Source organism: Henckelia pumila, chromosome 3 (assembly GCF_033568475.1).
Source record: "Henckelia pumila isolate YLH828 chromosome 3, ASM3356847v2, whole genome shotgun sequence".
NCBI lineage: Eukaryota > Viridiplantae > Streptophyta > Magnoliopsida > Lamiales > Gesneriaceae > Henckelia > Henckelia pumila.
In genome coordinates this window covers 181,152,435-181,224,523 of record NC_133122.1, presented here as the reverse complement: position 1 = coordinate 181,224,523, position 72,089 = coordinate 181,152,435, and the positions used below count along the sequence as shown (strand labels likewise).

The following is a 72,089-nucleotide window of genomic DNA, read 5'->3' as shown; positions in this document are numbered from 1 at the left end:
CCACGGTAACTGAAGTTGATCGTTGTAGTAATGGCAGATAAGTATGGTAGCTAAAATGTTCACCAAAAGAATGCATATGAACCACCATTCAGGAACTTGCTTGTATTTTTGCATTAGTTTTGTGTGTACATCCATCTTCTTCTCCTCAAACGCTGACTTGCTGAGCAGCCATAGATCTCTAAGTTTCATAAAGCAGCAGTTTCAGAGCACAGAAATACACTGTACAAGCATAATAATACAGGCTGCATTTTGCTGTACCATCCAAAGTAGTAACACATTAAAGAAGTAGCAAGAGTTGTATAGGGAGATACTTGGCAAGAAGAGAGAATTTCTGGGGTTGGAGTGTTTTGGGTTCTCATCACTTGAAATGGGATGGATATAATGAGGCCCAATTTAGTTGATTATTTGGGAAAAAGAATTGTGGTTTTAATTAGCAAGGAAGATTGAGGATGATAAACCTTTATTTGGACAAAAGGCGATCAAGTTGCATGATTTCGGTAGAGGATCAAATGGTTATGCTTTATCAAATACTACAACAGGTGATAACATTTTAACTCAAATAGTTTAAAATATTTGATACCAAAAATGTCATGATTTCATTCTAGTGTAATATAGGCTGCCACATATGGTATCAGGAGCAATTATTGCTACTCGATGTCATGTTATCCAGGATAATTCAAAGATTGTAAATAAGATCTAGGTGGCTAAATTATAAAAGGAAAGAAGTTTAATATGTTCAATAAGCTCATAAGTTTTTGAAACAGCAAGTTTCTAACTTAAGAGGAAAGTTTGTACCCTTTCTTTATAAATGCAGTTTAATCATGGAACAGTGTGAATTAGTAATACTGCAAAACTTGTGCATAAGCCGTTGTCTCAGCATACCTGCCATGAAAGAGGAGGACATGAACAATGGTGGCAGTGAGACATGCAAAACTAAAAGCATATGTCATAGCAAAGAATGTGCTAAGATAGAGATGCCCTTCACGCTCATATGCCTGCAAGTCAATGTGGAAGTTCGAATCTATAATGGCCGAGATGTTATATTTTTGCCCAGTTGACGTAAAAAGATCATCCGAGAATATGGCAAACGTCTTTGCTTTGTAGACATCGAGCCAGTACATAATCGGCGTGACTACATACATGCAAAGAAAATATCCAACAGCAATGTTAGCAGTAGCAAACCACGGGCTAGCAAGTGGGCTGCCGAGGTATGAGGATATGCTGGACCAATCGAGTCCAATAGCACCGATTCCTAGACCATGTAGTCCGGAACCCAGCTGCTGGACTAGGACAGAAGAAGAAAATATCCAGCAAAGCCAGGAAACTGAGGTTAGTTTTGGGAAAAGGTATCCCGGGAAGACATAGTAAGCAAAGCTGCAGATAAATGCGGTAAGGAAGAATTGGTTTCGCGTCAATCCACCCTTAGCTCTCTCTTCTTTCTCGTGAAGTGCCCTGCCATTGGAATCTGGAACGATTACAAACCACCTCAATTATCTGATATTGTTGAATACAAAAATATATTAATGTAGTTTTTACACTGTTTAATTGATTATAAAATGAAGGTAAGAACTATAGATTAAACAAAAAGTAGGATGCATTAGGTTTAAGAAAGAATCTTTTCATCCTCATTAGTCCTTGCACATAATCCACATTCTGTAGCTCCAACTACCTACCATATATGATGATGTAGAAAAAGTGAAAGAGGGGTATCTCACGCAACCACAAAATACACAAAATGTGAATCACATTAAATAAAAATTCAAAAAAAAATATAACTTGAAGAGTTTTCATAATTTATGATCATCATACAGAAAGTTGCATTAGAGTTGTATGACATGTCAAAATCACAGGGAATTTGAGCTGACAGGAGTAATTGACATGGAGTAAAGTGGTGCGACCTGAAGAGAGAAACCTGAACAAGATTTTGTGGCCACCACATTGCAGCGGGCTCGACCAAGAACCTTCGGAAAAGCCCGGCCCATCCAAAACCCAGAATCTGTGTGGTCAAAACCACCCCCAGAGACACCCAAAACGTCATCCTCTGCCTGTAAAAGATCTTCACCGCGCTCACGATGTGAATAGAGTAAGGATTGGAAGCCCCAGAATTCGCAAAGATGGTGATCAGAACGTGCTCCTTCACGTTGAAAGGGCCTGGGTTCAAGCTGAATTCCCACTTTCGGTCCTTGAAGAAAACCCGCCGGGTGAGCACCGCCGCCATCAGGTGCCCGAGCGGCACAACCGCGATCTGGGCGGAGATAGCGGTGATCGACAGCGGCTCGCGTCGGTACCAGAAGAACTGATTGAGGAAGGAGAGCAACACGCAGGCTAGCGAACCCAGTACCCAGAAACGGAAGGTGACAACGGGCAGCGCTGGGTCGTCGGTCAACGGGACGGTCAGCGCCACCTGCTCCACAGACGAGTTCTCCTCTTCCGAGGAGGATGCATCGGCCGAATGCCGCTCGATTTGGATCTTCTGGACTGCACATTTTCACTCAAATCAGTTCTTCGATACTTCGTTGACATGATGAGCATAATCTAAGCAAAAAACAAAACAGCTGGGATTCTGACTTACTAAGTGGGGCGGAGATTTCTTCTTCTTCCTCATCAGCTCCGATCATTTCTGCGGATGGAGCGAATCAGACGACCGCAAGGCGAGCAGCACGGAGAAGATGATAAATTATGGGAATCCGCCATTTTTTGTGGGATCCACGTGATTTTCGGTCATCGGTGACGTAAGCACATTCGGAATCTGTTGATTTGTTTGCTCTATTTTGAAACCGACTTCTAAAAATACAGGTATCTTTCTAAAATTACAGTTGTTACTTTTACAAGTTACATCACTGTAACTTGAATAAAGCATGTACCCGGACGGGTATAAGGGCAGGGGGAAGATACCGTGGCAATTTTACTCGCGTTGCATCATACTCATAGCTCTTGATTGGAACGAGTCTCCCATGATTGTACCCGATCAACACTAGTAAAAAGATTAGTCTATAACTTAAAAATTAAAAATAAAATATTAGCTTAGACTGCACTTGAAGTTATTGTGACGAACTGATGATGAATAGAGATAATCTGACAATTAGATTTCAAGAATGAAACAATATTTTAAATTTGAGATTTGTTATAAATCATAAAAGAATATCTTTAATATATATATAATCATCTATAATAATAATATATTTATAACACTCCCCCTTAGATGATTATTTGCACAAGCAATCAATTTTTAAAAATCTCCATTTGGCAAGATGTATGTCTGGGAACTTCATCGAGACTCAAGTGTTGCCTCGTTAAAACCTTGACGGTAAAACCCCGTGGGAAAAATCTGAACAAAGAAAAAAGAGTACAACAACATATATTTTCTTCGGATATCTTCCCGACGATGGATGCGCTTCATTAAAACCTTATCAGAAAAAACCCAGTGGGACAAAATCCTAATGAAGTAAAAAGAGTACGACATCTCTTTATACTTGTTAATTGTCTCATTAAAAACCTTGTTATGAAAAACCACGTGGAAAAAATCATAGACAATGGAAAAAGAACTTTAATTGCTCCCCCTCTTGCAAACATTACTTGAAATTATTAACTTTGAATATTTCAATCTTATGCATTGATTTGCCAAAAATTGATTCAGATGCTGATTTTGCCATATATATGGTACTTCAAGACCAAATATATTTTCTTCTTCTTCTTCAAGTTGGAAAAAACAATATTTTGAGCATCGAATCCTTCGATGATGTTTCTATATGTATCACCATCAAATCAGTGCATCCACGATAAGTGCAAATATTTTCTCATAATCCGCTTGAAATACTTTGAGAAACTTTGCTAATATTTGCTCATATTGCCACATATAATTGTTATTGAAAGTTCAACAAGTTGTAGTTCAAAATAATCATCATTTTGTGTAATAGCAAAATACACGAATGATTATATCATTTCAATCCCAAATAATTTGTGAAATCTCATATTTTGATATACTTGTTAATCAGACAGCTTTCATAGTTGTCTTTCCTTGAACAAAATACTATAAATAAGATATTATAATAAAAGAATTGAAATTGAAAAATCGAACGTACCTTTTCAAATACATATATGCATCAAGTAGATTTTTTACCTTCAACAGTAACATTCGATCTATCACGAATATCATTTCACATTAAATTTGTATTCTTTTTCAAATTCTTGTACGCACCAAGTAGATCTTTTACCTTCAATAACTGAAAGAGTGGGTGCCCAGTGAGCCAACTTATGGCTAAGGGCTTTGATGACTCTTTGTATAAACAATCTTTTGTTTAATATAATTTACACTTTTATAAAGACAATGACTTTATCTTTCTTCATATTGTTATATTGTGATATACTATTGTTTTTTTTATAAAGACCTTGAATATACTATAGTGTATGTAAGATGTGGTAGTACATGGGGATGGCTATCATGAAACACATCTTATAGTCACTGTATATTCTAAACAGTTCCTAGTCGATTGAGCCGTCCGTTAATCAGGATAAAGATCGCTCGAGATTGAGACTAGCATTTGCGATGCCGAGTACCACGTTTCATTGGTATGGAACATAGAGATGTTCAAAGCATGCAAATGGATATTCATACGATGAATGATCGAACTACCCTATCCGGACTTTCCAAGTGGTTATCACTTATCGAGTGGATAAAGTTCGCGGTTTTGGTTGTACACCATTAGTCCTTACTACTTGAAACATCATTGAGACTCTATATGCTAGTACTGTGCTTTGACTCGTTTACCGACTCTATTGGGGTCATCAGGTGTCGGGATTGGGTATAGTTACGACACATATATGAGTCGATGATTTGTTGTCAAGGATTCACCACATACTTGCGAGTGTGGATATTCTATGCAATCTGAGGAGATATTAGTGTGACGAATCTCTGGCCAGAGTACATGATGTGTTTTAAGAAATGGTTTCTTAGTAGCACATGCGATGTCACTATTTGATCTTCAAGATGCATTGCATAGTTATCGAATCTCGAACGACTCTCGATTTACCAATAGTTGTTGATTCGATCGGGATATATGGATGAAGGGACCGTACTGTACGCTAACCAAAATCTATTGGTTCTTGCAGGCACTATCAGTGATACCTAGGGAATCATGGGGCGATGTTGCTAGGCGCTCTTACCATGATTCGATGGGCAAGTCGGAAATTGTTGTTCCGAGTCACAAGGAGTTGTGAGCCCACGGCTAGCTGTATCCCTGAACCATTGAGGGTCACACAGAGTAATGGATTTTTAATCCCCGTTGAGATAGTTAAATTTAAAGAGTTAAATTTAATGAACAAAGAAGTTGGACTTCTTATTTAAGAGTAGAGGAGTAAGATTTCCTAAAATGACATAGGGATGGGCATTTTTGGAAATCACTGAATTCGGATTCAGAAAAATTTATCTTGACTTTAAAGATGCAGAAATGGTTTCTGTGCACATTGGTGAAATTGGTTTATCAATCTGAGTCACGATGAATTTTATATTAATTTCTGAACATGCGGGCTTTGCTTGTCAGGCTTGAACTTATGACTAATGGGCCCTAAGCTGTTAGCAGCCCACATTATAAATAAGTTATTGCAGTACAGAAATTAGATAACAGAGGTCACAAAATATTTTCGAAAACCCTAGCTGCGTTTTCTCTAAAGTGGCCGCCCCCTCCCTCTCTCTGTCGGGAAAATCCAGCCTGTGAATTTTGAATTGCAGTCTGGTTTAACGGATCAAATTCGTTAATTCTCTTCGTAGAAACTTCTGATAGATTTTCTAGTGCAATCTATCAGAGGGATTAAATCTCTGTTCGTGGACCTGATTGAAGAACAGTTCGTCCATCAGTTCCAGGGATATACAACAAGAGCAGAGTAATCTGTTGGTGTCCATAATCTCGATTCGAGATTGGAAGTAAAAATTTATAATTGTTATTTAATTTTTACACACACAATTTAATCGTAAAGTTTTGATACCCATTATGGAATCGTTCCATATAAAATTTTTAAATTTCCGCTGCACCGGATATCAATTCTGATTGATCTGATCGCCGTTCTCCAACAATAACGACATTCAATCTATCACGAATGTCCTTTTACATTAAATTCATGTTCCTACATGTAAGATAATAACATGTGATAAAAATAATCTATCATTTATTTAAAAAATGATAGATTAATCAAACGATTGAAAAAATTCAAAATTTATATCCACAATCAAAATTGATGAATTTAAAATCCATAATCAAATTTTATTAAATAAATTAAAGATTTAACAACCCAATATATCCTTAAAATATAAAAATTCTCAAATCAGAAAATTTATCACCAAATTGCATAATCAATATCTCATGCAATATATTGACTAATAGAATAGATTCACAAAATTTGTATTTCTTATGTTATATCATCAAAATAATTTATGTGAATCAAAACACAACACATGCTAGAGTTTTCCACAATTTAGTTTAAACAAATACAAAATTAATTTACCAAAAATAAATTAGTTCAATAAATAAATAAAATGACTTGAAGTTAGTCATAAATCAACCCATTGACATCATCATGCATAGGCTACCATCAACCCATCATCGTCATTTCCCAATATAGATGATGGTCCAAAACATTGGGTTTAACATTTATTTTTGTTTTTCGATTGATAGTGTTGCGATCTTACTACCGCACATTCATAATTGTCAATCAATAGCCTATGCAGTTCATCATTGAACATCAAGTCGCTATTCATAAAAATAATGACAAATAATATATCATGCTTCTTCTAGAGCATTAAGAACAAATATATAATTTGAATCGATATCAACTCAATATCTTTTGATATATATCTCACATATATTTTTAATAATATTTTCTTATAGATATTGAAAATTTTAGATCATATATCGATATTCTTTGAGAAATTGTACTAAATTTCTCAATTAATAAGATCTCAACAACCAAAAGGGCATTACATTATATTCTTCGAGAATATTTCCAAATTTTGGATTTTATATTAATATTCTTCAAGAATATTATCAAATATTGTATCTTTTTATCAATATTTCAATATTGATATATTATGACATGAGAACAATTTCTTCAATGATATTTATAGATATTTGATAACATATCAGATATCAATCATGATTTCTTCACTTTCTCAATATACGAATCATATATCTCATCTTTATCATGAATCTATTCAGATTCTTAATATATTATATTATAACTAGGAATCTGTTTAGATTCTCAATATATTTGATCTTATGTCAGATCTTAATCTTGAATATCTCAATATTCAATATATTATATCATGAATTCATGAATATCTTTCCAAATATCAAAATTGTAATCATGAATCTCTCAAAATTCTCAATATATTATATCACGATCATGAATTTCTTCAAATTCTCAATATAAAATCATGTTGTAGTACTTTATAGCCATCAACATATTCATGATATTTCATGGGCACCAATATATCAATTGTTTTCATTGTGCTACTTCTAAAGCACCAATGAATATCTCTTTGTGCTACTTTTAGAGCACCGTTGAATATCTCTCATAAATTTGAGTATTGACAACGCGTTGTCCTATTCCAATAGCATCAATAAAACGAGAATTATTTTCATTCTTAGTTGGTTATAATATCGTGCTGATAACGTGTTATAAATCATAAAAAAATAAGAGAGATGAATAGAGAGAATTCATATTAGTCAATACTCAGATGCAATTTTCATTGAACTCAATCACCCCTATTTATATGAAAAAATTACAAGATACAAATCTTCACAAATATTATCTTGACATATTTATCTTGATCACATATCTTTAATATATATATAATCATCTATAATAATAATATATTTATAACAAGATTTAATTATGAAAAAAATCTCCTCCCATTACTCAAAAAAATAAGTTATCATAACCCTTAATTAGAGTAGACTTCACATGAATTCAAGTGATGCCAGTGTCAAAACTCAATCCAACCGGATACGAGTAGATCAGAAAAATATCAGGTTATGGTTGGGAGTTTTTGGGTTCGGGTTGACCCGAAAGCTAACCCGAAAAAATTAATCGGGTTTGGATTCGGTTCGGGTCAACCGATGACCCGAAACTTATTATTATTATTATTATTTTATATTAAATTAAGAAAGATTTGCGATATTTTCATACGTTGTTTGTTTGAAAAAAATTTATTGTATATTGATATAATAGATTTTCATCATTTAATGTTTATTTTGTGCAATTTTTATTTTTTAAAAATAATTTTTTATTTTTTTTAATAGGAATACTTTAAATTTTCTACAACTAGACTTTCAAATTTAAATTATATATAAGCTTTGATTTTGTTATTATGTGATTAAATTAAATATTACTATTATTATTGTGTGTTTTGAATTTTTATTTAATTATTTTGTTAAAAAATAAAAAAAATCGGGTGGATCGGGTTCGGGTTTGGTTTAACCATTTCGGATTGGTTCGAGTTCGGGTTCGGGTTAAGAAATTTTTAAAAATTATTTTCGTCAACCCGACTTCAACCCATCCGACTAACCCAAAAAATTGACACATCTAGATGCCCACACGATCCAAGGCTATAACTTATAAGTGGAGTTTGGCCGTTTGGGTAAGGGGATGATACGGTTTTATATGTCCAAAATTTTCTTAGAAATCAAGATTTACGGCAACAAGAACTAATTAGTAATTACTATCCATTTTGCTCCATTTATTTGAGAATTTTCTCTTTCTTTAGTGTCATTGTGTAAATAAAAAAAAGGGCCACATTAGTATACAATAAAGTCCATATTGTAATTGTCAAGATTGTTATATAATGAAATGATAATTATAACATTACTAGGGATGGGGTAGCAATTAGCAATTAAATAGGGCCAATATTGACAAATAAAAGAAAATACATATACATATACATATACATATACAGATACAGATACAGATACACCTTGAGTTTACATTATTTTTTTTAAATTATCCCGACATCAAAGTTCCTGATGATGTGGCTTTTGAACAGCAAATCCATTCTCAATCCAAGCCGTGTATCCCCCACCCATATTATGCACATGCTTGAACTCCTGAAAAATAATAGCCGATTATGTGACTCACATTTAATATATACATCAAATTTTATATAACTATTTACACTACAAAGTTATTTTATGTTTAATTTATATTTTTTATAGCTCATATTACATATTTATATCAATTAATACATCGTTTTATGTTACATACCAGACAATAGTACTTGAGATGATATGATAGGGTAGGGAGAAATAAGTAAAGAGAATTGAAAAATCAACTCACGGCATGAAGCAGTTCAATTGCTGCATTTTTAGACCTGACGCCACTTTTGCAACCCTGATAATACAATACCCATAATAAAAATAATAATACATGATCCAGATGAACGACCAGATTCGTATATTTTTATGTAATAAAATAATAATAATGTACACTTTTGAAATTTTATAATAAAGTTTTAGAATTTTGATACTATAATTAATGAGTAAATTTTTAAATATATATATATATATAGTAATTCTAAAATTTCCGATGATAATTTATTTTGAGAAGAGAAAAAATACCTCCCCTCCCAAAATTTAGCTCCACACTTACCACGATAATTTGATCTTCTTTGTCATAAGAGGACCAAACTTGTTCTATAAATTTGGAATTCTTCACCCAACCTGCATCATCATTAATAAATGAGACAAAAAAAATTTTCCTTTTGAAAAACAGTTAAATATGAAGTAAGGATAATGATAAATGTATTTGCATTTATCGTATCATAATATTTGATAAATTAAATTTTTGTATTGAATTTTGTATGATATATAAAATTATTATGCAAGTTTCGTTATTCCTGTAGCATTACTTCTAAAATAATATATACCATTCACAGTATTATGCATGTATGGAATATTCAAGGCATTCTTCACATGACCGTTCCTGAATTCTTCTTCCGTCCTAAAAATGATTTCCAAATATAACATGATAATACATGAAATTTAAACGTTTTTGAATATAAGAAAAAAGAAATGGTTGTGTGATTTTTACCTAACATCAAGAAAGTGGTGGCCCGAGACAAGAAAATTTCGAGCGACATGAACATCAACCGTTACAATCTCTAATTCTGAACTGCAATAATGAAGCAAGAGGAGAAGAAATCCGTAGATTGAAAATACCCTAAATCTGCCCATAAAAATTTTCGATTAAATGAGTTTAGTTTTGGTGAAATTTAAAGTAAACATATCATATATATAACAAGATTCTTGAATTGAATCAATTGGCTGTTTGATTGATTCGCGGCTGAGAAAACCAGCAGCCAAAAAATCTTGTGGGTGTGTGAGACTGTGAGTGCCACTTTTTAGCTAGACTAGATATATAAATAAATAATTTAAATAAAGTTTGATAATAAATTTTATACTTTAGCCCCTATAATAAAAAAGGTACAACCGTACAAGTTGTAATTGTGGCTACACAAAATTGGATATATATCCTTCCTCAGAAAAAAAAAAATTGAATGTATATTCACTCACACATATATGGTTTTTTATTAATAAACTTAATTGAGAAAGTTTCACATATTTTTAATTGAGATAAAAAAATCCAGTTGTAATTGTGGCTACCCAAAATTGGATATATATCCTTCCTCAGAAAAAAAAAAATTGAATATATATTCACTCACACATATATGGTTTTTTATTAATAAACTTAATTGAGAAAGTTTCACATATTTTTAATTGAGATAAAAAAATTCTAAAATTTAATTAAATTATTTCGTGTTGATCGTGGGTGCATAATTGATCGTGGGTGCATATAAAATGAAAAACAAAACCAACCACATGATTTTCACCTACCATTTTGATAAAACCATTTCTTCTTTAATTGTGGTGCTTATTGTTGCCTCTATCAACCGCTCTAAATTTTATCGGCTACAGATTTATGTTCAATTGCACTTGCAAGTTACATATAACTTCTCAGTCCATCTTCTTCTTACTGTAATTTAGATGGGTTTAGAACAATGAAAAACTATTGTTTATAGTGATTGTTTTTAAATTGATCGATTTAGAAATAAATATAGAAGAAAATATTGGATCAAAGAGACAATGAAGATTGAAGATCAAGCAGCAAGTTGTTAAATGCCCTATACAACCAACGACACTCGACTCGACGCCTCATATACGAAAGCTCGGTATAAAATTTTATGCTCTTCCTCTTCTCTATCGGCTTATACATATTTTAAATAAATAAATTTTTCTCACTTTCATTTCCACCAAAGTATTGGAGATTGAAATAATGTAAGTAGCAATTAAGTGATAACTGACGACTCATAAGAAAAATTGGGTATAAATTTTGATAATCTTCCTCTTCTCTATCAGCATACAGATGTTTTCATAAATCCGGATGATTTGATTTCTTGGCAGAAGCATGTGTGTTAAGAAGAAAAAGAAACATTTTTATGTGTATTGCAACGAGACATAAATTAATAATGAGCCCACGTTTTAATTTTAATAATAATAAAATTCTTTAAAAAATTTAGTAACTTTATTATTAAAGCTTTTTTTATATACGCAAATTGAAAATTTATGTGATGCACGGAGAGATAATTAGACAAATTTACCTTCAAATAATTTCAAATTACTTTCTATGATGCAATACTTTGTATGATTTATAAAATTATGTTTTTATGTGAAATGTAGAGAGAGTGAAATTTTACCTTTTTTGTTAATATATATAATGTGTAATTTGTTTGTGTAATTTTTAGGGAAATAATGATTGTAGTGTATTCAAATGTACGTAGATATGACATGCAACTATGTTTAAATCGAATTATATTCTCAATTTTTTTCTTTATTTATTCAAACTCTTCTTGGCTTAAAGCATGTATGAGAATTAATAACTTTCTTTAGTTTTAGGCTATTATTGTAGATTGTTCTTAAGAAGCGAATGATTTTGTGGGTTGCTCACAATTTTGTTGCCGAGGTTAATTGATACTCTTTTGATTGTGACATTTAGGACAGTGATCTTTTGGTCCTTTTTTTTATTTGACGAGTTGGTTTTGTATTTATATATGTTTTTGTTTTTATAGATTGAATTTGTTTGTCAAACATTTTTCATTGGCTTAATTTTTATAATAAGTCCAATATTTATGTATTTTTTATTTTCAATTTGAACTTTATTGTATTTTAAATTGAAATCTGGAATGATGAGTATATTAATATATCATGTTAGTTCGAAATATTTGTAGTTTAAATTGAAATTTGTAATGATTACACAAAGTTGAAGCTAACTTATAAATAAAAGTTTTATTCGTATGTTTTTTTAGAATTTCTAGATACTATAAATATTATTTAGTTTAAAATAAAATTGTTATTACTTTTAGTTTCACCATGATTTAACGTCATCTATAAATTTTAATACTTTTTGTGTGCTTCTCTTTTGTAGTATTTTCGTTTCAAGTTTTTGGCTAAGACTGATGACTACCTGATTTAATATTTTCTTCTTATTGGTAGCATAGTTTATGTTCTCAAAGTTTCTTTTTGAATTAGTGAGAATTACTTTTCACGAACCTTTTCTCTTGCAAATTTAATATTGGTGCATGAGTATGTTAATGTTTTCATCTATTATTTTACTAGAAATTATAATATCATAGCATTGAATTTATGTAGCAACAACGATTCCGTTTCTATAAGGACTATAGCTAGGTTCACACAACAAAAATCCATCCATGTGATCGTGAAATAAGTTTAAGCTTATGATGTGTATATAAGTGTTTTAAGTATTTTAGGTATCTTATTTTGCAGCATTAAATTTATTTTTGGAACATTATATGAAAGACGTATTCAATTACACACACGTTTATCACATTTTTCTTTACACACGCAACGCGTGTGCCAATATTGCTAGTATTTATTAAAAAATACTTATTTTAATAAATAAAATACTAACAATAATAATTACTAAATTAAGATTGATATTTATATTAGTTTTAATATAAAGATAATTTTAGAATGATTAATAGACTATTAATAGTTATAATTTTTTTATTGTTCTTAAATAATAATTATAATAAATATTTTTTTAATCTAGAATAAATATTTTGAGTAGCTACTATTTTGAATTTTAGTGAAAAATGACTTGATAATTAAAAATAATTCTATTTCATTCATGTTTTATTTTTCCGGCATCAATTGTTTTAATGAAATAAACTTATCGTTTCATTCTTGTTTTTATTCCATTCCATTCTAACTCTATTCTATTCAAGCATAAACTTAAGTGTTGAATTTTATCAATACATTTTAGTCCACACAAAATAGTATACCTCATATGTATTCATAAATATCCACCTTTAAATCTTTCTTAAATAATTTTCTATATAGGTATGATTTAATTTATAGTGTTGCTGCTTGGCTCACCCTTATTTGTAAAGGTCCAATTCCAACTAATTATACGTAATACTTTTTTATCCTTGTCTATACTCTATAGCCAAGTCGATTATCGGTCCTTTTTCTATTCTAGGGGCACCCAGTTCAGTCATTCTCTCGAAAACTAGATTATTTTGTTTCAAATTTTAGAAACACAAAAAATTTATTTAGTTATATTTTTATTAAAAACCCCAATTTGTTCCTATTTATCTCTAATTTAATGACTATTTTTTTTTTCAAAAATAATAATAACAGGCCTTTTGGGCTTACGGGGTAGCCCGAATTTCTGGGTCCACGCCAAATTTTGGGTCATAGCCTAACATTTGGCCCACTTTGACCCCAATCACAGATACCCCAACTCCGACGAGAAAAAAGAAACCCAAACTCTTTCGTGGAAACGAAGCTAGATATCAAGGGACGAAAAACCCCTCTTTCCATTTCTTCGATCAATCCGATACCAATTCGTGACAACCATGGTGCTCGAGGTCTGTTCCGAGCTTTTCATACTTGTTTTTTCCCCCTTCCTTAGGATTAGGGTTTCATTGTATTTCCATTTGTTTGCTTTACCGTTTTTTCCTTTCAAAAATAGGCGACAATGATCTGCATTGACAATTCTGAGTGGATGCGCAACGGTGATTACTCTCCCAATCGATTTCAAGCTCAAGCCGATGCCGTTAATCTAATTTGTGGAGCTAAGACTCAAGTATTTTATTAATTTTTTTTTCACTGATTTGTGTTTAAAATTAAATATCTACCCCCTTTTATTTTCTCGTGACCAGGGATCCTATTTTCTTGTGCCCCAACTTCTTTTTAATTTTAGGCGCTATTGATTAGGTAATTTTGTTGCGTTTTATTAAGTGGTTTAATTGTATTGTAGTCCAATCCGGAGAACACGGTCGGAATATTAACGATGGCAGGAAAAGGTGTTCGAGTATTGGTCACTCCAACTAGTGATCTGGGAAAAATCTTGGCTTGCATGCACGGTCAGCTTGCATTTTTGTATTTACTGTTTTAAATATCTTATTGTATATTTCTATTTTAGTTTTTTTTAATAATTTGTTTTGCATTCCATGGCTAGTGGTGTGGATTATTATAAGCCGAGTGTTCTAGAGTTGCCCCAAAATTTTAGTTTATTTATTCTGCATTCCATGACTAATGGTTGGATTATTAGAAGCTGAGAGTTCTAGAGTTGCCCCAAAAAGGAAATAGATTTGGTCACCTAGGTTCTATAGATGTGAAAATGAGTAGAGGACTAGAGGTTATGGCCAATAGATTAGCATAGTAGTGGTATAGTTGGATTCTCAAGGCTTAGTTATGTTCTATCTTTTTTGTGATTGCCATTTTCCACATTATTGGGATTGGATGGACATCGTTCTTTGTTGTTTTAGGCTTAGACATCGGTGGCGAGATGAACTTGACCGCTGGGATCCAGGTGGCGCAGTTGGCTCTCAAGCATCGACAAAACAAGAAGCAACAACAAAGGATAATTGTGTTTGCGGGAAGGTATAACTCACCACTACGTGAATTCGAAGTCCTCCTTTCGTCTTCCTCCTTCCTCTCCCCGGTCCCCCTTTTCCCCTTTTGTTTCATTTCAACTTTTTCATGTTGTTAATTCCTGTGTTTTTAGTCCTGTTAAATATGACAAGAAGGTGCTAGAGTTGATTGGAAGAAAATTGAAAAAGAACAGTGTATCTCTTGATATTATAAATTTTGGTGAAGAAGATGGCGAAAAGGCTGAGAAGCTTGAGGCATTACTTTCAGCAGTTAATAATAATGATAGCAGTCATATTGTTCATGTCCCTCCCGGTCCAAGTGCTCTTTCTGATGTGCTGATCAGGTGATTTGAGATGCTATCTCTGTCAATTCAAATTTAATGTGCTTTCTCATTTTTGACATTATTTCTGCTATTCAGTACCCCTATCTTCACCGGTGATGGAGAAGGGGGCAGCGGTTTTGCGGCTGCAGCAGCTGCCGCTGCCGCTGGTGGAGTATCTGGGTTTGACTTCGGTGTGGATCCAAACCTGGATCCGGAACTTGCTCTCGCTCTTCGAGTTTCAATGGAAGAAGAGAGGGCAAGGCAAGAAGCTGCTGCGAAGAAGGCTGCTGAAGAAGCTGCAAAACAGGATGTAGGAGAACAGCAGTCCAATTCACAAGATGTAACCATGACTGAAAATGTAAATGAGGGAACCACCGTGCCTGAAAACAAGACACGTGATCTAATGGTTGGAATCTCTGCACTTTCTCTAGTATAAAAATGAATAAATTTATGAAATGTAACTATATTAAGCTCTATTCTTCAAATGTTTCTTATCTGGTCTGGTATGTGTGAATTGTGATCATGGTGACTATGTGCGTGCTTCTTGAAGTGTTAATGTTTAGACTTGTCTGAAATAAACCTTAAATTAGTCTGCCTTTTTAAAAATAATAAAGAATTTAGCAAATGGGATCATAGGTAAAAGAATTCTCTTTATGTACTTGTTGTTAGGGGGTTGATAGTGTTGCTACGGTTTGTGGAACAAACATCAGAAAAGATTTTTTTTTTCGTTTTTAAGAAATTGCCCACAGTCTCATTTTGTGAATTACAGCCATCTTGAGCGCAAACTTCATTTTACAATGTTCATTTTTATTCCCTTTTTTCACTAAAACTGTTTGGATGTTTGAGCTGCTGAACAATGAACTTTTCAATATTGGTTTACTTATGTGTGAGTGATACGAGCAATTGACTGGGTGTACTCGTGATTGTGATTTATTTGCAGGATGATGATAACGCACTGTTACAGCAAGCCCTGGAAATGTCCATGGATGATTCTACCTCTGTTGCTGTTGTTCGTGATACCGACATGTCAGATGCGTCTGCTGATGATCATGATCTGCAACTTGGTGAGAACTTGTGTTGTTTTGGTGATTTCCCTATTTGATTTGATTAGCTTGCTGACAGTTTGCCTCGGTATTCTTTTTATGTTTGCACCCTTTTTTGTATTTTCTTTCTTCTGCTTTTCTAGGACTTGTGAGTTGTGCCACATCTTCTTAGTTTAAACCTTAGAACCGTTGCCTTTTTGCTGAAGTCTGTTAACCTGTCGAGGGACAGTGTGACTAGAGGTTTTACTTATGTTTATATATCATTACAAAAGAGAGAGAGAAGAGATGATGGTCTGAAGTATGCTTAGCTCATGTTGTGTGCTTGTGATATTTCTGGTCCCAGGTGGAATGACATTGCATTGAGGGATTCGTAGTTCAGGCTCAGCTTGATTGAGTATTTTTGAGAGAGGGTTTTAGAAGGGGCTTTGTATAATTTGGAGTGAAGTAATATTCAGTTCTTCATTGGTATATCATATATACTTTTATCCTTCGTTGGCTACTTCCATTCTCATATAACTATCTGAAATTAGTTACTTTTCTGTGAAAATTATGGTGTTCAAAATCTAATGTTTAGAGTAATAGATGCCAATTGTGTTTTAAGTTGCATCAAGGTTTATGTTATTTCAATAATTTTTACTTGGAGAAAGAAATTTTGGTTGAATGTTCCTTGCTTTCCTTTTGAGTTTTGATTAAAAAACTGAAAAAACTTTTGAATCATGGTTCGAGACCCTCTGAGTTTTGAGTAAAAAACTAAAAACTTTCAATATGGGATCATTGCTATTTAATTTTCCTAGTGACTATTTTACCTTGGCAGCTGTCAATTTTTGTTATGGCCCCACGCTATGGATCTCTCCAGGGGCTGTCTATTGTGAATTTGTGGCTCGTTAGAGAGAACCTATCGATCTCTTGGTTTTTAAGGCTCGATGGGAGAGAACTTTAAATCTCTTAACATGAGTTTGTGAATAATTTTACCGATAATTTTATTCATGTAAATTTTACCCAATAAATAATAGAGCTTACAAGATTAAATTAGAAATCAAATCCCTGAGAATCCTATAGATTTGGATGATTCCAAATCCTTTTATTCAAATGAAAAGAGAGCTTATAATCCTAAATTAAAGAAAACCATCCTAAAATAAACAAAACCAAATCATTAAATAAATAATATAGTGATCCCTAATTAATATTTTATTTGAATTATTCATGTGCTGCCTATAACCTATTCTCATGGCTCATGACATTACTCCCTCCTTGGAGATCATGGTTGTCCTTGAGAGAAGGTACTGCTCCCTCAAGTTCCAGTATCTTTGAAGGCTTCACTTGGTTCTCTTCAAGCTGTTGGAATATTTCAAGGATTAAGCATAGATGGTGTTGGTTATTAAATTCCTTCAGCCATAAGTCGGGCCGATTTTTTCCCAATTGGGGAACCATGGTTCACCATCACCCTCAAGATGGACAAAGGCAAACATGTCCTTGTCTTTCTCCGATGTGTGTTGGTGTTGAAAAAACTTCACATCGATTAAGCCATCCCAATGGAGCTGATTGTCTATTGTACTGGGAAAAATCTAGCAATTTGCTGCTATCTTTGCCCTGATCTTGTACCTTCGATTGTAAGGTTGACAAACATTTGAGTATCTCCTCCAGCTTATCTATAAGAGCTTGCTGCTGTTTCTCAGCAGCTGTCTCATAAACTTGAAACCTTTTTACAAAGGCTTCAAATTTGTGTCGAAAAACGTTGATACCCCATGTCGACTAGTTCTGGTAGCAATTTGTTATGGTCCCACATTATGGGTCTGGCCAGGAGTGTTCTATAGTGAATTTGAGGGTCGTTAGAGAAAACTTCTCGATCTCTTGGATTTAAGGTTCGTTGGGGGAGGACCTTAGATCTCTTACACAAGTTTGTGAATAATTTTTCTGATAATTTTATTCGTATAAATTCTACCCTATAAATAATAGAGCTTACAAGGTTAAATCAGAAATGAAATCCCTGAGAATCCTATAGATTTGGATGATTCCAAATCTTTTTATTCAAATGAAAAGATAGCTTAGAATCCTAAATTAGATTTAAACAGTCCTAAAATAAACAAAACCAAATCCTAAAACAAAAATCCTAAAACAAAAACAAATCATTAAATAAATGAAAATAGTGAGGGAAAATAGTTTTTTTGGTCCATTAAGTTTTGTCCATTTTTTGGTTTTGGTCAATTAACTTTTCAAAGTTTTGTTTTGATACACTAACTTTTAGTTTTCGGCTATCTTGGTCCAAATGTTGACGTGTCACTGGAAAATGATGACGTGACATCCGAAAATGATGACATGACACCATAAAATGCTGATATGTCAAGCTATCACGCTAGCAATTAGACCAAAATAACAGAAAATTAAAAGTTAATGTACCAAAACCAAACTTTGAAAAGTTAATTGACCAAAACCAAATAATGGATGAGTTAATGAACCAACAAAATCATTTTCCCTAATGATGATCCCTAATTTAATTAATGTTTTGTTTGAATTATTCATGTGCTGTCAATAAGTTCATATTCTCATGACAATTTTCTTTATGATTCTGCGGTTTGGTTTTTGCCTTTATAGAGAACAATCCCAAATATCATGGAATTATCCTCAGACGTGTCTTCGAAGAGAATTGGAGATATGAAGCTACAAAAGTAAAATCAAACACTCAAAGAACATGGAATTCAATTTTGAATTAACCTCTTTCCAATTTTGTTTCTGTTTTATATATTTATTTCATGTAAACAACCTCCACTCGAAGAGTTTCTTTTTTTTTTTTTTGTTTCTTTGAGGATTTTGCCCCTTCTATTTCAAATTTTCAGTGGAGGTTTGTTGGCTATTTTGATTCTATTGTTTGATTTGATGCTTATAGAAATGTTGCATCTGATGTATTAAGCATTTTTCTTGGTGATCATCATTGTTCTGCTGTATCTCTGTGCTAAATTATCTGCTTCTCTGTGCCCAGTGTTTATTAATTCCTTTTGTCATTATAATGGGTCTTATTTGAAGTTTTATGGCCCTGGCTATATAATATATTTTTATATATTTTCCTTGTCGTTCTTGTAGCCCTCCAGTTGTCTGTGCAAGACAGCACAGCTGATCAAACAAACCAAACAGATGTGAATAAGCTGCTTGGAGATCAATCCTTCATGTCCTCCATTCTTGCCTCTGTGAGTCTATTATGCCAGAAATACAGTTCTAGTCTGCAGATTTAATGAACTCTTAATCAAGTAAATGAGATGAACTAGAAGTGAACCACGACTCATTGTTTGTTTCCCATCATTCTTGCTTGAGCAGCTTCCGGGAGTTGATCCAAATGATCCCCATGTCAAAGATTTGCTTGCTTCCATGCAGAGTCAATCTGAAGTGAGTTTGATTATTGATATTGGCAAAAGCTAACGAAGTTTAGATTAAAATTTATATAGTAGTTTTGTCATCAACTTAAAAGTCTCTTGGTATTGGTTGCTGCAACCATGTATGTATTTGTGACCTACTTCAACAATTACAGCGGATGGATGATGAGGTGTTCAAAAAAAAAAAGGGTTAATAGCAATAATTTCCGATTAAATCCCAGTCTAATTTGTTGGATGTCTAGCCTGCAAGAATTATATTTTACTTTTTAGTTCTAACTTATCATGGTCCTGTTCGGTACCATTTTATTAGTCTTGTATGGTAACATCTCTATCCTTGGAAAAGTTTCGATATTTTTCTGTTCGGTTTCTCATATGCAATCCTTTGTAGCATTTGGGATTTTATTAGAACATATATAGTTGAAGGATGCTAAGACTGATTTTCTTTGCTTAGCTTTGATCATTATAAATATAATTGACCATGGTGTTCTCTAACTTATTTATATACGAGACATAATGGTATACATGTTAAAAAATCATGCCATGAATACGAGTTTTGAACAAAAAAGTAATTAAGTCCAGTACGAGTGCTTTTTAATTATTATTACTTTTCTAATGCACTTCTTTGCGTCCCTCCATGTTTTATTAATAAAATCTTGGTCCTGCAGAGCAAGGATGAAGACAAGGAACCAAAAGAAGACGAGAAGAAGTGAAATTCCCACACCTGATATCCACCATTATCTGGTATAGTTCCAAGCATCTCTGGTTGGCCTTTTATAATCGATTTGTACCGACACGAGCTTTTGTGATTGGTAGAGGAGAAACTCTTGACAATCTTTAGATGTTCTATATGTTCCCTATCCTTTCACAATCATTTGATGTCTTTTATCATCCTGTAATGTGTGGTCGGATTAATCTATTAAACAGATGGACTTTTCTTCTCTGCTTAATCAATCTTTGCCGAAGGAGAATGTGATGATAAATTCAGTAATACTGGTTTCGCATGAACTAATCAATCTGGATGCTGAATCATGTCTTTTGGTTATTTTCTTGATTTCAATGGCTAAGCCTATCAGGTTCGTTGTAGGGATATGACAATGTAGGGGGTTACGGAGTAACTTGTAACCATACCTAAAACTTACTAACTTGAACACGGCATACAACTAGGTTTTTTGATTGATGGGATGCCTTGTTATTCTAAAAATAAAAAATTCTCTCTCAATTATTCCTTAGAACCTATAATGGGGTTAAAAATAATTTACGCAAATTTTAACAAAACACATGTTTTAATTTTTTTCACTTGTATATTACTAAAAACGTTTTTAAAGTACTTAGTCTAATGTAAGTTATATTTTAATAAATTTATATGACTAGCCCTATGGAAGTTCTACGAATTATTTAACAGCGGAGAATTGTTGCTTTTAATAGATGAAATTGTATTATATACTTATATTGGATGCTTTTATTCAATGTATCTTGTAATTGTACAAAAAAATGAACTCACTATCATTCAAGGTAGTGGGTTCATGGTTCAAGAAATGAACATGGTTCATACACATTGGAAGTTGGGGTTTTTTTTTATAAAAAAATAATATATATATATATATATATATAAAATATACCAACTTTTAAAACCTTTCAAAAATATGACAATCCGGGGCAATTCAGCAGTCTGCCACATGCAGAATCCGGCACTCTTAGTCCCGGATTCAAATGTCCTTTCTTTCTTTCTTTTTTTTTTTTTTGCTATTTTTTTTATTTTCATTAATAGTGTAGTTTTTTTATTTGATATGCTAAATGGATTTTCAACCACATCAAAAAAGGAAAGAAATTGGTGTTTTGATTGAGTTATTTAGTTAATTCATAAATATATGAACTTTTAATTAATTAGAGAGTATCATAATAACAAATTAATATTTTGTGTATTTAATACAAATAATATTTAAAGAAGAAAATATGGTCAGAAATATTTGATTAACAGATCAAATATTTTGAAGATTTTTTTATTAAATAATTACCATGAAATGAAAGCTATATCATTTAATTAATTTCTCGTATTTTTCATAAATTAATTAATTGAATAAATTTCTAAAATACTTAGAGTTAGTTTTATTTATTACACTATTAATAAAAATATTAGTAGTGTATTATTATTGCTAATATGAGTAAAAACAATTACACTTAGTTAGTGATATTATTATTATGCTTTTATTTCATATTTTTTTATTAAAAATATTAAAATTTATAAATTTAATTTTTCATAAAACATAGTATTTAGTTTAATTTACAAATATTTTCCAAAAAATAGAGAAATACGACGCAAAAATAAATGAAATGTAAATTACAATTTTTTTAAAAATTTAATATAAATAACATTATTTTATATATACAAAAGTAAAATTGTACTTAAAAAATATTAAATGATATCTTCTTATTCTTCTAAAAAAAAAAGAAAAATTAAATGCATTATTATCAATAAATAAACAATTGATATAATAAGATTGTTGACAACAACCTCCTCCCCCAACTCAAAAAAAAAAAAGATCATTTGAATTATTTAGATTATAAATAAACAAAATTAATTACAAATCATGAGATTGAAAGAAAAAAAAAACCATAAATTTTAAAAAATTTCTTAAATACTAAATATTTTATTTGAATATTAAATTAATATTATTTATTTTTTATCTCAAAATTTAATATGATATATGATTATTAATTTAAAAAATTCAAAAAAGATGTAAAAATTTTAAATGATGACTTTCAATTAATTATTTTAATAGAAAAATCTTTAAAATATTTTATTTTTTAATTAAATATTTTTGAAAATATTTTTTCCTTAATATTATTTGTATTAAATACAAAAAATATTAATTTTTTTTTATTACGATACCTTTTAATTAAATGTATCTGTCAACTTATTTTTATTTTATTTTACAAAAAATATGATAATAATAATAATAATATGAAATTATTATTATTATTATTCCATATTATTATTATTGTTGTTGTTGTTGTTGTTGTTATTATTATTATGATAATACGAAAAATTCTTTAATTTTTGCACGCTGTGTTTTTTTTTATGTATTTCAATTTTTTTTAAAAAAGATTTAAGTATTGGTTAATTTAATATTCGAAACAATGAAAATGAGATGATAAATCATCAGTATCTTTCCAGCATGCTTTGATTTGTATGAAGAAGAATAGAGCAACAATTAATATGAAAATAGAAAATAAAAATAAAACAATAAATTAGATAATTGAATCAATAAAAACATCAATTTGTTTCCCTTTTTTATATTGCGGAAAAGTCATTCAACATCTCTTAAAAAAAGACATTTCAAACACACAATAAAAAAAAAAGAATATGGGACTTTCTGTCCTGGATTCAGTACGTAGGTGCTCCGCCAACTTTTAAAACTTGGTATGTTTTTATAATTCTTTTTTATTTTTATATTAATATTAATTTTAAAAAAAACCCATGGAGTTGCTGTCGTGTGTGGCCTGCGGCCACCCCATGATTTATATATATACTAGCAAACGAGGCACACGTGATGCGTGTGCAATGTTTTTTCAAAAATAATAAGTATATCATGTGTAATAACAAGTGTTGTTATGAAACATAATGGTTGATAACATAAAATTGTCCTGAGAAACTGTCCGAACCATTTAGAGCAGCGACCCGTACTGACGCATACGCGTCGCGTGTGTAAAGTGCATTTTTTTTAAAAAAATTATTATTGTTTTTGAAAATAGAACTTATATATACATGCTTCAGTTTCATATATAACTCCACCACAATGTGTATTAACACAACAATCTGATTATTTTTAGGTTTTCTTTTAGGAAGCAACAAATTCATGAATAAAAATGCTCTCAATGGAAAACCAAACAAAATGAAGTCAGTAGTATCCGTCATAGCAAACAACATATTGCTAAATAACGTGTCTAAAAATCACATCAAAATTTTTTTGCTAAAGCAATCGTTGTTTCATGCAAGATATACAATACAACAATGAAGACTAATTCTTCTCCTCGTGCACTTTCTCAGCAGTTCCTACCGACTAGCAATGATTTGCAGCTGTAAATCTCCTTGAAATTTGACTTCTTAGCCGAATTGAAAATTGATTCATACACCGCCTTGGTTGCATTATATTATCGATTGTTATGGCTTCTCCTCGTTCGCATTGCTTACCTTGTTCGTTTTCTTGCCATTATCTTTTTTTTTTTTTTTTTTTTTGCTTTCTCCTCCTTCATCTTCTCCCACAAAGATCCAACCACATCTTCACTCCCATTGATGACTTTTTTTATCATTCTCTGTAAATTATTTGAACACCTTGAAAATTGCAACATACTTAATAATAATGATGTTAATATGCTACATCGCACATCATGAACCAAGATTCACTTTTGAACCAATATAATTTTAATTTTATGAAAGTGGTAGTTAGTGCAAAATATATGAATACAAAAAACTACAACTCACTAAAAAATGATTATACTATGCAATACATATAATCCTCAATTTTATGTCCTTCAATTACAACTTTTACCAATCTCCCAAATTGTAAGCTTCAAATTTTCCTCGTACAGTCCAATTGCAACTTGTTTGACCTTAATTGTGATATGAATCTTATGTATGAAAGGCAACACGATTACAACAAATCACACCTCAATTCGATAACAAAAGAATTCAAGGATTTGTGTTCCGACTTTGAAACAAGTAACAGATTTGGATCTCCACCTCTAGTTGAAACCCGTAACTAGCAACAGAGAATCACAATAGAAAACAATCAATAATCCAATTAGACCTTCAAAGGAACCTGTCTTTGACAACCCAATTGAAAATCGACTGACAAAAACTTTGATAAGTTTGATTTTGGGTAAAGCAAAAGCTTTGATAAAATTCTAGAGAAAATTTTGTATTGAATAATCAATATTCTGAAAATCTTAATTGTTATTAAAAATAATGAATGTTGTAGTATTTATATTACAACCCAAAATATTGAAAGATAACGCAAAATAAATCAAAAAGATATCAAAGATATCTACTAAAGTTTCCTAGTAGGAATAAAAAACTTAAAAATAGAATATAATATCAAAATAAGCATAATATCTCGCACACACACAAACACATTCGGTGTGTGTAAAATATGTCGGGGCGGGCGCGCTGAGAGTTCGCAAAACTTCGTCAATTTGATATCCGGACGCGTGGGCGCGCCGTTGGTTCGCTAATCAAAGGCGCGGGCGCGCCGCAGCTTCGAGGTTGGTCTTCAATTTCTTCACTTTCTTGACCTCCTTTGACCTCAATAAGATTAGAACATCCTCCAAACTGAATATCAAGAAATCCAACGCCCTCGTATGACTTCAACATCAAGGATTGAAGTGCTTCCTTGAACTTCTGAGCTCGGCCTCTCGTAACTGCTCCTCTTGGAATTTCCAACGAATCCTTAGCCACTCGATCAATACGCGAACCATCCATGATCGCATCATCCTCTCCTTCTTGAAAAGGATTTGTTCTCAAGTCTTGATCATCACCTACATCAAAAGGAGATAAATCAGAAACATTAAAAGTAGCACTGACATTATACTCACCTGACAAATCTAATTTGTAGGCGTTGTCGTTGATGCGCTCCAACACTTGAAACGGTCCATCACCTCTAGGTAAAAGCTTTGAGCGCCGTTTTTCAGGAAACCGCTCTTTCCTCAAATGCAACCACACCCAATCACCCGCTTCAAACACAACTCCCTTCTTTCCCTTATTTGCTTGCTTTGTATATTGCAAATTTTTTTTCTCAATGTTCACCTTCACCATTTCATGCAAATTTCTCACAAATTCCGCCTTTTTCTTACCATCCATGTTAACCCTTTCACTCATAGGCAAAGACATTAAATCCAATTGGGTTAAAGGATTAAAACCATACACAATTTCAAATGGTGAAAAATTTGTAGTAGAATGCACACTACGATTATATGCAAACTCAACAAATAGCAAACATTCTTCCCAACTTTTCAAATTCTTCTTAATGATAGTACGCAACAAAGTTCCTAATGTCCTATTGACAACCTCAGTTTGACCATCCGTTTGAGGATGACATGTAATCGAAAACAGTAATTTAGTACCAAGTTTGCACCACAATGTTTTCCAAAAGTAGCTCAAGAAACGAGTATCTCTATCAGACACAATACTCCTAGGCATGCCATACAATCTAACAATTTCATTAAAGAATAAGTCCGCAACATGAGATGTATCATCAAATTTATGACACACAATAAAATGAGCCATCTTAGAAAATCTATCAACCACAACAAAAATTGAATCCCTCCCCTTCTTAGATCTCGGTAGTCCTAAAACAAAGTCCATAGAGATATCTACCCACGGTTCACTAGGAACAGAAAGTGGAGTATACAAACCATGTGGTTGTTGTCTAGACTTTTCTTTCCTACAAGTCACACATCTTTCGCAAATTTTCTTAACATCATGCTTCATATGTGGCCAATAAAAATCTTCATGCAAAGTTTCATAAGTTTTAGCCACACCAAAATGTCCCATTAAACCACCCCCATGTGATTCCTTAACAAGTAACGAATAGACGACTTAGGAACACACAACTTATCCTCCTTAAACAAATACCCATCATGCATGAAGAATTTATCTTTTGGACCATGCAAACATGACGCATATATCTTACCAAAATCGAGGTCACTAGTATATAACTCCTTCACATACTCAAACCCTAAGAATTTAGAATCTAAAATAAATAAAAGCACATACGTACCATCGTGATAGAGCATCCGCTACCACGTTTTCCTTCCCTTGCTTGTACTTGATAATGTAGGGAAAAGTCTCTACAAACGCCACCCACTTGGCATGTCTCTTGTTCAGCTTTTGTTGTCCTTTGAGATGCTTCAAAAACTCATGATCCGTATGAATCACAAATTCTTTTGGCCTCAAATAGTGCTGCCACGTCTCAAGCACACGAACCAAGGCATAAAATTCCTTATCATAGGTAGGATAATTCAACGCTGCTCCACTTAGCTTTTCACTGAAGTATGCAACTGGCCGTCCACCTTGCATCAAAACACCTCCAATCCCTACACCTGACACATCACATTCAATTTCAAAGGTATTAGAAAAATCAGGTAAAACAATTAAATGAGCATTAATTAATTTTTGTTTAATAATATCAAAAGACTTCTCTTGCTCCTCGCCCCAATGGAATGGAATGTTCTTCTTGATCACCGCAGCCATAGGAGCCGCCAAAGTGCTGAAGTCTTTCACAAATCTCCTATAAAAACTTGCAAGACCATGAAAACTTCGAACTTGACCAATAGAAGTAGGCGTTGGCCAATCTCGAATTGCACTTACCTTGTCCTCATCAACTCTGACACCTTGGAAACTCACAACAAAGCCAAGAAACACAAGTTATTTTGTACAAAACACACACTTTTTCAAGTTGGCATACAAATGTTCAGCTTTTAGTGTGATTAGCACAATTCTCAAGTGTTCGACATGCTCATCCAAATTTTTGCTATATATCAAGATATCAAAATATACCACAACAAATTTTCCAATATAAACATGCAATACATGATTCATCAATCTCATAAAAGTGCTAGGTTCATTAGTTAATCCAAAGGGCATAACCAACCACTCATACAAGCCATATTTGGTTTTAAAAGCAGTTTTCCACTCATCACCTTCTCTCATCCTAATTTGATGGTAACCACTTTTTAAATCAATTTTACTAAAGACGCTAGAACCATGCAACTCATCCAACATATCATCTAGTCTAGGAATAGGATGCCTATACTTGATGGTAATGTTATTAATGGCTCTACAATCCACACACATTCTCCATGAACCGTCTTTCTTAGGAACCAACAAAACAGGCACTGCACAAGGAGACATAGATTCACGCACAAATCCCTTATCGAGAAGTTCACTTACCTGCCTTTGTAGCTCTTTTGTTTCCTCCGGATTACTCCTATAAGCTGGACGATTTGGCAATGCACTTCTGGGCACAAGATCAATTTGATGCTCAAAATCCCTCAAAGGTGGTAATCCTTGAGGAAAATCCTCCGGAAATAAATCTTCAAATTCCTGTAAAAGAGAAACAACATTACTCGGAAGATTTCCGGCTATATCACTTGTGTTAAAGAGAATCTCCTTATAGAAAATCAACACAAGTGGAGTATGCACATGTAAAATCTCTCGCAACTCACTCTTTTGGGCCATACATATTTTTTTATCGGCCTCTTTCCTCTCAATTGTTTTTCCATCTTTTTTTCTCTCAATCTTTTTTTCTAAGGCCATCTCACTTTTTTGTTCACTCTTTTTTTCGGCCTCTTCTTTCTTTTTCTTTTTCAAATGGTCCTCCAACACTTGCTTTGGAGTCATAGGTAACAATACAATAGGCTTTTTTTTCAAGGTAAAAGAATAACGATTTTTAAAACCGTCATGTATCACCTTTCTATCAAATTTCCACGGTCTACCCAACAAAATATGACAAGCTTGCATAGGCACCACATCACACAAAACTTCATCTACATACTTACCAATGGAAAAAGGTACCACCACCTGCTTATGCACTCTCACCTCCAAGCTATCATTAAACCACTGCAATTTATAAGGTTGAGGATGCTTTATAACAGGAAAACTCAACTTTTCCACCAGCTTATAACTCGCTACATTAGTGCAACTCCCACTATCAATAATAACACTACATACTTTGTTATTCACAAAGCATCTAGTATGAAATAAATTTTCCCTTTGAGTTTCTTCCTCCTCCTTTTGTTGTACATTCAACACTCTCCTAGTCACTAACAATTCTCCAACCACCGCATCATATCCCTCTTCATTGGGATCCTCCAAAGCAGACATACCATCATAATTCTCCTCCTCACTCTCCGACTTAATCTCACCACCAGCATTCATAATCATAATTTTTTTATTAGGGCACTGACTGGCAATATGACCAACACCTTGACATCTAAAGCATTTAATATCTCTAGAACGAGTATTAGTAGTTTCAGGTGTACCTTTACCCACTTGTTTTGGTGCCTCCAATTTGGTGTCAAATTTTGGCTTGGACACCAGCTTGTTGTCCTCCCGTTTTGCAACGTTTGGATGCCAAGAAGTCGACGATCCTCCACCTGTAGAAAGTCGACCAGCTCCTCTCCTCTTGAGCTGCTGCTCCACCTTCATGGCCGTCTGCACCATCTCATCCAAATCAAAACAGTGGCGAAGCTCCACTTGATCTTGGATTTCTCTATTCAAACCGCACAAAAATCTGGCCATTGTAGCTTTATTATCCTCCTCAATATTGGTCCGGATCATCGTGGTTTCCAACTCCTTGTAGTAATCCTCCATGCTTCTTGGACCTTGCTTCAGAGTTTGTAAACGTTTGTACATATCACGATAATAATAGTTAGGCACAAACCGCTTTTTCATGACACGCTTCATCTCCTCCCACGTCTCAATAGGCGGCTCCCCACACCTCCTTCTAGTGGTCACTAATTGATCCCACCAGATTAACGCATAGTCTACAAACTCAACCATTGCCAACCTCACTTTCTTAAGATCAGAATAGTGATGACAATCAAACACAAACTCCACATGCTTCTCCCATTCCAAATACGCCTCCGGATCAGATTTCCCATGAAACGCTGGAATTTTCATCTTAATACTACTAATATTTTCATCCTTCTTACTGCCCTCCGTATATTTTCCCCGTACCGCTTCTCGCTTATGTCTACCCCCATGTACTCTTCTTTTCCCATCCCAATTCTCATCAAAACTCTCCTCATCTCTTTCAAAATCATTCCCCTTCCTATCTTTATTTTTTTTCCACTACTACTACTCTCCTCCAATCTACTCATCCGCTCATGAAGAGGTTCCAACTCCGACCTCATCACCCTAGTAAATTGCCCCATCAACGCCTCCATTTGAACCTTGAAAATTCCTTGGTTCATACTTTCACTAGTATCTTTATTAGGATTCATGGTACCTGCAAGAAAAAGGTTAATAATAAAATTTCTCACACAAGTTCTCACAGTTCACTCCAAACGAATAACTCAAACACTCTTTTTCTTTCCACTCAAAATTTATGTAAGCTTTTGCTTTGTGTAAAAGTGAATCAAACTCTCAAGTTCACAACTTTTAGACGCTTGAAAATCGACTCTCAAAGATTGACAAAAACAAGAGTAAGAAATTTATGGATGCTCGAATTTTTGACTTGCACCCAAGGATGAAGAAGAACAAAAATTGTCCACAAGTTATCTTGCTTCTTTTTTTTTTTTTTTTTTTTGTAGCTTTCGGCCCTTACTTTTTTTTTTTGACCGAAATTTTCGAATTTCTCTTTTTTTTTGAGATAACTTGCAGCACAAGACACGAACGAGAAATAGACTTAGACGAAGAATTAGAAGAAGGACGAAGAACGCAAAGAACACGAAGAACAGATAGTTACAAAGATGTGAAAACTTACTTGTTTCAAACGTTTGCTTTGATACCAACTGATATGAATCTTATGTATGAAAGGCAACACGATTACAACGAATCGCACCTCAATTCGATAACAAAAGAATTCAAGGATTTGTGTCCCGACTTTGAAACAAGTAACAGATTTGGATCTCCACCTCTAGATGAACACGTAACTAGCAACAAGGAATCACGATAGAAAACAATCAATAATCCAATTAGACCTTCAAAGGAACCTGTTTTTGACAACCCAATTGAAAATCGACTGATAAACGCCACAAAACTATGAAACTTTGATAAGTTTGATTTTGGGTAAAACAAAAGCTTTGATAAAATTTTAGAGAGAATTTTGTATTGAATAATCAATATTCTGAAAATCTTAATTGTTATTAAAAATAATGAATGTTGTAGTATTTATATTACAACCCAAAATATTGAAAGATAACGCAAAATAAATCAAAAAGATATCAAAGATATCTCCTAAAGTTTTTTAGTAGGAATAAAAGACTTAAAAATAGCATAGAATATCAAAATAAGATAATATCTCGCACACACACAAACACCTTCGGTGTATGTAAAATATGTCGGGGCGGGCACTAGGGCTTGGCGCGGGCGCGCCGCAGTTGCGCAGGACACGGCGCCGGTGCGCGAGAAGGCAGTGCGGGCGCGTCGAGAGTTCGCAAAACTTCGTCAATTTGATATCCGGACGCGCGGGCGCGCAATCAAAAGGCGCGGACGCGCCGCAGCTTCGAGCTTGGTCTTTAATTTTTTTACTTTTTTGACCTCCTTTGACCTCAATAAGATTAGAACATCCTCCAAACTGAATATCAAGAAATCCAACGCCCTCGTATGACTTCAACATCAAGGATTGAAGTTCTTTCTTGAATTTCTGAGCTCGGCCTCTCGTAACTGGTCCTCTTGGCATTTCCAACGAATCCTCAGCCACTCGATCAACACGCGAACCATCCATGATCGCATCAAATTGCAAGCTTCAAATTTTCCTAGCATGCAGTACTAAAAACACTCTTACTAATATTGTTTTTACATAAATTAAAACACTCCTAGCATCCATTATTTTATTAAATTCAACTTGGAATCCTTATCAACATACACAAGCATAAAATTAAAACACAAAACAAAATAAAAGTACTAGGTACTATTTTTTGGTCTCTTCCGCCATATATTAAAACTTGTAAAATAATAATTTCGAATTAAAAATGTTATCTAGTTAATTTTGTAGATGGCCGCTTAATTAACAAATAATTTCCCCCCATAATGATTTGAACACAATAAAATTTATGTTCCATGAAAAATATGGAAAAAAAAAGAACATAGATTTTACCGATATGATTGACAATCACACACACCAAAAAATTTCCAATAACTATTCATTTGCAAAGCTTTTGCTCCGAAGTTTCTCTTCATTATACTTAATAGTATTCTTCTCACCATACACTGCATAATCTACCACCTATAAAGCTTTTCAATGCACTGAAGAAGATCAACCATGGCCCGAAGAAGCCAAGGACCCGACATTGGAATCGATTTGGGCACAACTTATTCATGCGTAGCCGTGTGGCGCCATGATCGTGCAGAGATCATACCTAACGATCAGGGCAACCGCACAACGCCTTCGTACGTAGCATTCAGTGAAACCGAACGCCTCATCGGCGGTTCCGCCAAGAATCTTGTTGCCATGAACCCAACCAACACCATTTTTGGTGAGACAATGTTATTTTTTTCTCACTCCTGGATCAATATGATTATTTAGTATTGGTTTTTTTGCAGATGCTAAAAGATTGATTGGTCGGAGATTTAGCGACCCTTTGGTACAGAGTGATAAGAGTTCAAGAGAAGACATAAAAGAGATATCAGAATGGAGGAGACTTAGGTCATCTTGTGAGAGGGCAAAGAAAAGAAGAATCTGTCTTCCGCGAGGAATCGATTCCATCACTTTGACTTCAAAATAACTCGTGCGAAATTCGAGGAACTCAACATGGATTTATTTTATAAATGCATCAAACATGTTAAAGATTGTTTGGAAGATGCCCAGATGGAGAAGGAAAGTATCGACGACGTGGTGCTGGTTGGCGGATCTACTAGAATACCAAAGGTTCAACAAATGCTGCAACATTTCTTTAATGGCAAGGAGTTGTGCAAGAGCATTCATCCTGATTCTAAATATAAAAAATAACAACCATTTATTCAAATAATAATAATAATAATAATAACCACCATTATGATTTTTGAATCCCTCGACTCCGGGAGGCGTGTGTTCTAATTGAGTTTCAATTTGTTTAGAAATATTTCAAATTTTTTTTTATCTATCTACGCAAATTATTTAAATTTTAATTAAGTTCACTCATGATTATCAGATTATTTTTAAAATATTAGGTTGAATAAAGAAATTTTTTTTAAAAAAAATCTTCCCAGCTGTTTTTTTTTTAAAAAAATATTGCCAATATATATATATATATATATATATATATTTCAAGATTTTATCGATCATTCAAACTTTTAAATACGGAATTTGAAATAATTAAATTAAAATTCAACGAATAATAATAATTTTACGCACCTAAATAAATTGATATCTTCCCGGATTCTCTAGGATCCCATGCAACTCGATCTTCCCCAAATATTTAAATTTTAAATTAGGAAACTTTTATATTTCATTCAGATAATTAAATAGATATTTATGAAATCTCTGAAAACTAACATATCCTAGTAGGACTCGAAACCGCACGCACTTCTATAAATATAACATTGATCATACCAAACAAATAGTATTTTGCATGGCATTCACCGCTTCTTCTTCCGGAGAAGAGAATCACCGAGGCCAAGCTTCTCTGAATGTTTCCACCGCCGATGCATGTTCGACAACTATCGTACTGTTCGGAGTAGCGATCACCGCCCCGATTTCGGATAGTCAAATCGACGTCGAGCATTGGACGATCAAGAAAAAGCTGCACAAGAGCGACGTGGACGGGTCGTCGAGGCTTCTGCTGGGAATGAAAGCTGTTGAAAAACATGTGTTGCCTCACGTTGGAGATTTCGACAAGAAGATAGGTGTGGAGCTTGTTTTCTACGACGTCGATACGAAGACGGAGCACAGGCTTACGCTGAAAACGTGGATAACTAAGAGCTACACACTCATCAATGGTTGGAGGAAAGATTTCGTTAAAAGACGAGGACTCAGAACGAACGACGAAATCGGGCTTCGCTGGGAAGAACAACATGGAAGATTCGAGTTTACGCTACTCAACAAGGCAGAGATCGTTTTCTTTTGAAATTATAATTGTTATGCTGTATGCATAGTTATTAGTCATCCAATTTAGAACGAGCGAACGAATTGTATTAGGGCGTTTCATTCAACTTATAGACTTATTTTATTTTTATTTTTTTTCCTCAAAATTTCCGCTAAAGTGTATTATGTAGATGATACACTATAATGAGTATACTCTATTATTATACACGAAGAAGCAAAAATATCAAATTTAGAAAGTGAAATGTATCAAAAATTGTCACCACATATATTACTACAATAACATACTCACACATGATCATAAAACTTCAAGCAAACCAGCAAGGGATGTAGAGAAACACAAGAAGTAGATCATCGATGTCAAAAAGAAAATGATCATCAAGGGGAAAAATATCTAGTTTTCTTGGCCTTATCGAAATTCCCAGAGCCATAGGTCCGATAGATCATCTCGATCAAGAGTGGGAACTGAAGAAGAGAGAAAAGAGCTATAGGAATGGTGGAAAGAACGATGATGGGAACCGTAACCCAAGGCAACTGATCGTGAAGGATCAATTACAAGGCGGCCCCGAAGGAAGACATCATGGTAACAATGGAGAAAAACAAGCACATGAGGCCGAAGATGAGCTTGGTGGGCAAGGACTTGAGGTAGTCTTGTTCCGAAAATCGAGCCGTGAGAATTCCCAAGAACATGAGCAGAGAAGTGGAGGAACTGAACATGGACAAGGCATTTGAGAACATGAATATGAAGAAGGGGCGTGGCTGGGATTCTAACATGGTCGGTAGGCCGTCGTCGTTTTTGTTGCCTCCTGGGACCGTGAAAGCTGTCGTAAACATGACAGCAGCGATGAGCGTGCCCACGATCATGCTCGATCCCGCCGTGTTCTTCATCCAAGTTTTTGCATCCTTGGACAGTTTCTTGTGCTCCTCTGTAAACAAAGTGATTGGTGTTTTGTTGTTCTCGTTCACTTCTTCTTTCAGCTTCGGTTGTACAATGCTCTCAACTTCCTACGTGCACACAAAACGAGCTAGTGTTAACTGAAAGATTCTGTACAAAAACTCTTAAATATTTTGATCACCTTAAACCATTGTAGTTCCCTCTGCATCTGCAAGGCTGCGCCAGACACGCGTTCTAGTTGAGAAGGGGGAGATAGTTTCGCGGCCAGGTGCAAGTAGTTGTTTTTGAAAACATCGTGTCTCCGGGCCATTATGCTCTTCTTAGTTCCTAGGCCGTATATACGGCTGAAGATCTTTTCTTGGCGCAATACAATCGCATGCGCAAAAATTGTTCTTCCTTTCTTGTCCTTTTTCCATATGATATCAGGATTATATTTCAGCATTTCATCTATGAATTCAACGATCCCATGCTTGATAGCATCATAAATGCTTGATATCGAGATCCGACTTACTCAACTTTTGTATCTCCTTGAACATACAGATGAGGAGCTTCTCAGCTTCATCGTGTACCAACTTTCTGTGATGAATGTACTTGATCTCTGGAACTGAAATATTAATTTGTAGACATTCAACAGCTTGTCACAAGGTACATTTTTCCCCTTGTATGTATATATAATTAGCAGTAAGTGAAGGATATTACGTACCAATGCATCGTAAAATGCCCCAACCCAATTTGTGAAACAGCCTTAAAACTGCAAAAGTACTCAAAAACTGGTTAGCAAAGTTGATCTTATCATTTGAATTTGAAAAATATTTTTGTTAATTGTACAATCATTTAGACGGAATTTGATTTTTGGTTTCATGTTTGGACAAATCAAGTTTTTTTGTATTCATTTGGAAATGAAATTTCAAGTTTTGTCTCAAATTCAAATGTGATTAGTATTGGTTCCTCGACTCTTTTTGATATAGGCATGCAAAGTTTATTGAGGTAGTTGACTTTAGTGGGAAAGTACATTGGGAAAGTCGGCATTAAGAAAAAATATATTAATGTTTATGTTGTTGCAATTGATCGTTGCATATATCTCATGTTCAGTAGGAGTGTGTATCCATGCATAAGGTTATACGCGTTTGGATATTGTGTACATTATTGGAATGTTGGGCAGATATTTAAGAAACCTGATGTTGGATTATTAATTGGGTTATGCGATATTTAAATTGAGCTAAAGATTTTATCCTCACATATTGGAGATATGACATTTGGATATAGTCAGATATACGAACTCCGAATAAAGCTGTGACATTTTATCACCGAAAATGATCACTTTAATTGTGATAATAAAATCGTTACGTTATATTTAAAGTGCAAGTGAATCTTGTCGAGGACAAAGCATATTATTGACATGAAATTTTTGGTTGTGAAAGAAATAATCCAGAGTGATTGTGTGTCAACTGAGCATAATTTTTTAAAATTCCATAACTTTGGACGCATTTGTTATGAGTTGGCCAACTGAGATGTTTTGTGGGCATGTAACACACATCGGTGTTGTCCATATAGATGATATGCCTATATAATGAGAGTTTATATTCGATTTGAGCATGTACAGACTAAGTTTTATTTGAATTACTTTGAAATAAAGTTATGGAATTTCTTGCGGTTTAGCATTTGGTTGAAAGTTTGTTATTGGACTCTTTGAGTCATTAAGAGGACCAGTTGGAAATACATGTTTTATTCTAGGATCACATTTGCGTATTTCCATGCTACACATCCATACTTGATCTATGACGTTATTGGTTATGCCTTTATTGTGATCACTGAGGGTATAGTGATTTAAAAAAGTAGCGAAAGCCTCTTTAGTTCTATATTGACATGAAATCCTCTTTGGTTTTTTATTGGCATGATCAATAGACCATATTGTTATGGAATATTTTTGTTTGGATAGCAAGAGATCAACCCATTTTTTTCATGTACAATATCCAGATAAATTATGTAGCCCATGTGGGAGATTGTTGGAAAAAACTGAAAACGAGATGAAGAACGCCTCCAATCTTCGGTAGCCGCCTCTCCTAAATCTTCTGCGCATTGAACCCTTAAAAACGTCCAGATATCTATTTATAGTGCCCAAGAGTTCTTTTCATGTAAAACATCCGAAAAATAAAATTTTCCAAAATCGCAAGAGCGCCCGCGCGGTAGGATTTGACGGCACGGGTGCGGGGGGGGGGGGGGGTACTTTGCCTATTTTATGTGTTTTTCTCGAGGACGCACTCGGGCTACAAGATTTGACCGCTCGAGCGCACCCTTCTCTGCCCTTTTCTTTTATTTTCTTCATTGTCGCGCTCGGGCGGTAAGAATTGATGGGCCGAGCGCACCCTGGTTTTGCCCAACAAATGTGATTCATTTTCCTATCAAATCAACCAAAAATGCAAGAGGAATGAACAATATGCATGAGAAAAAACTAAATGCAAATAAACTAACTTTACACAAACAGAATGAAGTGAAACTAATGCAAAACACATAGAAACCATGCAATAAAAACACATAAAATTGACTCATGTCAGTGGGCTTACATAAATTAATTAATTGTATATGTACTGCTATATAATAAATAACCCAATAAGATGATGTGATTAATTATGAGTTTTTAAAGTATTAAAACAAATTGGTATGATCCACCTATGTGTAGAAACCCAGCTCAATTAGGTCTTCTGTGATGGGCGGAAGACTGCTTCAATTATATATATATATATATATATATATTTATATATATATATATATATTTATATATTTGTGTGTGTGTGTGTGTGTGTGTGTGTGGTTATGGCCCAAGACGCAGAAAATAATTACAGAATATATACGGTATACATAGATCTCTATCTTGGTTCCCATCTCAAAAAAGAATAAGGTGGTCGATTCTCTGTTGTCTTGGAAGATCCATAACTCTGACGCTAAATCAATCAATGGATTCAGTTATGTGTTTACTATTATTTATTTTCTTTTAATTCGACATGAATTCTTGGTTGTTGTGATATATGGTTTCAATCACAATTATTATTAAATTTCTAACAAATGAACCTCATTAAACGAGCCGAAATGAGTTTAATTTATCGAATCGAGCTCCGAATATCTCAAAAGACGCTTGGTTCATTTACATATCTAATTACTTAATAATTAATAAATCTTTGGGAGCTATAATATATGATCAAAATTAACCTAGACTTAAAAAATTGATAGTTAATGCTGAGCCAAAACATTTGGTTGCCTGGTTGGTTAAGTGTTTTTAATGAAAATACTAATTCATTATTTTTAAGATCCTAAAAACCTTTTGGTTTATCATTCTATTGCTTTGGGTTACGTATAACTATATTGATCTTGGTAAAAGGAGTTTCAGATGCACAATGTTCCAAGTTAATGTCATAAAAAAGATTTTGGTTAGGGCATCCGTAATGGGAGATTGATAAAAATATAAACTTCTCATCATAAACCCCACCCCCATTGCTCGGGTGGGGTTTATAATTTTTTCTATAAATCGGTCGTAAAATCTTGGGATCGGTTTATATATATTTTTAAAAATTAGTTGTAGGCGCAGGAGGGGGAGTGCACTGCCAAGTTGCGGGACCCTTCGCCTGTTTAATTTTTTTAATTTTTTTTTCTACTTTCTGTTTTCTTTTTTGCTTTTTTTTTTGTTTTGGTATAAATTTGGGTACTTTTTTATTTTGTATTTTGTTTTTTATTTCACCATTTTATGTAATATTATTTTCTTAGTTTATGTAATTTAATTTTCATTAAAATAAATTTTAAATGATCCAAACTATCCGATAAATACTTATTTTTATAGTTTTTTAGTTTATTTTTGTTAAATTATTAATATCATAAAAATTAATGTTATAAATTGAAATATTGTTAATTTTTTTAATTGAAGATATGGTAAATTAAATTATAAATAAAGAGAAATGAAATTTGGAATTAAAATAAGAAAATTGAAAGTGGGCCCATAAAAGTTGTTGAAGAAGTTTATGATAATTGAAAGATGTTTTAAAAGATATGAGGTTTTTAAATTTTGATGGTGGCAGTGACGTGTCATAACATAAACCCCTTGTAAAGGCTCATGAGTACAGATGCCCTTATAACTTTTCGTGAGATGACCCGGGACCGAGGGGCACTACTTTTTACTATTAATTATGATTTTTGATAAGTAATGAGTGTTTTTTTTTTTGGAGGATTTTTTTTCTTCATGTTTTTAGACCAAAGTTCGAAAGAAAAGTTTCATAATGAGGAATATCCCAAGAATGCTTCTACAAAATAACATGTCAAGAGGTTCGGGTTACTTTCCTCGTAACAATTACTAAAAAATCATCCATTCGACAAACGACACAAAAAGTTTCCAAGGTAATCTGAATGATAATGATGAAAACAAAATGGTTGCACTATCCCACGTTCATAAGGTCATCTTCAATCACAAACACTATTTTGGTGCAAGTTTTGCACTAAAATAGTGAAATTTCTGCACCAAATACAACATTCATCTTCAAGCCATTTACACCAAATCTTACACCAAAAAAAATCTTATCACATATATTAATTACTTTATTCAACATATTTTTACAAATTATATAATTAATATTGTTTTTATAAAAAAAATATTTTATCGTTAATAAATATTTTTACAAATTATATAATTAATATTTTTATTAATTAAAAAATAAATATTTATTGATTAAATAATATAAATAATTTTATTAATTAAAATTAAAATTTTATTTTTTATTTAAAATAAATATTTATTGATTAAATAATATAAATAATTAAAATAATTTTTTTTTTTCGAATATTTAATTATTAAAACAATAAAATAATTATTTCATTATTATTTATAAATATAAAAAACAAATAAAAAGGATTAAAAAAAAAAGAAAAAGAAAAAGAAAAAGATTGGGCCTAACAAGCACTTCTAGAGAGCCATGGTTTGACAATACTCGGATAGACCTCTAGTCGAAGGAAATCACCTCCTCCGAAACATCCAACTCCTCCTCAACTTCGATTTCTTTGGCCTCATATTCCTCTTCTTCTCCACTGGCTTCACCATCTCTAAGTTCCTGCCGGTAGAGTTTCTCTTCTTCATGGAATAGCCTCCATTCACTGACCCACCGGTCCCACTCTTCCTTCAACATTTTTCTCTTCTCTCGATCCTGCTCGCTCAGCAGCAAAGAAACGTCTTGATCCTCTGCTTCATACTTCTTGCTGTATTTTTTCAAGTTCTTGGCGATCTCTTCTTCCTTCTCAGCACTCAAAAGGGATGGGGGTCTTGGGCGCCACAAAAATTGGAAGAAATGATCCTTGAGTATTCTATATAGCATCTTTCCGTTGAAAGACCAAACGTTGAATCCATTTTCCATCTCGTGAACAGATGTAACTGCTGACATCACATATCTTCCTGTTGGGTCCCATTCAACATCTGTTGCCATGAAATGCTCAGCGTTTCCCATGGTTTCAAGTTCATCAACATTGTAAAACTCCAATTGCCCATTAAAACCTTTCAATCCTGCCAATATTATGAAGTGACCAGCTGGGGACCAGTAGAGAGCATTTGCCTGCTTGCCCTTCAGAGTAATGAGCTTTGTCACACGGCCTGTGTTACCACTGCGCATTGAATAGAAACTAACATCTGGCCTCGGATTATCACCATGGATAACTGCAAATCTGTGGCCCTTTGGCTCCCAAGCAAATGCAATTATCTTATCACTCTTATTTTCCAGCTCCAGTACCTCAATTGGTATGTCTCGTTCTTTGATTCTGAAAAGCTCGAAGCCAGTATATGTGCTTTTCTTGGTTTTTGTGTATCGATCAACTATAACAGCAAGGTAATCGCCATTGCTCTGCCAGTACATTTTACAATCGCTGACGCTAAAGAGATTCTTTTGTCTCAATTCATCTTTGCTAGGGATTTGTACGAGACTCACCCTTGCAGGCTGATTTCCTCCTCCGAGTTCAGGAACAAAGAGAGCAAGAATGGCATCTGTGGGTGACCAACTGAGGTCCATAACACTATCAACCTTCATAGATACGAGACTAAAGGTCTGAGTTTCATAAACAGAAACTACATTTTTCCCAATCCTGGCAAAGTACTGGTCATCTTTTCCACCAACCCACTTGAAAACCGGCCAAGATACACCACCGACACCTCCACCAATAGCAAATTCATCTGCACTCCCTTTGAAATTTCTCCTGACTTTTCCAGTTCTCACATCAAAAATGTTTATAACAACCCCATGAGGGTTGCTTGGTTCATGGCTGCTATAGGTCACCAAAAATTTCTCTCCGGGAGAAAAATCAATCAGTTTTACCTGAGGATGAGCATATCGCATCAATCGATTAAAAGTGGTATCACCACCCCAAACAGCAACGCCCTGCCTATGTACTGTGGCCAGGTATGTCCCCAATGGAGACCACTGCACAAAATTTTCTGTCCAATAGGTTTTCTTGTAAACAAGCTCAGATTTTGACTGCCTGGCATCATTCCACAAAACTTCCGTGTCTGAACCAGCACGAATCACAAACTGATCCCTGGCCTTTTCATCCGTCAACCATTTTTGCAGATTTTCCCCTGGTGTGTAAGGCTTAGTTTCAGGAGGTGCCCACTCCTCTGGAACCTTCATAAATTTCTCCATGTCCTCAAACATGTTGACAGCAAATATATGGGATCTGTCTAACTTGCATCCATGTGTCTTCTCCTTAGCTAATTCAGCTTCCAGTGCGGAATTGTATTCAATGAAACAATATCCTAAGGTTTTCTGAGTGTCAGGATCGATGGGCATCCAGAGACCATCTTCTTTGATAACCGCAATCTGACTGTAAATTTTGTGCACGACCTTTTCCAATTTATTGAATTTCTCCTTAGGCACCACAGGTAAATTATCCACCACGATTATGTTCCCAAAACCCTCCTCGAACTCCAAAGACTTCCCCCGCTTCAAATCTTCATCATCGCTGATAATTCCTAAATCGTCATCAGGAGGGAGACGGATGGAGTCCAGATTGAAGGAAGACAAATCGATGCCGAGGCGTTCCACGGTGGCGTGAATTTCCTCCATCGACATCACATCCGCCATTGGTAGATGCTTTACAAGGATTGGGACGCTCGAAAAGGCGAGACGAAAGAGCGAGCAAAGAATTTTCGGGTTTTGATGATTACAGAGTTTCAATTCTGAACGGAATTTTATTCGTTGAAAATTCCGCTCTTATATTATTTAATATTATTTGATTTTGCTTAGACAAGTTATAATATTTAGGAAATATCGTGTATATATTTCGAATTAAAATTTGCCATTCAATTATATCTTGATAAGGAGTATTCGATGTTATCAAGATACAATTTGTTAGATTTGATAGAGTTTTATTCCTACTTAAACTTGTTTCCTTATTCGTGTAGGACTCTATCTAAGGAAACCTTCAATACTTTAATACTAATGGTTTTCACGCACAAGAGAGTAAAGAGCTTTAGACGTACAATCCGCTGCTCAATCTCTGAAGAATTCTGTTGAAGAATCGAAGATTTTGAAGCAAGGTTTTTGCAATCATCGTTATTGTTTGTATCTGTGTTGTCGTTCGTGTTGAAAACATCAGAGACAACACTGTGGGAACTGTGCTGTTGAAAATCTTTTCGTGTATCTTCAATTTAGGCTACGGGAGTTACATCTATTGTTTTTACTCTGATTTATTTAGGATGCAAGTTTGATTTCTGATAAAAAAATATCCTCATTTCCCCCACGACAAATTAATCAAACATGTCTTTGTTTTTTTGGTTAGTGATTATTTCAATACTATATATATAAAGAATTTTAATATTTATATTAACAATATATATTTTTGGTGATCGATAAGTAATTAGTGATGATTATTTTGAAAAAGCTAAAGATGAGGTAAAATTATTCATTAAGGAAATTGTATTGATACTTATTTGATGGGGGAAAGAAAAATTAAAGAGAAAGAAAGTAGAATGTGGATGCATCATATGTACAAATGTTGGATTTATGATTTTCTACGTACATGTATATATATGTGTGGTGCACGGAGTCATAATTATTTTTGGCTTTCTTTTTCTCTTTTTTGATTTTACTCAAACTTAGCTTAGTAGCTCCTTCCTTTTGCCTTTTTGTTAAACCCCCTACATCAGTTCATTACCAAGTACAAACGAGCAAGTGAAATTAATTATTACTCTTATTTTTTTCTTGTGTATATATATGATGCGATTAACATAAAATGGATACCCTGGGGGTGGGTAAATTCCCGGGCGAAAAGGTAGGCGAGTTCCTTATCAGTTCGGCGATAAAAACTGCACGCAGAAAAACAAAGAAACTCTAGGATTATAATTTCCTTTTGAAATTATAATTGTATGCTGTATGCATAGTTATTAATTATTCAATTTAGAACGAGCGAACGAATTGTATTAGGGCATTTCATTATTAATCTTTCTTGTGATGTGACCAAATCTACGATATAATAAAATTAAGATTTTTAATTTTAGTTTTATTCTAAATTTCAGTTATCGTCTTAACATATAGTTAGAATTTTTAAATGAATTTTACATTTAAAGAAACTTATTATTTTTATTGACTAGTATTATTTTCAAAATAATAATTAGTGGAATTATTAATGTTTAAAATTTTAAGAGTGACATTATATCTAATTATTTTATATAATTATTGTTTGATCGTTTTCTTTTGAAATTATAATTGTATGTATGCATAGTTATTAATCATTCAATTTAGAACGAGCGAACGAATTGTATTAGGGCGTTTTATTATTAATCTTTCTGATCTATATATGTGTAAATAACACTCATGCATGCATGCATATGCACGCGGCTAGTGAACTTCTTTCTTCTTGAGTTTTCGAGGAGTTCACCCACATCGGCTCGATCAGACTCATTTCCTTAATCTTTCAATGTGGGACTTTGGTTGGTTGACCATTCCTAACAATGCATCCACCAAATAATTAGATAAAAGATTACAAACTTCAACCATATTGGACCAGAAGTACTTTATCAAATCTTTATATTATTTGTTTAAAAGTTGTATAATTCGATGAAACGAATGATGGCATCAGCTTGTAAGACGAATCGATGGGGTCTGCCACGACTATATGTATAGATAAAATTAGTAACCATGCAAGTGGTACTACTAGAAGACATTATGATCGTTGGATATGACAGTCACGAATTTTTCGTTAATGGTGATCGAGAACGGTTCTATTAATACCCGAGATGGACGGAGTGGCTTTAAATGTCCATAAACATAAAGGGCTGCCAATGAGTCTTTCACAACACAAATGCCGAATTTTCGAGCAATTACATTACAAAAAAAAAATCTAAGGATAATATCCAATATATATAATCCTCTAAATGTGTCTATTTTATGTTAGTCGTTCGCTAAGTTAAGTTGTGTTTCAGATTTTGATCTTTTTTTTTTGTTTTTTTTAATAGAGAGTTGCTGTGAAGTCGGATATTTTAGTATTTTTTGGTGTGACATTGTTGAAGTATGCTTCTATCAGCTCGACTGAAAAAGATTAGATCAGATGAGTTCAGTGATCAGATGAGTTCATGGTCAAATCAAGTATTGGGATCAGATCGAAGTATTTGGGCAGATGTGTTCTTCAAATGAGTTCTGATGGCAGATCGATTGTACGAAGAGTTTGGAGTTTGGAGCGAGAAAACAGATCAAACTATGAGGACATATCAATTGCATTAAGAAGCAGATGACTTATCGGGTTGGACCATGTTGACTTTAAGATTGGGCCGAAGGAAGATGTTGACCTAAAGCCCAAGAAAAAAGTCGGTGTATTTTCTTATATAAGTAGATGGAAGCTGCCCGTAACCAACATAACAAAAAATCAAAATTTTCAACCTCCAGAAAATATTTGAGAGAGAAGAAATGAGAGAATTCAAGGATAAAAAGCTTGAATTAAGTCTGTATATAACATTAGAGTTGTCTGGTCTAGTTTTGTAATAATCTCGGGTTTGAGCTTGGATTTTTTCTCTGGTTTGTGATCAATAAAGTGGTTGTGTTGCTCTTTCGTGGATGTAGGCAAATTTCTTGTCGAACCACGCAAATACTTGTGTCCTTTAAATTGCTTTCGTGTACGTGAGTTGATGATTGATCTGCGTGTGTTGGGTTTTCTGTCTTCTGAGATTGTGTTCTTGAGTTGTTGTGTGTGTGTTTGTCTGTTAAAGTTCTCGGAATATCAAGTTTGTTCTGGTGGATTCTTAACAAGATCAAAATTGAGTGATTCTTGATTCCATGAAAATATAAGAAAAGAGCTATAACTTTCAAGTTCATTACTTTGCCCAGAAACCACATATTCAAGAGTTATAAGCTAGAAACAGTACTACTGAAATCAATAGTGATGAAATCATGAGTGTTGAAAAGCAATATATAGTAGACACCGAATTGCAGCAAAGACCAAACCAGTAGAGATGAATACTGAAAACTAGTAGCTGCTGCATCCAGCAGAGCCCAAAATCATCAAAATATGAGGAAAGTGACCATAAGCATGAATATGATCGTTTGAATATAAAAAATAGTACAAAATTTTTACTAACGCCATATTCTTGTGTCTAATATTTATATCATTAATTTTTGGAGACAAATACAATACATTGAAGATCAAATCAAAAATAGAAAATCATATTTAAAGGGTTTCGAGCACTTGGCAGATTAAAGAGATACAAAGAGAGCTCAACACAAGAAGAAGAGTGAGTGAGGAACAACACAAGAAATGAGCTTTGAGAGATAAATCCCCACATAAAAATGAGTTTGTAGAACACTCTTTCATGTTCAATTATAGATGAAACATAATTTGAAGATAAATCACTACACAAAAGATAGATGGGCTTTGATAGAATAGATGAGTGAAATTTTGCACACAAACACTAAAGAATGTGATATCTTTTGTATTTGGTTGTGAGACTTATTGTCCCAGTCGAAGTCGAGTGTTGTTAGGAGTATCGATTAGGTGAGAAATTAGTTTTAACTCAAAATGAGTTTGTATAAATAGTTGTACTTATCAAAGTTTTTTTAGTAAAATTCTTCCAGAACGGAGAATGAGATATGTAGATGGATTTGACCTTCAAATTTTCATAAAAATTTCGTGTCTTTTTCATTTATTGCATTTACTTATTTCTACTGTTTTTGGATGGATTTTTGAAACAATATTTTATGTGTTATCTAAAGTACCAAAATTTTATATACAAAATAATTAATAAAATATTTCAACCAAACTTTTTTATTATTTCAACTTGCAATATTTTCAAATGTTTCAAAATGCTTAACAAGTTTTAGAGCGATTATTTTAATTGACTTCTACTCGGTTTGATAACTGAACTTGATAAAATATCTCAGTGCTCATTTCATTATCGAACATTTCAAGAACCGCTAACATAGCTCCAAAAATATTTTAAAATTATTTATTCATGACATCATTCTAAACATGTTTTTGATCCTAAAAAAATCATAACGCATACCTCCTATCCTTTACTAATGGTTAATGAAGTTGAATAATTAAGTAAAATTTAAATTTAATATAATGGGTCAAAATTATAATGTCTGTAGTAACTCGTACCCAAAATAAGGTGATTAAGGGCTAAAAATCAATTAATTAAATTAAATGGGGTTTTATCAGATCGAAAGCTCCGACTGAAGGATCAGACATTCCGGTGAAGTCGAAAGCTCCGATCGGTGTCCGAAATAATACGTCATGTATGAAGTCGACTTTGATGACATCATGGGATCGGAAGCTCCGAAGGATGATCGGAGGCTCCGATCGAGTGTCGGCAGCCAGCTAGAGGATGACACGTGGTTGGCCAGAGACGATCGAAAGCACGCGATCGGAAGCTTCGATCAGACCAAAAGCTCCGATCGTGCGATCGGAGGTTCCGATCCTCGTCTATAAATAGAGGTGTCGAGCTCATTTTGAAAGCACACCTTCCAATCCTCTCCTTTTACTTCTTAGCTCCTTTTAGGCGACTTTAGGGGTTTCTAGGCGTCGTAGTGGAAAGCCGTGAATGGCAGAGCGCTTCAGAGGTATTCGCGGAACTGTGCCTAAGTTTTGAGGAGATCGTCATCAAAGGGCTGACTACAGACGCAGTTATATCTTCGGATCCCTAAAGTAATTAGGGAGTATGAGATACCTTAGTTAAGGCTTTTAGAGTATTATAAGTGATATGTAATTTATTGCTTATAGGCTTGGACTGTGAATACCTGAACTGCTAGGTTGCTAAGGTGCTTGGATTTTCTTCTTAGAGGTACGAACGTATTATCCGAGATACCAGGTTGAATATACATGTATTGTGTTTGCATGTTTTATGTGACATTATTATGTGCATTGATATTATGCGGCATGCATGTACACATTAAGCTTTACGCCTTGTTTTGCATAGCCGGTAGTTGGGGTTCGCTCAGCCCCGTATTTTTTGGATGGTTTTTCATGAACTTGGGACCGATTATATCCACGGGTTTATGGTATGAGAGCCACCTCCTGATGCGACGGCCCAAAGTGCTACATACCATAGCGCCATGTCTGAGCAGTTTTTCCTGGATAGGTTTCCAGTACCCTTCATACTGCATATGCATGCATGATATATGTATATTTGTACTTTTGTACTGAGCATTATGCTCATGTCCAAGTGTTTTGTATTGAAAACCTTATTCCATGGGGCAGGACTGAGATTGGACGGATCCGGAGGCAGCGAACATTGAGCTGCAGTGGTTGCATAGCTAGTCTTCCTTTGTTCAGGTGCTTAGGAAGAGACTTTTTAGTACTTTTCGACGATGTTGTATAATATTTTAATTTGGTCTGATTGTTCTGCCGGTATGTTGTGTTTGAACCTTAAGTTCTATTGAATTTATTTAATTTTCGTTTTAAGATATAATTGCATGCTTAATCTCTGATTAAATAGTGATTCCGGATTGAATCACTGCAATGTCACTTTTAATAAATAAATAAAATATCGTTTTCAAAGTAGAATTTATAATTTAACATGAAGATATAGTACTTACTGTTTGATCATCGTTATTGGTTTAGAGATTCGTCTGGACTATGGTGGTGTTTACATGCCTCGAGAAAAAGGATGACGATGAATTGGGTTCAAACTTTTGAAATACTATATTACCTTTCTCGACCCGTAAAAATATAAAAATCACATCTCAATCGAAATTGGAAGTGGGATATGTCACGCAATTATATTAGAGCAGTTTTTTTTTTTTCCATCTTGCCATATCTTATATTATATCTAACTAGATAGAATGTCCATATATATTTTTTTCATTTTTTTTAACTAAGTTATGTGTATGTGTACATAGGTAGATTTCAACATAGCATATGGGTAATACCCTAATGATAGATCTAATGTTCATACATGATATGAACATAACATGCCTCATAGGATGATCGGATAGTAACGCTTGATCCGTTTCATTGCATTAAATGTGGGACTTAATTAATTATGGATGTTATGTGCATCAGAATTTCTATTTAATTAGCAAGTGAATCACCAGTACTCTAATAAAATAAAAATAAAAATAAAAAATAAAATTGATAATGGGTTTCTCCAAAATAGCGATTGTCAACCTCACCATTCTGTTGGTGCTTCTTTCTCTTTCCATGGCAAGATCTAAAAAAGTTGGTAAGACTAATATCCTTTCTAATTATGCACAATTATATTAGTTAAACATATTAATTAGCAATATCACGCATTGTTATTTGGTGTTTGCATATTTTATCAATAGGACTCAATATCTTAGTTTTGTCAAGTGTTTGACTTGAGTTGTACAAAAAATTAGAATTACGAATTATCATATATTTATCCATATCATTCAACTTTATATATACTCATATTATAAATCGTTCATCATCTCATTTCACGATCCAAGCTATATATTATATGTTAACATATTGTTTTTCGACAGAGGAGGGCTTTTTTACGAACATAAAATGCGGGATCTTTTACGGATTTTATGACGAAGATTGCACGAGAGAATGTAAAAAAATACATTGGCCAGTAGGGTATTGTAGCTGGGATCGTTGGGCTTTCTGGAAAGACATTTTATGTTACTGTCATTTTGACTGATGCTCTTGTAAATTGATTAATGATGAAATCTAAGTAAAAGTTCTTCAATTTCAAGGAATAAATATTATACGTACCTATATAATTGATAGTTGTTAATTACTTAAAAGGATGTAATATCGAGCCTATTCGAGCTAAACTGTTGAATGCTTGAGTGTGAATCATTTATAATCAAGTCGAGCTCGAACTTTATTTAAAGAATATATGTATGACTCACAAGTTTATTCGAGTTTTTATCGAGCCTAAATGAACTTAAGAAATATAAATTATAAACTAAAATATTCATTAAATTCATAATAACTATATTATATATTTAGAGGAAACTATAATATTATTAGTTAAATTTATAATTTTATTATACAAAATAAATTTAATAGATTTTCTATATTTTTCATAAGTAAAAGTTTAAAACTTATAAATCAAATATCCAAACTATTTTTTTTTTCTAACATCTAACTCATGAGCTTATTAAAGAACTTTTTTGAAACTATTATATTAGTTAAGCATCTTAATTAGCAATATCACGCATAGTTAGTTGGTGTATGCATATTTTTTTGAAATTTAATATCTTCCTATGAAAATTTTTAATTAATGTAATCTGCACGATTGAATTTCACATTCTCTATAATTAGTTTAATTTCCTATATTAACACGGATTAATGGTGCACAAATATGATTCAAATTGTGTTTTGATTCTAAAGTGTCCTTAAATCTATACAAAATATAGTCCGTCCAAAAAAAAAAAAAAACTATTTTTGGCCAGATTGAAGACATGGTATTTGGTTTGAGTGTGTTTAACTCTATGCGGAAATATTCGATACAAAGAAAGACTTTTTTTTGGTCAGCTCATAAACACAATATATATTTTAATTAAGTTTGTTACATATATGCAGAAAATAATCGGCCCAAAAAAAAATTATTTTTTGGCCAGATTGTATGCACATCCATCTGCGGTATTAAATTGTATTAAATTTTATGTGAAAAATAATAGACTCAAAAGAAGATTGTTTTTTGACCAAATTATAACACAATATGTGGTATTAAATATGTGATAATGTTAGAGTTATCCATGCATGCAATATGTCGGTTCAAAGAAATTAAGACATTTTGTTGGCCGGATTTATTATCAATATTTAATAACCATGATATTAAAGTATATCACTTACAAGTTATTTATGTCAAAATACTAAATTTCAATGTTGTATTAGGTATCTTTTACGGGATCACTACTTTGATGCATGTATATATATATATTTTGGTTATTTAATTTAAATATATGCATGAATTATTGGTTATTGTGAGTATTTGCTATATTTTATTTTAGCATCTTCTATATATGTCAATATGAACAATATTATGGTATTTAATGGTTCAAAATTTAAGATATGGCTAGATCATGTTATGATTTTTCTCGATTACATGATTTAAACTATATGCTAAAAGACAAGAAAATTCTGATGATCAAAGAGGTGTTTTGAAAAGTGGGAGCGATCAAATTACACGAGTCTTGAAATTTATTAATCTTCTATGTTAGATATCATGATGGGTGCAATTCTTTGTGAAAATTATGTCAAGTTGTTTTTTGAAAATAAACACTTCAAGTTCTGGGATTTCACAACATGTGGGCAATGGATATCACTTTATGAAAGTGTTGCCTAAGATGTCGGTTGTCAATTGATGACAAAAGATACATTTATATAAAAATGACAATAAGGCTGTCGTGAATGCTAATGATATTTCTAAGCTAATGATATATCTAAGCTTTATTGAGGAATTAAGTTTTATCATTTGAATTTGAAAAATATATTTTTTAATTGTACAATCATTTAGACGGAATTTGAATTTTGGTTTCATGTTTGGACAAATCAAGTTTTTTTTGTATTCATTTGGAAATGAAATTTCAAGTTTTGTCTCAAATTCAAATGTGATTAGTATTGGTTCCTCGACTCCTTTTGATATAGGCATGCAAAGTTTATTGAGGTAGTTGACTTTAGTGGGAGAGTACATTGGGAAAGTCGACATTAAGAAAAAATATATTAATGTTTATGTTGTTGCAATTGATCGTTGCATATATCTCATGTTCAGTAGGAGTGTGTATCCATGCATAAGGTTATACGCATTTGGATATTGTGTACATTATTGGAATGTTGGGCAGATATTTAAGGATTATTAATTGGGTTATGCGATATTTAAATTGAGCTAAAGATTTTATCCTCACATATTGGAGATATGACATTTGGATATAGTCAGATATACGAACTCCGAATAAAGCTGTGACATTTTATCACCGAAAATGATCACTTTAATTGTGATAATAAAATCGTTACGTTATATTTAAAGTGCAAGTGAATCTTGTCGAGGTCAAAGCATATTATTGACATGAAGTTTTTGGTTGTGAAAGAAATAATCCAGAGTGATTGTGTGTCAACTGAGCATAATTTTTTAAAATTCCATAACTTTAGACGCATTTGTTATGAGTTGGCCAACTGAGATGTTTTGTGGGCATGTAACATACATCGGTGTTGTCCATATAGTTGATATGCCTATATAATGAGAGTTTATATTCGATTTGAGCATGTACAGACTAAGTTTTATTTGAATTACTTTGAAATAAAGTTATGGATTTTCTTGCGGTTTAGCATTTGGTTGAAAGTTTGTTATTGGACTCTTTGAGTCATTAAGAGGACCAGTTAGAAATACATGTTTTATTCTAGGATCACATTTGCGTATTTCCATGCTACACATCCATACTTGATCTATGACGTTATTGGTTATGCCTTTATTGTGATCACTGAGGGTATAGTGATTTAAAAAATTAGCGAAAGCCTCTTTAGTTCTATATTGACATGAAATCCTCTTTGGTTTTTTATTGGCATGATCAATAGACCATATTGTTATGGAATATTTTTGTTTAGATAGCAAGAGATCATCCCATTTTTTTCATGTACAATATTCAGATAAATTATGTATCCCATGTGAGAGATTGTTGGAAAAAACTGAAAACGAGTTGAAGAACGCCTCCAATCTTCGGTAGCCGCCTCTCCTAAATCTTCTGCGCGTCGAACCCTTAAAAACGTCCAGATATCTATTTATAGTGCCCAAGAGTTCTTTTCATGTAAAACATCCGAAAAATAAAATTTTCCAAAATCGCAAGAGCGCCCGCGCGGTAGGATTTGACGGCACGGGCGTGGGGGTACTTTGCCTCTTTTATGTGTTTTTCTCGAGGACGCACTCGGGCTGCAAGATTTGATCGCTCGAGCGCACCCTTCTCTGCCCTTTTCTTTTATTTTCTTCATTGTCGCGCTCGGGCGGTAAGAATTGATGGGCCGAGCGCACCCTGGTTTTGCCCAACAGATGTGATTCATTTTCCTATCAAATCAACCAAAAATGCAAGAGGAATGAACAATATGCATGAGAAGGGCATCCAGAGACCATCTTCTTTGATAACCGCAATCTGACTGTAAATTTTGTGCACGACCTTTTCCAATTTATTGAATTTCTCCTTAGGCACCACAGGTAAATTATGCACCACGATTATGTTCCCAAAACCCTCCTCGAACTCCAAAGACTTCCCCCGCTTCAAATCTTCATCATCGCTGATAATTCCTAAATCGTCACCAGGAGGGAGACGGATGGAGTCCAGATTGAAGGAAGACAAATCGATGCCGAGGCATTCCACGGTGGCGTGAATTTCCTCCATCGACATCACATCCGCCATGGTAGATGCTTTACAAGGATTGGGACGCGAGACGAAAGAGCGAGCAAAGAATTTTCCGGTTTTGATGATTACAGAGTTTCAATTCTGAATGGAATTTTATTCGTTGAAAATTCCGCTCTTATATTATTTAATATTATTTGATTTTGCTTAGACAAGTTATAATATTTGGGAAATATCGTGTGTATATTTCGAATATCTTATGAAATAAAAATTTGCCATTCAATTATATCTTGATAAGGAGTATTCGATGTTATCAAGATACAATTTGTTAGATTTGATAGAGTTTTATTCCAACTTAAACTTGTTTCCTTATTCGTGTAGGACTCTATCTAAGGAAACCTTCAATACTTTAATACTAATGGTTTTCATGCACAAGAGAGTAAAGAGCTTCAGACGTACAATCCGCTGCTCAATCTCTGAAGAATTATGTTGAAGAATCGAAGATTCTGAAACAAGGTTTTTGCAATCATCGTTATTGTTTGTATCCGTGTTACCGTTCGTGTTGAAGACATCATAGACAATACTGTGGGAATTGTGTTGTTGAAGATCTTTTCGTGTATCTTCAATTTAGGCTACGGGAGTTACATCTATTGTTTTTACTCTGATTTATTTAGGATGCAAGTTTGATTTCTGATAAAAAAATATTCTCATTTCCCCCCACGACAAATTAATCAAACAGGTCTTTGTTTTTTTGGTTAGTGATTATTTCAATACTATATATATAAAGAATTTTAATATTTATATTAACAATATATATTTTTGGTGATCGATAAGTAATTAGTGATGATTATTTTGAAAAAGCTAGAGATGAGGTAAAATTATTCATTAAGGAAATTGTATTGATACTTACTTGATGGGGGAAAGAAAAATTAAAGAGAAAGAAAGTAGAATGTGGATGCATCATATGTACAAATGTTGGATTTATTATTTTCTACGTACATGTATATATATGTGTGGTGCACGGAGTCATAATTATTTTTGGCTTTCTTTTTCTCTTTTTTGATTTTACTCAAACTTAGCTTAGTGGCTCCTTCCTTTTGCCTTTCTGTTAAACCCCCCACATCAGTTCATTACCAAGTACAAACGAGCAAGTGAAATTAATTATTACTCTTATTTTTTTCTTATATATATATATATATATATATATATATGATGCAATTAACATAAAATGGATACCCTGGGGGTGGGTAAATTCCCGGGCGAAAAGGTAGGCGAGTTCCTTATCAGTTCGGCGATAAAAACTGCACGCAAACAAACAAGGAAACTCGTACGTGAGGAGCCGGAATGATTTTCGGCATCGCCACTCATATGCTTAAGTCAAGTCAATAAGTATGGAGTAGGGTTATGGTATTTTGAGAGAGTGGGTGTGTGCGAAAAATTATGATGATAAAATGAAAGATTCCAAAAAGGTTAAGTTCCTCCAATCTGCCTCTCTCGGGTGTCCGAGCCATGGTTTTTATACCCGTCAACCTAGGTCCTCAATGATTATTGGATATGGACTTACTGACAGCTTTTCGGGTGATGGGATGGTTACCACGTGTGATTTAGACACCCGTAATTTTAGGAAAGAGCCCACTCCGTTGGAACGTGGTTAGTAATGATTCGATCTGTGATTTGAACCTGACATACTCTAAGTAGACATGGCTGTTTCCTGGCCATAAGAATAGAAAAGATCGGGTCCCACCAGCTTTCCTTCCTTTCCTACCTTTCGAAGGTTTACTCCTAGATACCTGGCCCCCCTGCTTCTACCCGGGCTCCTTTCAATCTCCTGGGATCTCCAAAGATTCCCTGGGCCTCTGGGATGGCCCGGGTGCTAAAACCCTCCGGGTTATCTCATCATCCGAGATACCCCCGGCCCCTGGGTTCTCGCCACCCGGGATATCTTTCTAGGATATCACTACACTCCCTAAAGATAGTCGGGCTAGGATCCGCTCCGCTGTCCCGATGAGTTAGTGTTACGATACCCCCGGACCTCGGGTTCTCGCGGGATCTCCAAAGATTCCCTGGGCCTCTGGGATGGCCCGAGTGCTTAAACCCTCCGGGTTATCTCATCATCCGAGATACCCTTAGCCCTCGGGTTCTCGCCACCCGGGATATCTTACTAGGATATCACTACACTCCCTAAAGATAGTCAGGCTAGGACCCTCTCCGCTGTCCCGAGGAGTTAGTGTTACGATAACCCTGGGCCCCGGGTTCTTGTCACCCGAGATATCTTACTAGGATATCACCGAGTGGGACAAGCCTGACGTCAGCTCTAACCGCTTCACAGTGCGTGTGTCAGAGGTTCTGTCAGAGGTCGCTTCAACTTCTTGAGCACGCTTTGCGTATCTCTGCCGTTCAATTCAAAATATGCGGCTCAGATTGTTTTGGCCCTTTCAAGTATTTAATCCTTTGTGACCCTTCGTTCTTTTTTTCACCGTCTTTCCCTTTGCGCGATTGTTCTCTGGTTTCCTGCAATTCTCTCAAGTTTCTGTTCGCTCGTTCCTTGCACTCCGTTATTTGCTCTTATTCTGTAAGTTCTTCTTTTCCTTATGTCAACGGGTACCTCTGGGGCGAATGCCAAAGGCTCGCCTAGAGACGAAGAGCCAAGTGGTAGCTCGAGCGATGCTTGCTCCACCTCTGCTCTTCCTTCCCGACCCCTTTTTTCTAAGAAAACTTCTCGCCTTTGAACTAAACCCTCTGCCGCTTCTTCTTCCCATCCGAAAGGAAAAGGAAAAAAGAAAGTAAAGAACCCAAAACCCCTCGCATCTGCTCCTCCTGCCTTGGGTTGGTACACCTATCTCCCCAGCAGCCTATCTCAAGGGGCTGCGGAGGAACTGCGTGGCTCAGGGGAAATCCCCTTATCCTACTCTTTATTCCGCCCTTTACCAGGGAGCACGCCCGATACCCACCCGACGGGTTGTTATACCTTTTTTCGAGACCAAATCCGTAGTGGTCTTCGATTTCCCATACCCCCTTTTTATCTGGAAGTTGCCAATTTTTTTGGAGTCCCTGTCAACCAATTCCATCCGAACTCCTTCCGTATTATGGCCTCCACGTATATTCTTTTAAAAATGCATAACTTAGCCATTACCCCTTTTATTCTTCATTATTTCTTTTCCTGCCGGTTTAATGAAGGGGCTTTCTCTTTAGCCGCCCGGCTGAACGCCCGTTTCCTTTTCGATATCCCTTCGTCTTTGAAGGGGTGGAAGGAGAGAAATTTTTTTATCCGACCCCCTGCTCCTTTTGCCTTCAGGACCGGGTTCCTATCCAGTATTCCTCCTCAACCTGAACTTCCAGACCATTATAAAGTCGAGGAGCCTTATGTTCGCAGCCTGGCTCTAGTCGGCAATAAAAAATTTTCTTCTCTTGTCCTTTTAACAAACGAGAATATGATAGCTTACGGGTTGAGTAACCGGGTGGAAGATCCCCTTAACAAGGTGATCGATGCATACGGTGCTCCGGGGGCTCAACCTGGTAATAATTTTGGGTTTTCTTCTTCTATTTGTATTGATCAAATTTTAGGCCTTGGCATTGATGTGCTATTTTCGTTGCAGATTCGTCCACTATGATGAGGGCAGAGTTTGCTCGGTAGGCAGCAGAGAGGAGGGCTGCCAAGGAGAAAGCTCAAGCTTTGGCCGAGAAGAGGAAAAAGGCCAGGCTGGAGGGGGAGGGGAACCGTATTTCCCCATGAGATCCCCTATCCCCGCCACTAGCCTCGGCTCCTCCTTCGAGCCAACCAACATCTCTTACCCTTCTGCTTCCGCTAGCGAGTGCCGAAATCCCGGAGACCCGGGCTATGGTATTGACCCCGCCCCCGCTGAAATCCCAGGCCCAATTTTCTCTGTTGGCGGAGGATCCGGAGGATGAGGTACCCCTTTCCCAGCGTAAAAGGAAAGCTGTCCGGGCACCCGAAATGATCGACCTGAGTTGTGAGACCTCGGTTCTAAACGACAATTAAAGAAGTAATTCAATAAATAAGCAATTAAAAGCCAAGAGCATTTTTTTTTTAAAAGGGGACGCGCGGCGCGCAGCTTGAGGCACGGGCGCGCATGGCGTCCTGCCCAAGCCCTCGCGCGGGCGCGCCACCCGAGGCGCGGGCGCGCCTGAAGCTCTGCCCAAAACTTTCGAAACGAAGTGTGGGACGCGCGGGCGCGCATGGCCTGCTGAATTGGCTCAAAACAAGCCTCCAAAAGTGCAATAACATAACCAAAAGAACTCTAACATGATCCAACAAATATATATCCAACAACGTAGCATTTAAATACATAAAAGTGAAGAACACGCATCGATGCTAGCTATTACAAGCCGAATACAGAATACCAGAGTTCTAACCACAAGCAAGACCCCTTCCAATCCAAGTTCAAGTTCTTAACATGCTTCAAAACATAAGCTAGATTGTCATGCTAACAAGACTTCTAAACCGAGTCTCACTTCTACATCATTCCCTCAAAGCTAACCATGCCTCTTCTGACTGGATCCTGCCCCACCTGATGCCAAGTACACATACAAAACAAAGCAACAGCCGGATAACCGGTGAGAATGATAATCCCAGTAAAAGCAACATAACAAGTAATACAACAATAATCATTCTTTCAAGACAACGACGAAATCCATGACAACGTAATGAGATGCATGTCTTTAAACCGGGATATCAAATCTGATAAACGAGGGATTGCTGCTGTGCTTTTGGGATCCCGAGGGTGAGATTACGTAACGACTCACCGACTCACCCAATCGAGGTGGTGCCACGTATCCCACTCCTCTAGACTTTGAGCAACTATAATGAGTATGCTAGCACTAGGCGAAACGACTACGACCTAGGCCACTCAATCATAGTTCCCAAATGTCTAAACAAAAAGGGCGGTTCTGCCCGCTGAAAACAAGATTGGCTCAAGATGAATGCATAACAGAAACATAAAACATAGCCATATAACAAAAGCTCAATCAAAACAACAGAACACAAGTTCCTCATGCTAGAACGAGTGTAGATGCAAGTATGTGCTTTTAAGGGAAACTCGAGAACCAACTGTCCCGAGTATGCTATCCCGCTATCGATGTCTGCTTTTACCTTTCAATGTCGTAGATCCAACTCCGGACAAGCTACAACAAAAGATTGTATCAACAACTATACAACCTAAACAACAAACAACGGTTTAAGGAAATCTCTTTACCGATCTTCGTCCAACTCTTGACGAACAATGCTGCTAACACGGGCTTGACAAACTCCAAACGAATCTGTTCAGATACAAATCAAAGATCAATTACCATGATCGACTTACAAGCCAAGTTCAACAACTCAATAACGGTTCGAAATCCCCAAAACTCAAACCGACGGCATAACGGCTATAAACTGAACAAACCGACAACGCAGACAGCAGTTCAATAGCGATATCAACTCAATTCAATGCTAATACAACAACAACAAGACAAACCCAACAAATCTCAAAATCATGATTTTCGAAAATAGCTTCCAAAAATCATAACAATTCCGAACGTCGCTCTAATTCAAAACCGACAGATAATAAACGATCAGAACTCCGCCAAGAACAACATACTAGAATCTAGATCGATTCTAACCACCTTCGAAAAACAAAACATATCTGATCGGAGAAATACTTACGGTATAACGGAGCTCTCACTGCAGTGATCACTAATCTGCCTTCAGAAATAATTTCTAACGGCCGGATCGAGCTCGGGAGGAAATCTGGAAGCTTGGAAAAGCTTGAAGGCATCTTCAACGGAGTCTCTCGGTTGTGTGGAGGAGAAGGAAGACTTTAGAAGTCAATTTCAAGTGTAGATAATATATCAAAATCAATATTTGCGTTTTAGTCCCTGAAATTTCCAAAATTTGCAAAAAGAACCCTGATCAAAATCAAACCGGCTCGAGAACTCTGTAATCTCTGATTAACTCAAATAAACTCATTTAAGATAAAAACAGGCCGTTACAATTCTCCCCCACTAAGAAGAGATTTCGTCCTCGAAATCAATGAGAACCACAACTCATAAGATAGAATAAAGAACTAAAGACAGTAAGAAGAACTCACGTCATCCGAATAACTCCAAAAATCGCTGTCTCATGTCAGACTCTGTCTCCCAAGTCGCTTCCTCGACGCCGTGACGGCTCCACTGCACTTTCACCAACGGAATCGACTTGGTCCTGAGTTGTTTCTCCTTCCGATCAAGGATCTGAATCGGTCGCTCAAAGTAGCTCAGAGTCTCGTCTAACTCGGCTTCGTCAGGCTGAAGGATATGTGAAGGATCTGGATGATATTTTCGCAGCATAGAGACGTGAAAAACGTCGTGAATACCAGATAAAGATGGAGGAAGTGCAAGTCTGTAGGCAAGATCGCTTATCTTCTCAAGAATCTCGTACGGATCGATGAATCTCGGAGATAAATTCCCTCTCTTACCGAATCTGACAGTGCCTCTGAACGGAGAAATCTTAAGGAAAACGCGGTCTCCCTGCTCAAAACTCAGAGGTCTACGTCTGACGTTCGCATACTTCGCCTGTCTATCTTGAGCTGACTTCATTCTAGTCTGAATGATCTTAACCTGCTCTGCCATATCTCTAAGCATATCCGGTCCCAAATCTGGTGACTCGGACAAGTCATCCCAAAACAACGGAGATCGGTATTTCTTACCGTACAATGCCTCAAAAGGCGCCATACCGATACTCGTTTGGAAGCTGTTGTTGTAAGAAAACTCGACAAGAGGCAAGGAATCCTGCCAACTAGTGCCAAAATCTAGCACTACCGCTCGCAGCATATCCTCTAACGTCTGGATAGTCCACTCTGACTGTCCATCGGTCTGAGGATGATAAGCTGTACTCAGATGCAATCGAGTACCAAGTGCCCCCTGAAGACTGTGCCAGAAGTGAGAAGTGAATCTAGGATCTCTGTCTGAAACGATCGACTTCGGCACACCATGCAATCTCACAACATTGCTAACATACAACTCAGCCATCTGATCATGACGATACGTCATCTTGTACGGAATAAAACACGCAGACTTCGTCAATCGGTCGATCACTACCCAAATGGCATCGCATCCTCGAACGGATCGTGGTAGCTTCGTGACGAAATCCATGGAAATGTGATCCCACTTCCATTCAGGAACAGATAGACTGTGCAACAGACCTCCTGGTCGCTTCCGTTCTGCTTTCACCTGTTGACAATTCAAACACCGAGATACAAACCTCGCTACGTCGCTCTTCATTCTCTTCCACCAAAACTGGTTCTTCAGATCGTTGTACATCTTACGACCTCCAGGATGAATACTAAACCGACTGCAATGAGCCTCTCGGAGAATACGCTGTCTCAACTCCGAAATATCAGGCACAACAATACGGTTATTCACGAACAAAACATCATCTCTAACCTGGAATTCAGACTGATGACCCGATCTGACTTTCTCTACTGAAATCTGGATGCTCGGCTCAGACTTCTGTGCTTCTCTGATTGCAACAAACAACTCTGGCTCGGCTTGAATAGCAAACACTCTGATAGTCTCCCTATCTGTTTCAAACTCTAAACCAGAAGTGCAACAATCATCGATCAACTGGGAAACACCCATAGTAGAAAGAGATAAAGAACAAAGGTTTCGGCTCAAGGCATCTGCAACTGCATTAGACTTCCCCGGATAGTACTTGATTTCACAGTCGAAATCCTTCAACAGATCTAACCATCTTCTCTGTCTCATATTTAGCTCTGCCTGTGAAAACAAGTACTTAAGGATTTTATGGTCAGAAAAGATCTCGAAAGACTCACCATAAAGATAGTGACGCCAGATCTTCAGAGCAAAGATGATCGCAGCTAGTTCAAGATCATGGACCAGATAACGAGTCTCGTGCGGTTTCAGCTGCCTCGATGCATACGCTATCACATGATTATGCTGCATAAGTACACAACCCAAGCCTCGGTTAGAAGCATCACAATAGACTGTGAAACCTCCAGTACCCTTCGGAATAGAAAGAATTGGAGCACTGGTCAGTCTCCTCTTCAGATCAACAAAGCTAGCCTCACAATCTGGAGTCCAAACAAAAGGCGCATTCTTCTGAGTCAGCTGGGTAATAGGCTTGGCAATAGACGAGAAACCCTCGATGAAACGACGGTAATAACCAGCTAAACCCATGAAGCTTCGGATCTCCGGCACTGAAGTAGGTCTAGGCCAATTCATAACCGCTTCAATCTTGCTGGGATCGACAGAAATCCCATCTTCAGAAATAATATGACCAAGAAAGACAACTCGATCTAACCAGAATTCACACTTAGATAGCTTGGCAAACAACTGCTCAACTCGCAAAATCTGTAGTACGGTCCTCAAGTGCTCTGCATGGTCAGTACGGTTCTTCGAGTAGATAAGAATATCATCGATAAAGATAATGACAAACTCATCTAAATAACGCTGAAAGATACGGTTCATCAAACCCATAAAAACCGCTGGGGCGTTAGTCAAACCGAACGGCATGACTATAAACTCAAAGTGACCATACCTCGTCCTGAATGCGGTCTTAGGAACGTCTTCCTCTCGCACTCTCAACTGGTGATAACTGACCTCAGATCAATCTTAGAGTAGACAGAAGAACCCTGCAGCTGATCAAACAAGTCATCTATTCGGGGGTAAAGGATACCTGTTCTTAACTGTAGCCTGATTCAATTGACGGTAGTCGATACAGAGCTGCATAGAACCATCCTTCTTCCGAACGAATAGAACAGGAGCACCCCAAGGCGATACACTAGGTCTGATGTATCTCTTGGAAATCAAATCCTCAAGCTGCTCCTTCAACTCTCTCAATTCAACAAGTGCCATACGATAAGGAGCTTTTGAAATAGGTTGAGTACCTGGCACTAAGTCAATGCTGAATTCGATTTCTCGAATAGGCGGCAATCCAGGAACATCTTCCGGGAACACATCCGCAAATTCTCTAACCACCGGTAAATCTACCAAAGCTTGGCTAGATTTCAGTACATCAACTGCATACACCAAAAATCCTTCTGCACCTTTCTGTAGCAAACGAGTCATAGATAACACTGAAATCAAAGGAATTCTAGATCGAGAACCCTTACCAAAGAATTTCCACTCGTCTGCCATTTCCGGTCTGAACCTGACAACTTTCTAGAAACAATCGACTGTCGCCCTGTACTCGGTTAAAGCATCTATCCCGACAATACAATCAAAATCAGACAGTCCAAGTACAATACAATCGAATTCTAACAAATTTCCTTCAAAACACAGTTCACAGTTCCTGACTAATCTGACAGAAACAATTCCTCCACCCAAAGGTGAAGTAACAGCTACTACTGTAGGCAACAATTCAGTTGGCAAAGCATGCAATAATACGAATTTCTCAGAGATAAAAGAATGGGAAGCACCTGTATCTATCAAGACATGAGCAGAATAACCGAAAATCGAACAGTTACCTGCTATAACATCGTCAGGTGCTGCTTGAGCCTGATCCTCTGTCAGAGCAAAGACTCGTGCTTGCTGTCTCGGAGGCTGATTTGCACTGGTACTACCTCCCTGTCTGTTCTGCTGCTGAGGCTGGAAAGAGTGCACTGCAGAAGACTGCCTCTCAGGCTGAGCTGTAGATCTAGACGAACTCCCACTCTGAGCTCTATCTCTGTTACGCTGTGGGCACACTTTAGAGAAGTGTCCCGGTTGCTGACAGGTGTTACAATTGCCGAAGACTCCCACACACTGATCCGGTGAGTGTCTTCCTCCACACTTGCTGCAGTACAAGGATGATGACCCAGAACTCGGTCCTGAACCGAATTGCTTCGAACCACTGGAACTGGACGAACTGTTCCCCTGCCTCTTGAACTGTTTACCTCTTGCCTTGTACTGATCCTTTCTGTTTCCCCCACTGTTACTACCTTCATACCTCTGCTGCTGGTTCTGATGCTGAGGTGGCTGATTCTAATACTGAGAGGGTTGGTTCTGATACTGCCTCTGCTGCTGAGGTGCTACCTGATTACCTCTTTGCCTCCACAAGCCTGCTTCTGCTCCCTTTGCGTGATTCATGGCATCCGCAAAGTTGTCTGGCCTAGCAGTGTTCACCAAAGTGAAGATCTCAGGATTCAAGCCATTAATGAAATGATCTGCCTTAGCTTCTTCATCTCCGGCAATTAGTGGTGCAAAACGCAACAGACTATCAAACTTGGCAACATACTCTTCGATGTTCAGATTCCCTTGTCTCAAATTGGCAAATTCTGCTCCCTTGTCCTTACGTTACGAGATAGGGAAAAACCGCTTATAGAATTTAGATTTAAAAAGAGTCCAAGTAACTTCCGTACCTCTATTCTCTATTGCTTTCTTTATCATGATCCACCAGCTCTTAGCAACCCCACGTAGCTGATGAATGACTAACCTGATTCTGCGGTCATCTGTGTAATCAATGGAATCGAATAGCTGATCAATATCATTCAACCAACTCTCGCAGTCAACTGGATTTTCTAAACCCATCAATAATGGCGGATTGAATGACTGAAACCTCTTCAACAGGGTTTCCATAGGCGTTGCTGAAGCATCCAACTGATCAACTTCAGTGCTAGCTTGCTCAGTTGTAGGGATAACTGGCGGTGTGTTTCTGTTTAACACTCGACGAGGACCCATCTGATAATCAAAGGTTAGGACACGAGATATCTCAATCGCTACAATCAGTGCCCTTACAACCGCTTGGAATACCGGATACCAGTCGATAACAGAAACAGTTATATTTCAAGTAGATCATGCTTTATAAATTAAATCACATAACCATGTAATTCAATAATTCTCAATAATAAAGCATGCTCGCATGGAATTAAGTACACAGTTAAAATAATTCAAACACATGCGAGGAGCCAATACACGCAGACTCGATCTACCCGCTCACTCTAGTTCGACCAAGAATCTTAACTCTCTGATACCACTTAATGTGAGACCTCGGTTCTAAACGACAATTAAAGGAGTAATTCAATAAGTAAGCAATTAAAAGCCAAGAGCATTTTTTTTAAAAGGGGACGCGCGGGCGCGCATGGCGTCCTGCCCAAGCCCTCGCGTGGGCACGCCTGAAGCTCTGCCCAAAACTTCCGAAACGAAGTGTGGGATGCGTGGGCGCGCCACCCTAGGCGTGGGCGCGCATGGCCTGCTGAATTGGCTCAAAACAAGCCTCCAAAAGTGCAATAACATAACCAAAAGAACTCTAACATGATCCAACAAATATATATCCAACAACGTAGCATTTAAATACATAAAAGTGAAGAACACGAATCGATGCTAGCTATCACAAGCCGAATACAGAATACCAGAGTTCTAACCACAAGCAAGACCACTTCCAATCCAAGTTCAAGTTCTTAACATGCTTCAAAACATAAGCTAGATTGTCATGCTAACAAGACTTCTAAACCGAGTCTCACTTCTACATCATTCCCTCAAAGCTAACCATGCCTCTTCTGACTGGATCCTGCCCCACCTGATGCCAAGTACACATACAAAACAAAGCAACAGCCGGATAACCGGTGAGAATGATAATCCCAGTAAAAGCAACATAACAAGTAATACAACAATAATCATGCTTTCAATACAATGACGAAATCCATGACAACGTAATGAGATGCATGTCTTTAAACCGGGATATCAAATCTGATAAACGAGGGATTGCTGCTGTGCTTTTGGGATCCCGAGGGTGAGATTACGTAACGACTCACCGACTCACCCAATCGAGGTGGTGCCACGTATCCCACTCCTCTAGACTTTGAGCAACTATAATGAGTATGCTAGCACTAGGCGAAACGACTACGACCTAGGCCACTCAATCATAGTTCCCAAACGTCTAAACAAAAAGGGCGGTTCTGCCCGCTGAAAACAAGATTGGCTCAAGATGAATGCATAACAGAAACATAAAACATAGCCATATAACAAAAGCTCAATCAAAACAACAGAACACAAGTTCCTCATGCTAGAACGAGTGTAGATGCAAGTATGTGCTTTTAAGGGAAACTCGAGAACCAACTGTCCCGAGTATGCTATCCCGCTATCGATGTCTGCTTTTACCTTTCAATGTCGTAGATCCAACTCCGGACAAGCTACAACAAAAGATTGTATCAACAACTATACAACCTAAACAACAAACAACGGTTCAAGGAAATCTCTTTACCGATCTTCGTCCAACTCTTGACGAACAATGCTGCTAACACGGGCTTGACAAACTCCAAACGAATCTGTTCAGATACAAATCAAAGATCAATTACCATGATCGACTTACAAGCCAAGTTCAACAACTCAATAACGGTTCGAAATCCCCAAAACTCAAACCGACGGCATAACGGCTATAAACTGAACAAACCGACAACGCAGACAGCAGTTCAATAGCGATATCAACTCAATTCAATGCTAATACAACAACAACAACAAGACAAACCCAACAAATCACAAAATCATGATTTTCGAAAATAGCTTCCAAAAATCATAACAATTCCGAACGTCGCTCTAATTCAAAACCGACAGATAATAAACGATCAGAACTCTGCCAAGAACAACATACTAGAATCTAGATCGATTCTAACCACCTCCGAAAAACAAAACATATCTGATCGGAGAAATACTTACGGTATAACGGAGCTCTCACTGGAGTGATCACTAATCTGCCTTCAGAAATAATTTCTAACGGCCGGATCGAGCTCGGGAGGAAATCTGAAAGCTTGGAAAAGCTTGAAGGCGTCTTCAATGGAGTCTCTCGGTTGTGTGGAGGAGGAGGAAGACTTTAGAAGTCAATTTCAAGTGTAGATAATATATCAAAATCAATATTTGTGTTTTAGTCCCTGAAATTTCCAAAATTTTCAAAAAGAACCCTGATCAAAATCAAACCGGCTCGAGAACTCTGTAATCTCTGATTAACTCAAATAAACTCATTTAAGATAAAAACAGGCCGTTACATGAGTGATGCGGAGGATGTCCCACCTAAACAAACACTGCTTCCAGTTGACCCACCTGCTTCGATGGTTCTTTGAGCGCCAGGTTGGGAAATGCATATTCCCCGCGCCGAGCCAGCCAACCGCTCCTGGGGTAGCCAGGTGGATGCTACTTCCTGGGGTTCTCGATTCCCTCTCTTTCTGTCAGGGACAACCTCTTCCAAGGTGACCCAAATCCAGATCCTGTTATCCCCCGAAGATCACTCTTTACTGTCTGCCCGTGGTGTTACCTCCAAACTTTCTGAGAGTATCTCCCATGCTTACACGGTACACTCCCTCCTCTTATTTTAAACAAAGCAGAATCCTATCCTCTGTGTTTGACTGATCTGTGATTTTTTGAATGTAGGGCTTATGCATGCTGGCTAATGCCCTGGATGAGGCCAATTCGAGTCTGGTTAGGGAGAGTGACCGGTGTGGCTCTTTTGAGGAGTGCATCGCCCAACTCCACACACAGGCGGCCAGGTTTGAAGAGGCTCACGAGGCAGAGGTGCGGTCTCTTCGGGAGGAACTAGAAAGTTCCCGGGCGGATATGGCGAGGGAAGAAGAGGGCTGGAAGCGGAAGATTGCTGATGTTTAGGACCACCGCTCGAATGAAATTCAATCCTTCCGGACTCAGCTAGAGAAGATTTCAGAGGAGCTCCAGCGGGCCCAGGAAGAAAAAGGCGTGGCTCAATAAAGGGTGGGAAAACTTCAAGCCACTGCTGAGATAATGCAGGATAAATTGACATGTGCTCGCACGGAGGCGGATCTGTATCATTCGCTTGCAACGGATACCATCCAATCCTTGGAGGAGCACTCGGGGTCTGAAGCCGAGTGGAAGAAGGCTTTCCTGCCCTCCAAGGAGTTCGAGGAGATGGTAATAGATAGGTCCTTCGAATATTTTGCTCAGGGCTTTGACCTCTGTTCGGCTCAGTATGGAGCAGTCGGTCTGACCCAGGAAGGGATTCCGGATCTTAATCAAGCTATTGCCTCTCTACCTTCCGGCCCGGTGGACAAGGAGGAGGAACCCCAGGGAGGGGAAAACTCGTCGAAGCCTCTAGTTTAAGTTTTTATTCTTTTTGGAAGACATATGGCTTTTTCTTAGAACTTTAGACTGCTTCTTGTATTGGTGTATTTAGTACCCCAGAATCCATTTTAAGGTAATAATATGTTAAATATGATTAATGGTTAGTAATTAACCAATTTCAGCGCTTAAAGATGATTTGACGAACGGAGCTTCCGTTGGCCATCGGACGCAACGATGGAGGGGCAGAACAGACGCAACGTTCCTCAACGGACGCAACATTCCTTGAGATACAGGCAGGCATTGTTGGAGAACGCGGCGATCAGATCAATCAGGATTGATACCCGGTGCAGCGGAAGTTTAAAAATTTTATATGGAACGATTCCATAATGGGTATCAACCTTACGATTAAATTGTGTGTGTAAAAATTAAATAACTATTATAAAATTTTTACCTCCAATCTCGAAGCGAGATTATGGACACCAACAGATTTCTCTGCTCTTGTTGTATATCCCTGGAACTGATGGACGAACTGTTCTTCAATCAGGTCCACGAACGGATATTTAATCCCTCTGATAGATTGCACTAGAAAATTTATCAGAAGTTTCTACGAAGAAATTAACGAATTTGATCCGTTAAACCAGACTGCAATTCAAAATTCACAGACTGGATTTTCCGAGCAGAGGGGAGAAGGGGGAGGCCACTACTGAGAGAAAAATAGGGTTTTTTTCGAAAATTGTGACCTGTTATATGTAATTTCTGTACTGCAATAACTTATTTATAATGTAGGCCACTAACAGCTTAGGGCCCATTAGTCATAAGTTCAAGCCCGACAAGCAAAGCCCGCATGTTCAGAAATTAATATAAAATTCATCATGACTCCGATTGATAAACCGATTTCACCAATGTGCACAGAAACCATTTTTGCACCTTTTAAAGTCAAGATAAATTTTTTTGAATCCGAATTCAGTGGTTTCCAAAAATGCCCATCCCTATGTCATTTTAGGAAATCTTACTCCTCTACTCATAATTAAGAAGTCCAACTTCTTTGTTCATTAAATTTAACTCTTTAAATTTAACTATCTCAACGGGGATTAAAAATCCATTACTCTGTGTGACCCTCAATGGTTCAGGGATACAGCTAGCCGTGGGCTCACAACTCCTTGTGACTCGGAACAACGATTTCCGACTTGCCCATCGAATCATGGTAAGAGCGCCTAGAAACATCGCCCCATGATTCCCTAGGTATCACTGATAGTGCCTGCAAGAACCAATAGATTTTGGTTAGCGTACAGTATGGTCCCTTCATCCATATATCCCGATCGAATCAACAACCATTGGTATATCGAGAGTCGTTCGAGATTCGATAACTATGCAATACATCTTGAAGATCAAATAGTGACATCGCATGTGCTACTAAGAAACCATTTCTTAAATCACATCATGTACTCTGGCCAGAGATTCGTCACACTAATATCTCCTTAGATTGCATAGGATATCCACACTCGCAAGTATGTGGTGAATCCTCGACAACAAAGCATCGACTCCTATATGTGTTGTAACTGTACCCAATCCCGACACCTGATGACCCCAATAGAGTCGGTAAACGAGTCAAAACACAGTACTAGCATATAGAGTCTCAATGATGTTTCAAGTAGTAAGGACTAATGGTGTACAACCAAAATCGCGGACTATATCCACTCGATAAGTGATAACCACTTGGAAAGTCCGGATAGGGTAGTTCGATCATTCATCATATGAATATCCATTTGCATGCTTCGAACATCTCTATGTTCCTTACCAATGAAACGTGGTACTCTGCATCGCAAATGCTAGTCTCAAACTCGAGCGATCCTTATCCTTATTATCGGACGGCTCAATCGACTAGGAACAGTTTAGAATATACAGTGACTATAAGATGTGTTTCATGATAGACATCTCCATGTTCTACCACATCTTACATACACTATAGTATATTCAAGGTCTTTATCAAAACAACAATAGTATATCACAATATAACAATATGAAGAAAGATAAAGTCATTGCCATTAATAAAAGTGTAAATTATATTAAACAAAAGATTGTTTATACAAAGAGTCATCAAAGCCCTTAGCCACAAGTTGGCTCACTGGGCACCCACTCTTTCAATCTCCCACTTGCCCTAAAGCCAACTAGTCATACTACGTAGACCCATTGCTTCGCGATGTTTGTCAAATAATGGTCCTGGCAAGGGCTTAGTAAGTGGATCAGCGATATTGTCTGCAGAGGCCACTCTTTCGACAGTGATGTCTCCTCTTTCCACAATCTCCCGGATGATGTGGTATTTCCTCAGTACGTGTTTGGATCTTTGATGAGACCTTGGTTCCTTTGCCTGAGCAACGGCACCCGTGTTGTCACAGTACACCGGGAATGGACCAACAACTTCAGGAATGACGCCCAAATCTTGGACGAAATTCCTCATCCAAACGGCCTCTTTAGCTGCAGCTGATGCTGCAATGTATTCTGCCTCAGTGGTGGAATCCGCTGTGGTGTCCTGCTTGGAACTCTTCCAAGAGACAGCACCTCCATTGAGCATGAACACAAATCCAGAGGTTGACTTCGAGTCATCCACGTCACTTTGGAAGCTAGAGTCGGTATAGCCTTCCAATTTTATTTCTCTTCCTCCATATACCATGAACATATTCTTAGTCCTTCGTAAGTACTTAAGAATGTCCTTCACGGCTTTCCAATGCATTTGACCGGGATTAGCTTGATATCTGCTCGTGACACTCAGAGCAAATGCTACATCCGGTCTGGTAGATATCATCCCATACATGATACTACCTATGGCTGACGCATATGGTACATGTGTCATTTTCTCTATCTCTTCATCAGTCTTGGGACATATAGACTTGGATAGAGAAACTCCATGACACATGGGTAGATGTCCTCTCTTGGACCCATCCATTGAAAACCGTTTCAATATGGTGTCGATGTAGGTTGATTGAGTGAGTCCTATCATTCTCTTAGATCTATCTCTATAGATCTGTATCCCTAGAATATAGGATGCCTCACCCAAATCCTTCATCGAGAATCTACCTGATAATCATATCTTTGTTGACTGCAACATCCCTACGTCATTCCCAATGAGTAGGATGTCATCAACATAAAGTACTAAGAATGTCACAGCATCCTTAACTACTTTCTTGTACACGCATGGTTCCTCCGGGTTCTTGATGAAACCAAAATCCTTTATTGTTTCATCAAATTTCTGGTTCCAACTTCTTGATGCTTGTTTTAGACCATAAATTGATCTCTGAAGCTTGCATACCTTATGCTCGCTTCCCATGGATGTGTACCCCTCAGGCTGCTTCATATAGATTTCTTCCTTAATGTCTCAATTAAGAAAAGCAGTCTTCACATCCATTTGCCATATCTCATAGTCATACCAAGCAGCTATGGCAATAAGGATTCTTATGGACTTGAACATTGCAACTGGTGAAAAGGTTTCATCATAGTCAACTCCTTGTCTTTGAGTATAACCTTTCGCCACCAATCGCGCCTTGTAGGTCAATACTTTACCATCAGGCCCAAGCTTTCTCTTGTAGATCCATTTACACCCTATTGGAACAATTCCATCGGGAGGATCTACTAAAGACCAAACTTGGTTTGTATGCATCGAATCTATTTCCGACTGCATAGCTTCAAGCCATAAATTTGAATCCGCATCAGAAATTGCTTCCTTGAAGTTTCTTGGATCACATCCAACATCGGGTTCATCTTGATCCCCTTCAAGAAGAAGACCATATCGAATAGGAGGTCTAGAAGTCCTCTCGGATCTTCTAGGTATAGGCGTGTCTATCAATGGTTCCTGAGGTGTAGGATCGTTATTTTGTATTTCGGGTTCTTCTCGAATTTCTTCGAGTTCCATGATCTCGCCTTTCTTATCCAATAAGAACTCCTTCTCCAAGAAGGTGGCATTCCTTGAAACAAACACCTTTGTTTCAGCAGGATAATAGAAATAATATCCGATTGAATTCTTCGGATACCCTACAAAATAACATAAGGTGGATCGACTATCCAACTTATCTCCCACTGTCTGCTTTACGTAAGCAGGACATCCCCAAATCCTCAAGTACGAATACTTAGGAGCTTTGCCATTCCATAACTCGTATGGTGTTTTGTCCACTGCTTTAGTGTGGACGTTGTTCAACAACAATACCGCCGTTTCAAGCGCATAGCCCCAAAACGAAGGTGGAAGCTCAGTGAAGCTCATCATGGATCGAACCATGTCCAACAAAGTTCGATTACGACGCTCCGATACACCATTCAGCTGTGGTGTCATAGGAGGAGTCCACTGAGAGAGAATCTCATTCTCTTTTAGATAGTCCAAAAACTCGGTACTTAAGTATTCTCCACCTCGATCCGATCGAAGTGCTTTAATAGTTTTACCTAGCTTGTTTTCTACTTCAGCCTTGAACTCTTTGAACTTTTCAAATGCTTCAGACTTATATTTCATTAATATAAATACCCATACCTAGAATAATCATCAGTAAAGGTAATGAAGTAGGTGTGGCCATATTGAGTACCGACTCTAAATGGACCACATACATCTGTATGGATCAAATCCAACAGATTTTGACTACGCTCAGGTTTCCCCTTAAAAGGAGATTTAGTCATTTTTCCTTTCAGGCAGGATTCACAAGTAGGTAGAGAGTTAATATCAGACATATCAAACATGCCCTCTCCCACTAGCTTGTTCATCCTCCTTGAGGAAATATGACCTAGCCTAGCATGCCAAAGGTTTGCCGGGTTTTGACTATCGATTTTCCTTTTGTTTGTTGTTGCTGGTTTATCAACATAATTTATTGGAACGTCTTTTAATTTTAAGTTATGTAGATCGTTTTCAAGTTGTCCATTTCCAATCAAACATTCATTCTTGTAAATATTGCAAATCATATTTACAAAATTGCAAGAAAAACCATCTCTATCAAGCATAGAAATAGAAATAATGTTTTTAATCAAATCCGGAACAAATAAAACATCTCTTAAAAGTAACTTAAAACCGTTCTGCAAAATTAAATAAACATCTCCCACGGCTTTAGCTTCAACTCTGGAACCATTTCCGAGCCTCAGCTGGGTCTCACCCATTCTAAGCCTGCGACTTCTTGTCATCACCTGCAAATCATTGCAAATGTGAGATCCACATCCGGTATCCAATACCCAAAAAGTAGTATTAAGTGAAACATTTATTTCAATATAGAACATACCCTTCGCAGTTCGCAACTGCTCTAGATATTCCTTGTAGTTACGCTTCCAATGACCGGGCTTCTTTCAGTAATGGCAAACATCCTTGGATTTTTCCATGTTTGAAGCCTTTGTCTTGTACTTCTTCTCGGGTTCTATTTTCTTGGGTGGGGCGAACGTTTCTTACCCTTTGTACTTGGCCCCTTCTTAGCAGAAGAAGAGGAGCCCACCAAGAAAGCCGGTTTATCCTTCTTTAATGTGGATTCATATGTCACAAGCATATTGACCATCTCTTCAAGGGAGGCCTCTATCTTGTTCATATTGAAATTCACCACAAATCCGTCAAACGAAGAAGGAAGAGACAGAAGTAGTAAGTCCACGTTGAGTTCATGCTCCAACACCAAATCAAGGGTTACCAACTTCTGTATGAGCCAAATCACTCGTACCCCATGATCACGGACCGAAGTCCCTTCACGCATGCGACACGTCATTAGATCCTTTACAGTAGCGAACCTTTCAGCCCTCGATTGAGCCCCAAAAAGTTCCTTGAGTTGTACGTGAATGTCAGCAGCATTCACGGTGTCCTCAAATCGCATCTGGAGTTCATTAGACATCGAGGCTTGCATATAGCATTTGGCCTTGATATCATGGTCCCACCATGTATCAATTTTGGCTAACTCTTCCGGACTTATGTCAGCTGGTGCTTCCTTCGGAGGAGATTTTTCTAACACGTAGAGCATCTTCTCCGAAGTCAAGACAATCTTCAACTTACGGAACCATTCCGTATAGTT

General features: G+C 36.2%; 6 protein-coding genes across 7 annotated transcripts in view; 1 reads left to right on the top strand and 5 right to left on the bottom strand.

The window, feature by feature from the left end:
* Positions 1 to 2,771, bottom strand: part of LOC140887226 (oligopeptide transporter 7-like) — a 4,098-nt gene extending 1,327 nt beyond the window's left edge. The window contains exons 1-4 of one of the 2 annotated variants that reach the window (XM_073294338.1): positions 2,573 to 2,771; positions 1,899 to 2,478; positions 883 to 1,452; positions 1 to 178 (exon numbers count right to left, since the gene is read on the bottom strand). The exon at positions 1 to 178 is cut by the window's left edge and continues 78 nt beyond it. In XM_073294338.1, the coding sequence (XP_073150439.1) occupies positions 1 to 178; positions 883 to 1,452; positions 1,899 to 2,478; positions 2,573 to 2,618 (1,374 nt within the window). In that variant the 5' untranslated portion in view covers positions 2,619 to 2,771. Of the gene's footprint in view, positions 179 to 882; positions 1,466 to 1,898; positions 2,479 to 2,572 lie in introns of those variants that run through there. The other variant, XM_073294340.1, reaches the window with a different exon arrangement.
* A 6,074-nt stretch (positions 2,772 to 8,845) lies between these two features.
* LOC140893212 (thiosulfate sulfurtransferase 16, chloroplastic-like) lies at positions 8,846 to 10,370 on the bottom strand. The gene is made up of 5 exons (XM_073302277.1): positions 10,078 to 10,370; positions 9,914 to 9,987; positions 9,637 to 9,707; positions 9,325 to 9,378; positions 8,846 to 9,095 (listed from the first exon to the last, which is right to left on the bottom strand). The coding sequence occupies exons 1-5, from the start codon at positions 10,218 to 10,220 to the stop codon at positions 9,003 to 9,005; spliced, it is 435 nt and encodes a 144-aa protein (XP_073158378.1). The 5' UTR covers positions 10,221 to 10,370; the 3' UTR covers positions 8,846 to 9,002.
* A 3,425-nt stretch (positions 10,371 to 13,795) lies between these two features.
* On the top strand, positions 13,796 to 20,619 carry LOC140890486 (26S proteasome non-ATPase regulatory subunit 4 homolog). Its single transcript, XM_073298319.1, has 10 exons — positions 13,796 to 13,933; positions 14,038 to 14,151; positions 14,326 to 14,431; positions 14,837 to 14,951; positions 15,076 to 15,285; positions 15,361 to 15,670; positions 16,205 to 16,328; positions 19,386 to 19,489; positions 19,617 to 19,685; positions 20,338 to 20,619. Exons 1-10 carry the CDS (start codon positions 13,922 to 13,924, stop codon positions 20,380 to 20,382), a joined length of 1,209 nt encoding a protein of 402 aa, XP_073154420.1. The 5' UTR covers positions 13,796 to 13,921; the 3' UTR covers positions 20,383 to 20,619.
* A 13,347-nt stretch (positions 20,620 to 33,966) lies between these two features.
* On the bottom strand, positions 33,967 to 34,768 carry LOC140890100 (uncharacterized). The gene is made up of 2 exons (XM_073297858.1): positions 34,491 to 34,768; positions 33,967 to 34,419 (listed from the first exon to the last, which is right to left on the bottom strand). Exons 1-2 carry the CDS (start codon positions 34,749 to 34,751, stop codon positions 33,967 to 33,969), a joined length of 714 nt encoding a protein of 237 aa, XP_073153959.1. The 5' UTR covers positions 34,752 to 34,768.
* A 3,772-nt stretch (positions 34,769 to 38,540) lies between these two features.
* LOC140887677 (eukaryotic translation initiation factor 3 subunit B-like) lies at positions 38,541 to 41,971 on the bottom strand. Its single transcript, XM_073295096.1, has 2 exons — positions 39,247 to 41,971; positions 38,541 to 38,753 (listed from the first exon to the last, which is right to left on the bottom strand). Exon 1 carries the CDS (start codon positions 41,410 to 41,412, stop codon positions 39,292 to 39,294), a length of 2,121 nt encoding a protein of 706 aa, XP_073151197.1. The 5' UTR covers positions 41,413 to 41,971; the 3' UTR covers positions 38,541 to 38,753; positions 39,247 to 39,291.
* A 9,648-nt stretch (positions 41,972 to 51,619) lies between these two features.
* Positions 51,620 to 52,223, bottom strand: LOC140893584 (eukaryotic translation initiation factor 3 subunit B-like). Its single transcript, XM_073302662.1, has 2 exons — positions 51,882 to 52,223; positions 51,620 to 51,791 (listed from the first exon to the last, which is right to left on the bottom strand). The coding sequence occupies exons 1-2, from the start codon at positions 52,138 to 52,140 to the stop codon at positions 51,784 to 51,786; spliced, it is 267 nt and encodes an 88-aa protein (XP_073158763.1). The 5' UTR covers positions 52,141 to 52,223; the 3' UTR covers positions 51,620 to 51,783.
* Between the last annotated feature and the right edge of the window lie 19,866 nt (positions 52,224 to 72,089).

Coding starts and splice junctions, on each gene's coding strand:
- LOC140893212 (XM_073302277.1), bottom strand. CDS start 10,220: ATGGGCAGATTTAGGGTATTTTCAATCTACGGATTTCTTCTCCTCTTG. Junction 9,708..9,913: donor CATGCATAATACTGTGAATG/GTATATATTATT, acceptor ATGATGATGCAG/GTTGGGTGAAGAATTCCAAA. Junction 9,096..9,324: donor CAATTGAACTGCTTCATGCC/GTGAGTTGATTT, acceptor ATTATTTTTCAG/GAGTTCAAGCATGTGCATAA.
- LOC140890486 (XM_073298319.1), top strand. Junction 14,152..14,325: donor TTTGTGGAGCTAAGACTCAA/GTATTTTATTAA, acceptor ATTGTATTGTAG/TCCAATCCGGAGAACACGGT. Junction 19,490..19,616: donor TGTCCTCCATTCTTGCCTCT/GTGAGTCTATTA, acceptor TTGCTTGAGCAG/CTTCCGGGAGTTGATCCAAA.
- LOC140890100 (XM_073297858.1), bottom strand. CDS start 34,751: ATGCTGAAATATAATCCTGATATCATATGGAAAAAGGACAAGAAAGGA. Junction 34,420..34,490: donor GGGAACTACAATGGTTTAAG/GTGATCAAAATA, acceptor GTGTGCACGTAG/GAAGTTGAGAGCATTGTACA.
- LOC140887677 (XM_073295096.1), bottom strand. CDS start 41,412: ATGGCGGATGTGATGTCGATGGAGGAAATTCACGCCACCGTGGAACGC.
- LOC140893584 (XM_073302662.1), bottom strand. CDS start 52,140: ATGGCGGATGTGATGTCGATGGAGGAAATTCACGCCACCGTGGAATGC.